Source organism: Cornus florida, unplaced genomic scaffold, assembly GCF_030987335.1.
Source record: "Cornus florida cultivar Cherokee Brave unplaced genomic scaffold, ASM3098733v1 CherokeeBrave_3.0.0_Hap2_Chr11, whole genome shotgun sequence".
Taxonomy (NCBI): domain Eukaryota; kingdom Viridiplantae; phylum Streptophyta; class Magnoliopsida; order Cornales; family Cornaceae; genus Cornus; species Cornus florida.
The window spans coordinates 117,312,437-117,363,090 of NW_026775581.1; the positions used below are offsets into that span (position 1 = coordinate 117,312,437).

At 34.6% G+C, this 50,654-nt stretch overlaps 3 protein-coding genes across 7 annotated transcripts; 1 reads left to right on the forward strand and 2 right to left on the reverse strand.

The window, feature by feature from the left end:
* Positions 1-1,278: 1,278 nt before the first annotated feature.
* On the forward strand, positions 1,279-20,655 carry LOC132286580 (phospholipid-transporting ATPase 1-like). Of its 5 annotated transcripts, none has more exons than XM_059788936.1 (9): positions 1,279-1,701; positions 1,892-4,117; positions 8,578-8,929; positions 9,136-9,928; positions 10,148-10,271; positions 10,395-10,614; positions 12,622-13,080; positions 13,183-13,485; positions 18,546-20,655. In XM_059788936.1, the coding sequence occupies exons 2-8, from the start codon at positions 2,392-2,394 to the stop codon at positions 13,382-13,384; spliced, it is 3,876 nt and encodes a 1,291-aa protein (XP_059644919.1). In that variant the 5' UTR covers positions 1,279-1,701; positions 1,892-2,391; the 3' UTR covers positions 13,385-13,485; positions 18,546-20,655. The 5 variants fall into 5 exon arrangements, with proteins under 5 accessions (XP_059644919.1, XP_059644922.1, XP_059644921.1 ...); XM_059788939.1 differs by having other exon boundaries at positions 13,183-13,469; XM_059788938.1 differs by lacking the exon at positions 18,546-20,655 and adding an exon at positions 17,792-17,946.
* Positions 20,656-21,411: 756 nt separating this feature from the next.
* Positions 21,412-32,463, reverse strand: LOC132286579 (uncharacterized). Its single transcript, XM_059788934.1, has 8 exons — positions 32,128-32,463; positions 27,500-28,937; positions 25,809-25,997; positions 25,356-25,451; positions 25,089-25,251; positions 24,796-24,928; positions 22,927-24,714; positions 21,412-22,817 (listed from the first exon to the last, which is right to left on the reverse strand). Exons 2-8 carry the CDS (start codon positions 28,887-28,889, stop codon positions 22,392-22,394), a joined length of 4,185 nt encoding a protein of 1,394 aa, XP_059644917.1. The 5' UTR covers positions 28,890-28,937; positions 32,128-32,463; the 3' UTR covers positions 21,412-22,391.
* A 7,571-nt stretch (positions 32,464-40,034) lies between these two features.
* Positions 40,035-41,337, reverse strand: LOC132281946 (uncharacterized). Its single transcript, XM_059783592.1, has 3 exons — positions 41,142-41,337; positions 40,745-40,990; positions 40,035-40,309 (listed from the first exon to the last, which is right to left on the reverse strand). The coding sequence occupies exons 1-3, from the start codon at positions 41,335-41,337 to the stop codon at positions 40,035-40,037; spliced, it is 717 nt and encodes a 238-aa protein (XP_059639575.1).
* Positions 41,338-50,654: the final 9,317 nt, after the last annotated feature.

Here is a 50,654-nt window from a genome sequence, read left to right on the forward strand (position 1 = left end):
TTATTTTTAAAGGAAATAACTTTTCTAATACTAACTTCACAAATGACTAATTATTTATTTTCAAATTACACAATTACCGTTTGGTCTCCCCTCCTCTCACCCATCTTTAATATCTTCGGTTTCTTTGATATATCCAATCAAAAAATAAATAAATTATCTTCTGACAAGATAAAAAAAAAAATTCTCTATTAAATAAATTATTTATGTTGAATAAATTATATTTTTTAACAAAATTCTAGGAAAAAAAAGTGTAACAAACAAAAAAATAAAAATAAAACTTAAAAAAAAAGTTATATTTGTTGAAAAAAATTATCTTTTCGAACAAAATAAAAAAGATTATCTGTGTTGAATAAATTATCTCTTTTGACACTGGGGCAACAAAAAAAAAAAAAAACCATAATAAGTTATCTACATTGAATAAATCATCTCTTTTTTTGAAAGGACAAAATAAAATATTACTAAAAAGAATAAATAAAGTAAAGTTTATACAATAAAAAATAGTTATGATATTTTAAAACAAGAGATGATGCATTATTGAGTTTATAAACTTTTTTGTAGAAAAGTAAAGTGTGCTCCATAAAAATAATGAGAAATGTATAAAAATAATAAAACAGTCACTTTTTAAAAAAATATAATATTTTTTTTTTTCACTTTAAAAGTAAATGAAATATCATCAACGCAACTCTTGGTAGGTGATCAAAGTTGATTTTAAGAATTTTTCATCGTCAAAATTGATTATTTTTTCATCAATTTTGTTCCGAAATTTCTACTTATTTTAATGTAAGAAATATATACATACTTGAATTAATCACATTATTATTTTGAAACAATCCTGTGGAGCAAATTCAACACACAAGAAGGTACAATGTACTAGTTGAGCATTGAAGCGGAATAATCTCAACTCAGAGTGATTGGCACCAAGCACACGACACCTGCCTCCAACACAGTTACATCCTATTCAGACATGGAACCAAGCGGGGGTATTTTCGGGAATTCACTCCCAAAAGTGGAGGGGACAATCCGCCATTAGTATCTGACGGGAGGTGTTGCGTTGCCTTTTGCTCTTCATTTACACGCAACAGTGAACAGAAACGTAGAAGATCACATTCATGAAAGCAACAACAATAGAGCAGGGCAGGCATTCATGGTACGGTCCGTGCAGTAGGGTCATTTTAGTCATTTCACCTGCAAAAGCCCCCAAAAAATAATAATAATAATAATAAAAAAGTCGAAACGTCTAAGTCAGTCATTTTACAGCAACAACACAATAAAGAGGCCACCGTGGGTGGGGCATTCCAGCCAGAGACGACGAGTCACCAAAGCAGAATAGGACCAATATTCGTGCTCCTCCACTCGTCCCTCTCTTTCTCTCTCTACCTCTTTCTCTCTCTTCCCTCTCCCTGCGTCGATCACAGCTGATTCAATCTTCATCGAAAGAATTACTAAAACCAAGAATCTCTCTCTGTTTTATATTTTCATGTTTAATGAGGTAACTTGAAAAAAGCTGATTCGATTCATAAAAGCTCAGAGTGAGATCTGCGCGAAAGGTCCAAATCTGGGTTCGCTGGCATTTTCGCTATGATTTCGTATTCAGTGCATTGAACTGCATCTGATCTGTTTCAGTTTCGTTTCACCAATTCCAAGACGATAAGGTGGGCGTTTATGAGGCCTTGTTTGTTTCCTTCCCGCTCAATCTAACAGGTTTTGCTTTCTCTCTCTTAACATGGGCATTGTTTGATTTTGTTTGTTTGATGTTAAATTTGCAATTTTGATTAGCAGTTAATTTATGAATGAGATTGCATTTAGGAGGTGAGGGTTATAATGGGCATCGATTTCTGATTCGTTTCTGTGTGCTTTTTGGTTTTTTGTTTTTTTTTTTTTTTGTTTTCAGTTTTGGCATTTGTTCAGGATCCGTGTACAGTTGTTGTTATGTGGGGGCAATAATGAGGGACACGTCCACATTAATATGAATTGGAGTGTTTGATTTCTTTGAATTCGTGAACTTTTGTCTGCCTCTATCTTAAAGAAAAAGATTGGTTTTTTGATCCGTTTTTGGCCCAAGAGCGTCTCTTCCCTTTCTGAGCCCTGTTGTTTCCAGCAGGTTTGAGCACAATTCTCACTAATGCTACATTGCAGTACATCAAAGCAAAATGTTTGATAAAGGTGGTTTAGTGAGCTTGAATTGAATATGTTGGCCAACTGTTGGGCATTGTGATTTGGAGAAAAATAGATGGGATGGGGTGTCATCTGTGAACAGGGTAGCTCAAAATCCTTGTTCTCTGAGTACAGAACGGAAAAAATTTGCTTTGGGTTTTCAATTTATAAGTTTTAGCAATTCTGGTGGGATTTAATTTTGCTATTCTCCAATGTGTGCCCATTGGAGAACTGTTTATGACTTCCGATAAGCCGTTGCTGTCCTCGTCTGATCATTTGTCTGTGCCGAATCCCCAGCCTTCAACTTTGAGGATTTCCTCTCTCGGTTGTCTTTGTCACAATACATCAGTTTCTTCTTCAGTTTGTGATGAAACACAAAGTAACTTCTTATTAGATTTGAAGGACGACAACATTCAGGATAAATCCCTGAAAGTTTCTGCTTCTCCTGCAACATCCAACTTATGTCCGGCTGACCCTAAGTCCTTTCAGCAGTTTCCATTGGTATGCCCCCCATCGAGGAAACGCCTGGTGTCAGGGAGTGGTGCAATGGAGCTTCAGCATAATTCTTCAAGTTTTGAAGTTTCTAAGGCTTCATCTCAGATCCAGGATAAGGTGAACAAATCTCAGAGGATTTGCCACAAAAGCATGCAGTTTGAAGATGACCCGTCACATGACGAGAATGCAAGGTTGATCTATGTTAATGATCCGAGAAAGACTAATGATAAGTATGAGTTCACTGGTAATGAAATCCGAACTAGCAAGTACACGGTCATAAATTTCTTGCCCAAGAATATTTTCATTCAGTTTCATCGGGTTGCTTATTTATATTTTTTAGCCATTGCTGCTCTCAATCAGCTTCCTCCTCTCGCAGTTTTTGGTAGAACAGTCTCTCTTTTTCCTCTTCTCTTTGTGCTTTCTGTGACGGCTATTAAAGATGGTTATGAGGATTGGCGACGACACAGATCAGACAGGAATGAGAATAACCGTGAGGCTCTAGTTCTTCAATCTGGCAAGTTCCAAGGGAAAACATGGAAAAAAATTCGGGCCGGTGAGGTTGTGAAGATCTGTGCTGATGAGACAATTCCATGTGATATGGTGCTGTTAGGAACAAGTGATTCTAGTGGAATAGCTTACATTCAGACGATGAATCTGGATGGTGAGTCAAACTTGAAGACAAGGTATGCCAGGCAAGAAACGACTCCAATGGTAGCTGAAGGAGGGACAATTTCAGGGCTTATCAGATGTGAGCAGCCTAATAGGAATATTTATGAGTTCACAGCCAACATGGAGTTCAAAGGTCTCAAATTTCCCCTCAGCCAATCCAACATCATCTTGCGTGGTTGTCAGCTGAAGAATACAGATTGGGCAGTCGGTGTAGTGGTTTATGCTGGACAGGAAACAAAAGCCATGCTCAACAGTGCAGCGTCTCCATCAAAAAGAAGCAGACTGGAAACCCACATGAATAGGGAAACCTTATGGTTGTCCGTTTTTCTTTTTATCATGTGCTTGGTTGTGTCTGTTGGCATGTGTCTTTGGCTTGAGCGTCACAAGAACCAGCTAGATACATTGCCTTATTACCGGAAAAGAAATTTTAGAAATAAAGGGTTCCATGCATACAATTTTTATGGGATCCCAATGGAGACATTTTTCTCTTTTTTGAGTTCTATTATAGTCTTTCAGATAATGATACCAATATCTCTCTACATTACAATGGAGTTGGTTCGGTTGGGACAGTCATACTTCATGATTGGCGACCTGCATATGTATGATAGTAGCTCCAACTCAAGGTTTCAGTGCAGATCCTTGAATATAAATGAGGATCTGGGCCAAATACGTTATGTATTTTCTGACAAGACTGGAACACTTACTCAAAACAAAATGGAATTCCAAAGAGCTAGTGTGTATGGGAAGAGTTATGGGAGTTCTGTGCCTGTGGCTGATATGTCGGATACAAGGATTGAAGGTACATCGATATACTTGCTTTACTTTTTGACGGTCTTTTCTAGTTTTTGGTAGTGATCAAACAGAGCAATATCATAGCTTGCTATGGGTGTTATGTCTTCTTTCACTGTCACCATCTGGCCACTCATAAATCTTTTTTTTTTTTTCATCATCTAATTTTTATTGCATTTAGTTTTAGCAAATAATATTTGGAACTTACTAATGCTGTGAAGCAATCCTTCTGATTTGATCTTTTAGATTAATTTTCATATTGTTTATGCTTGTTCTCTTATTGTGAGTCTGTCCATTCCTTTCTTTCTACAATTTCTCTCTCTCTCTCTCTCTATATATATATATATATTATATATATTTAGTATTCCATTTTTGTATGTATTGAATATACATTTACTCTTTTGCTTAAGGAGTAATCATGTCGATAGTTGTGATTATTGACTCATTAACTTAACCCAATTGCTTAATTGTCTTTATATCTATTTCAAGTAGGATACAGCACTCATTTGTTTAAGAAATGAATGCAATAGCTGATAACATTTTTACTTCTGTCATGACAGCGTTAGCTCAACTAAACACAGCCTTAATTCTCACTACTACTCTTCGTTGTCCATAGGCACTATAGAAGTTATATTTTATATGGCCTTAGAATCTAGTTTTTCAACTCCATTATTTATTGTTCTAAGATTCAACTCCAACTTTTCTCTTTTCATTTTCAATTCTTTGTTCAACAACCTGGACTGTTTAGAATCTATTCTAGAGATTTTACTTTGCTGATTTATACAACTTTTTCTTTCTTAAGTCCAGTCATCAAAATTGTTGAAGTAGTGATTTCTAACTTATGATTTTCTGAGTTAACTTCCATTACCTTTAATTTATTTAACAAAATAGAACTCTCAACAAAATTTAGTCTAGATAGTTCAGACAAAACTAACTTTATTATCAACGATGTATTTTTCAATTCATCATTAGCAGCAATAATTATATTGTAGGGATCGTTGACAGCTTTTAGCTCAACAAAATTTAGTCTAGTCATGGATTCTTTTTCTTACTATCCATATTTTCCCTATATATCAATTTTTTATTTAATATTGTTGAGTAATCCGCTCTGGTACCAATGAATAAGTCTACAATTGATATGCTTTGAGAGCAATTGTTAGATTGTAGGGATCATTGCCTAAGACTCTAATATTTAAGAGTACAAGCAGTGAATTCAACCTAGAGTACAAGCAGTGAATTCAACCTAGAGAGGGAGGGTGAATAGGTGTTATGGGTATTAATTTTAAATTATAATTATTTTTTAGGTAGTTATGTTGATTGTGATTTGAAAGCTTTTAAACCCAACCGTCACATACACCAAATTTTTTCACCCTAAACTAGAAGAAACCACAAAATCCTAGTCTAGCCAAGAACAATCCACTATTTGACAAAGAAGTTATTGCTAGGTTAACAGATCCATACAGACTAACGCCAAGCTCTCCACTCAATCTCCAGGCTGTCCAACTGCTTCGTCTACAGATTTCGCTCCTCACGAATTTGCTTCTCCAATAGTCCAATGGTTTTCCTACTCCTCCCTTCTGCTTAAAAATCTGACCGGTTCAATTGGAACACCTTTCCTTGATGAATACAATCACATAGATAGTGTCTAAGGAAACCTTAAATTGAGTAATTGGGAACCTCTCTATTATACAAGGATTTTTTGTTTTCAGTGATTAGAAGCTAAAGACTATACGCTAGACTAATTAGAACACTATATTTATAGCCAATATAGGTAGCCTGTACATTTTGTTAAGTTGAATCCTGGTAGGAATCCGTTTTGAGAAAGTGTCCAAAACAAACCTCTGTGTGGTTCAATTGATCGACACCTACTGCCAAGCTGCTTGATTGATTGACCAATCAACCAGAGCATACTGGATTTCAGGAAAAAAGATTTCTGAAAAATTTCTATCGATCCACCTGTTAATCTAAGTCTACTAGAGAGCTTTTGATTGACCTGTCAATTTCACACTGTTTTTCAATAAAAGGATAATTTGAGAACCTAATAAAAAGTTAGTGCTTTGAAAAATCGTTTATCAAAAACAGGTTTAAAAAAATATTTTTCACTCCTCCTAGATCAAAACTAGAATTTTAAGGTCTTTCTAAGGTCATTTACATGCCCCAGATATGTTAATGAGCATGCAGATTTCTTGCTTGTTCTTTGCAAATCTTTGTCTGCATAATCTTCAATGGTTGTCCTCATATGACTTAAGGCACTTTGACAAATTACCACAATGTTGAGTATGAAATTGCTAACACGACTCATATACCAAAGGATAATTTTTGAAGTGTATTATTATTTTTGGGCTTTCAAGTGTATTGCACTGGCAGTAGATAGTGTGCATTATGATGGGAAGTTATCAATATGCGCTCTCTTCTTTAACAACCCATCTCCTTTTCTACATTCTTACGAGTTCCAGGCCTTAATCAAATTGTTATGTGGCCATAGAACTATATTACTATACACATATTTAGTTTATGTAATTATGGAAGATAAAATTATGGAAACACACAAGCAATAAACACATTCTAGGTATCTGGAGCCTTTGTTTTTGAATACTGTATTTTGTGGAAGTTGTATTTTTAAAATATGGGTAAAGTGCCAAAAACCCCTCACTATATACGAAATGTGCAAATACCCCCCTGTAGTTTGAAAAACACCCCTGCATTTATCAGTTAGTGCAAATAAGGACAAATATTCAATTTGGGGGTAATTGAACATTGAAATGACAAAAGTACCCTTACTTTAGAAATTTAAAAAAAGCAACACGCGAAATGACTACCCTTAAAGTAATAACAGTCCATCTCTGTGTATTGCTTACAACCCAACGCTAAACACAGTCGATCTCTTTCTCTCTCTATAGATTTCTAGGAAACTGTTGCTTTGCAACTCACCCTTTTGTGAACACACCACACCAATGGCAGCACCAGACTTCTTTATCAGTAGCTATTTTGGCTCCTGCAATAATTAATTCTCACCGGAAGCCGCTACTTTAACCAAAAGCCGGCCGATAACCATTTCGCTGTTAACGACCTGCTTGACTTCCCCAAAGAAGATGAAGTCATGACCGATGCTTTCTTTGACAGTGCCACCGGAAATTCCAATTCAGCAAAGCAATTTGGTGGCCAAATCTGTGTGCATGTGTATATGCATACCTATGAGTGCAATATATCAATCATTCAAATTGATTAAATATTAGACCTACCTCACTGTGATTATACAAAGATCAACAATCATGACTCAATTTTATGACCCACTGGTAAAGGATATTTCTATATATACATATATATAATGTTTATATATGTATATATATGCCATGATATTGTCTTTTGGTTTCTTTGAAATGGATATAGATTCACATTTATACATTCATATATGTCATTGTCAAGCCCAATCTGACTTCCCACATTTTTCATGACAACATCACCGATCTTTGATGCATTATATATTATAGATTACAATGATATATTTTTTTAATTTTTCTGAGATGAGATTGATTAACTATTCCATGTTAATTGATTGTTTTTTGAATCAATTTCTCTCTTAACTTCCATGAGATTATATTATTATACCTATCTAAACATTCACACATACGTGATGTATACACATGACACTAAGATATAAAAGTTATATTTGGGGACTATTGGGCAGATTCATGGGGGCTTGATGACTGGTTCCCTGTGGACAGCAACATTGGCAGACATGGGAGAGGGGAGAGGGAGGAGAGAGAGACTAGTAATGGCAACCAAGCAAAGTCTTATGTGTCCAAATATATATAGAATTTGCAAGGGAATTTTTGTCACTTGAAAGGGTTAATTTTGAAAAAAAAATTTGGTAAAAATTGACTATTAGGTGGCAATTTGCTCCAAAATTTGAAAATACAGGGATTTATATGCACATAATAAATAGTAGGGGTGTTTCTTGCACATTTTTTATATGGCGAGGGGTTTTTGCACTTTACACTTACTAATATTGTAGGAACCCAGGTTCCTGAGAGTTTGTATTTTAATGTACAAGTGATCTGTTCACGAGCACTCTTCTTCTTGCCCCCTATGAACACACCGTGTAATAATACGACTGTTTTGATATTAGAACTATTTAACTAACACAAAATACCGCTTGTGCCACAAGGAGAGCTTATTCATGGAAAACACAAATAACTGAACACTTATTTCTGTTGATTGAAATTTCTTATGTACAGCGCTGGTTATTTTGTTTAAGACATTACTTTCTTAAAAAGTGGAAACTATCTGTAAGTATTAGGTATATATGTGCATGCAAAGAAGCTTGAATATGCTCATTCCCATGGTGGCTTTATTATTCTTCGTTGATGATGGTACATTTGCTTACTGAATATTGAGATGGCTGCAAAATGAATGTCCCAACATCCTCTTCTATGACTATGAGCCCTTTTCTTTTATGAACTTTTGCAGGAGCACCAACAATGTCCCCTGTAAGTAGGAGATGGAAGCTGAAGTCTGGAATTGCCATTCATTCTGACCTCATGGAATTGTTGCATAAAGTCTTAGCTGGAGAGGAAAGGGTTGCTGCACATGAGTTTTTTCTTTCATTGGCAGCGTGTAACACTGTGATCCCTATTCTTACTCAAAGTCCATCTTCAAGTTGCACGAAGAGTGAATCAGATGAAGATGTCACAGCAATTGACTATCAGGGTGAATCTCCAGATGAGCAAGCACTGGTTGCTGCCGCCTCTGCATATGGATATACTCTTTTTGAGCGGACATCTGGGCATATTGTTATTGATGTTAATGGTGAGAAACTAAGGTAGAAATTTTCTCACTTCAATTGCTTTATTAAAATAATTTGTTATCCATCCTACTTCGATGTTTTATTTGATTACTTTATCAAGTTGATTATCTGTAATATTGTCACTAACGACGCTTGTAGTTGAATGCTTTTTATCCCAAATAGTTTACATTTTTTTTATTATTAATCAAATAGAAATTTTACAATTTTTATATTAAATTTAGGTTGGATGTCTTGGGTCTGCATGAGTTTGATAGCGTGCGCAAAAGAATGTCTGTCGTTATCAGATTTCCTGATAATGCTGTAAAAGTGCTGGTGAAAGGTGCTGATACTTCAATGTTTAGCATTTTAAAGAAAGAACCTGCAAGCGATGATTATACAAGGCATGCAACCCAGAGTCATTTAAATGAATATTCATCTGAAGGCTTACGTACGCTTGTAGTTGCTGCCAGGGATTTAACAGCTGAAGAACTTGAGGAGTGGCAATGCATGTATGAAGAAGCAAGCACTTCATTGACTGACAGATCCATAAAATTACGCCAAACAGCAGCTCTTATCGAATCCAATTTACGTCTACTCGGGGCTACCGCAATTGAGGACAAGCTACAAGAGGGTGTACCTGAAACCATTGAGTCCCTTCGTCAAGCCGGAATCAAGGTCTGGGTTTTGACTGGAGATAAGCAAGAGACAGCGATTTCAATTGGTCTTTCTTGTAAACTTCTAACTGCAGACATGCAGCAGATTATCATAAATGGCAATTCAGAGATTGAATGCAGAAATCTACTGTCTGATGCTAAGGCCAAATATGGCATAAAACCGGTAAAGCGCGAGACTCAAAATTTGAAATGGAGAAAGGATGCTGAAACTGATTATTCTGAGGTTCCCGGGGAAACAAATTTGTCCAACATGCAGCACTGGCATGCCGAAAGGGAAGAAGGAACTAGGAGTGCTCCACTAGCACTCATAATTGATGGGAATAGTTTGGTTTACATCTTAGAGAAAGACTTGGAGTCTGAGGCATGGGTTCTTTCTCTCTCTTAGTTAAAAAGCTTTCAGTTGACAACTTTTAAGGGTTTTGTTGCATTTGTTTATGTTATTGTCAGATACCTTGATTTCAATTCTAGAATATTTCTAGGTGCCAGGAGGACCCTTTTTTTTTCCATTGATTTTCGTATCTAGATTATTACACATATTCTCTTTATAGTCTTACCTGATAGTATTGTTCATTTTCAACAGCTGTTCGACCTTGCAACTTCCTGTAGGGTTGTGCTTTGCTGTCGTGTTGCACCCTTGCAGAAAGCCGGAATTGTTGACCTGATTAAGAGCCGCACTGATGATATGACACTGGCTATAGGTGATGGTGAGTTGCTCATTCTGATATTTACTTGCCTTCTGACTGTGCATGCACGCCTGCATGCTGGACTTGATTTGATTGGAAGTTATATTATTCTTTCTCACTCTTGATCGATAATACTACTCATAGGGGCTAATGACGTTTCGATGATCCAAATGGCGGACGTCGGTGTTGGTATTTGTGGTCAGGAAGGTCGTCAAGCAGTGATGGCATCAGATTTTGCTATGGGGCAATTTCGGTTTCTTAAAAGATTACTTTTGGTGCATGGGCACTGGAATTATCAGCGTGTTGGTTATTTGGTTCTTTACAACTTTTACCGTAATGCCGTTTTTGTATTGATGCTCTTTTGGTAAATATCTTTCCTTTTGGTTTCTACATTCCCCACTGTTCAATGATAAATAACTATACTTCTTCTTTTCCCTACACACATCGCCTTCTCATTGTTAATATGATTTTCAGATCTTTATGTTAGTGTATTCCTGAATGAATGCTGTATTCTAAATAAATGTTGCTGATAACCAGAGGAAAATAATATCGCCAATATTGCTTCAAGAGAAATTCTGGTTTGGTTGACCACAAGTTTTTATTAATATATCTAAAACCCACAAGAAATTAGGCTTTCACAAAAGAAATAACCTTCCAATTCCTGAACTTGTTAATATGTGGTAGCCAGATTTAATAGATTTCATAAATTTGTCAACGACATTTAGTGCAATTTATTCTTAATATAGATTGAATTAGTTAGCCAGAGGATTGGATGTCAACTGTGATTCCATCAAGTTAAATGATATATGGGCCAGTACATTTGCACTTCATATGTTGGTAGGCCATTTAAAATATAACTTCTATTTGCCCAAGTCAACTTGAGTAGAAAGCATAAGCAGTGACTCCAACATGTAGTTTACAAGCAATGGTGTAATCAATTTGATGTAACATATAATTCTCACATTGTGTTATATATATATATATATATATATATATATATATATATATATTATATTGTTGCTTCTATGTGAAATTTAAATGAACATGGTAAGGTAAATTCTTCAATCTTTACTCCAACAGAACTGCAAATGCACGTATAATGTGTGCCACCAAACACTATGATAATCAAGTGTGGAAAAAATCCAAATGCCTACTTGCAGATTTCTTAATAATTAGTTATCTTTAATCTCCCTTGTTGACGACTGGTCTAAGCTATCATAAATAGTAAGTTGGGGTTATATCCTATTCATCTATTCTCAGTTCCATATATTTTCTTTTAGTTGTACCTATTTTTAGAAGCTTTATATTTTCAAATATTTCTCCATGACCTTAACTGAAAAATTATTTCTTTAGTTTCACAGACTAAAATTATATCATCAGCAAAATGACAGAGTGTGAGATCTCTTTTGTAACATTACTTACGTATTCATACATATTAATGTGAAAGAGAAAGGAAAGATCATAAGCATATCGTGATTGGAAATTCTACTCTGTTGTCCAATTGTTTTCACTTTGTGTGCTATTAAGTAATGAGAATAAGGGCTTGTTGAGCTACTGCAGTTAGCAGTAAAATAAAGAGATGTGAATTGTACTAAGCACACCATTAATGATTTTGTTATACATGCTTTTAGAGATGATGTAGTGTTGATCACTGAAGCTGAAGTAGAGGTAGATGTGGATAAGAAATCTTTGTTGTTGTTGTTGCTTGTTGCGGATGGTGAAAATGACTAATATTTCTCAGGAGTCTTTCTCCCATAGGGAGTTAAGAGATCTAGGGTAATTATCAGTTAATTAGATTCGTCCATGAAGGGATAAATTGTCACTTGTCCTAGTGGAGTGCTTTCTAGAAGATAATTTAACCTAACAGATATCCATGAGAAGAACACTATATGCATGTAGACTATAATGTCGGCAGGATTAGAAAGGTCAAATTTCAAATTGCATACAATTTGGTGACATTTGAGTTGCCTTCACAAATGAGAATTCCTTTCTAGAACTTAACTCACAAAATTGCAGCAAGTAATAATATTTGGTTTGTAATATGCATTGGACAAACTAATAGAGTTCTCTAGACCACTTTAAATTCTGTAAAGGTGTTGAAAAAAAGTAGAAAGAACGTGGGATGTGAGGTATTAAAAAATATTGTTGCTTGTTAAAGATGGATATGCAACAAATTTATGTGAGATTCCAACTCCAGTTTCTTAATGTTTATTGCCAAATAAATTGTTTCTGTGGTGTGTTATCCTTATAATTATATGTTTTACATGAGTATTATGGTGAATTCATTGTAGTATTTTTTATGCCTTCATTAAATTACATATTATGCAACACTTCATGGATGTTCCGTCATGCTTTGCTTTGTTATTTCCAGGTATATATTGTTCACAGCTTTCTCAACAACTTCTGCATTAACAGATTGGAGTAGTGTATTTTATTCTGTTATCTATACTTCAGTACCTACTATTGTTGTTGGTATTTTGGACAAGGACTTGAGTCATAAGACGCTACTCCAGTATCCAAAACTCTATAGTGCTGGCCATAGGCAAGAGAGCTACAATATGGGTCTTTTTTGGATCATGATGATTGACACACTATGGCAGAGCCTTGTTCTCTTCTATGTACCGCTATTCACCTATAGGGATAGCACAATTGACATATGGAGCATCGGCAGTTTATGGACAATTGCAGTTGTTATCCAAGTCAATTTGCACTTGGCAATGGACATTCAACGTTGGTTACTTCTTACTCATGCTGCAGTATGGGGATCGATAATCATCACATATACCTCTTTGGTGGTATTGGATTCTATACCCATCTTCCCCAATTATGGGTTAGTCTGTTCCTCTACAGTCTATATTTCAATATTTGTAATACTAGATATTTCTCAGTTTAAGGTTTTATTTGGAACTAATGTATTTTGTATATTTGGCAGGACAATCTACCATCTGGCAAAGTCACCTACCTATTGGCTCTCCATTGTGCTTATAATATCTTTGGCACTGCTCCCTCGCTTTATTTTCAAAGTTATTCATCAAACTTTTTGGCCTTCCGATATCCAAATAGCTAGAGAAGCTGAGATACTAGGAAAACGATCTAATTATTTTGGTTCAACGCCGGATCAAGGTTCTAATTGAGGCGTATACTATTTGTCTTGTTGACTGCCCCATTTTATTATGGCTTCCCTCGAGTCTTTCAGTGTGGCTTCCCAGTGGCATTCAGGTGTAAAAATTTAACAGTAAGTCCATGTTTCATTTATTTATCATAATTTTTTCTTTCTATATTGATTCATGGTACATACTGCATTGCACCACGAATTTTTACCAACAGGAACTTCCCTTGTGAGGATTGCTTTTTAATAAATACATAGGATTTTTTTTATACTTCTAATAACATTTCCCTTTATATTCTTTTAGTTCTTCTGATAATATATTTAATAGAGTAAATTGTTAATTGCTGCACAAATGTCAGTGTCCTCCCTAGTAACTTATATCTTATCCTTTATGTATTTATTTGTTTGGTAAGGATATCCTATAATCAGACCTTATCTGGAACTATTTACTTTGATGGGTTCAGGGAATCATTTGGATTCAAGTATTAATCAATAGTCCAGATCGAATTGGTCTGAATCCCAGTTGAGGTTGGTGGCATTTAGAATTCCAGTGGGCTTTAAGTTACCCTTTCCTATATGGCCTGTAAGTTAAGGAGGGAGAGCAGGACTTTTTTTTTTTTTTGGTACACGTGCACAAACTCTACTGCTCCATATGGGGCTCAAACTGCTCACCTCCCTTTCGTGGAGAGCTCCTACCACCTGGGCCAATGGCTGAGCAGTGAGAGCAGGACATATTTACCATTCAAATATTTAGATTATGCACTGTGGATCATTTTATTAACGATGTTTGTTTAATATGAGATCACTATTTGATTTAGCAGTTATTCCAGTCTTTCCAGTTCTTGCATTAGTAGTTGATATTCACTTTTAATGCGATGAAATATTATTTTCCATGAATCAATTTGGTTCCTTGATGAATAATTGATTATTTTATCACCTATTGACCTATATAAATATATCCAGAATATTCAGTATTATTAAAACACCTTTTAACTCTTTATTCTTTATTCAGTAGGGAAAAAAATAAATCTCACTTGCATCATGTTTTTGCACTGAAAATTTCTCTTTTTCCGTTTAAATAAGGGCACAGCTGAAAAACTAGCAAGAGTTGTGATATTTATCTTTATTTGATAAGTTTTTTCTCAACACAAGTAAATGGAATAGAAAATGAGAATTCAATCTCAGTTGATCAAGTTCATTATATCAGAGGAACTGATTATGATGTTCCTTTCATTGCAAGCATCACATAATAAGGATAGGAAAGGGAGGCAAGATGTTCAAGATTTGTCTTCAAAAACTCTGTTCGGAGTTCCCTTTTTGGTATAGTTAGTAGCAGTTGTCATGGGTGTGAAGAAAAATATAGTAAATAGTATTAATTTTAAAGAGAAAAGGGTAAAGGTTAGGATAGTTGTCATTTGATTTTGTTTTTCAAAATTGTGATAACCAAACTCATTATTACAAATGACTTGAATCATTGAGGAAATATCTATAGGTGGTGTAAACATAACAACAACAACTAAAAATAATGCCTTGTCCCAACTATTTGGGGTCAATTAGATGAATTACATTTCGCCATCCTACTTTATGGCCAGAAGTTTTGTTGAATTTCGTGTTATATGGACTTTCCTACTCTCCTCAATGTATCTGGGTCGATAAGATACAAAATGCTCTAGGTATGAGATATGTGTTTGACATAGAATCCAAATTGCACACTCCAATCCATTATACATGGCAGTGTAAGAAAAAGAAAAAACTGAAATATGATAGCAGAGAGTTTCCTACTTCTTGGATTAGATGGAAATTCATTTTTTAACATCCTATATAATTAAAAATTTAATCGATTATATTCTTAAAAAGTAACATATAATGTGTTTAAATGTATATGATTTATTTATTTATTTTTCCCAATTATTGTACACATTTCAAATCATGTCCCTGTATCATAATACTTGGAATTGGAAAAGTATCGTAAAATTTGGGATTGGAAAATACTTGCCTCCAACCCCATCAGATGGAACTTCTGATAGGGGACTTGGTCCAATTAAAACTTTACATCTATATAAAACTTGAAATGAATTAAAGGTGGATCATCTGAATTTTTTTTACGGATCATTCCCTCCTCCCTCTCTAGCAAAACTCCATTGTTGCCCACCACCTCCTCCATTCCAATACCCTAATCTCTATCCTTGTGTTATGCTGCCCCCCCACCATCGTTGCCTGCCACCTCCTCCATTCTTAAACTCTAAAACCCAAGTTGGGATCAAGGCAGTGAGGGATCAGAAGAGATTGGTCGTGGTGATGTTGACATTGGTGCTTCTAGGCGTGTTGATAGGGATGTGATGATGGGGTGTCTGCCATCTGTGACGAACAGTTTGGATGATTAGAGGCAAAAGATGATGAATATGATTGATTTGTTACATGGGGAAGAGAGTGGAGGCGGCCAGAGAAAAGGAGTTGATTTAAGTGATTGAGAATTTGAAGATTGAATTGGAGAATGAGCGGAAGAATAACTTTGAATTGGAGATAGAGTTCAAATTACAACTCTGAGTACGCATCGTCTGAGACATGGGGAGAGAGAAGAACATGTATAGTCTTTGGATTACACATTAAAAAAAAAAAAAAAAAAATCCCCCAATGACCCACCTTTAATTTTTTTTTTTTTTATAGTTTTATACAGATGTAAAGTTTTGATTGGGCCAATTCCCCCAGCAGAAGGAAGTTCCTTCTGATGGGGTAGGAGGCAAGGACTGTCCTTTGGAATTTAGGGGGGTTTGACACTTGGGCACTCATGCAGGCACAGATCTATGAAGGGCTCAGTGGGGGCATCCACCCCCACTGAAATTTTTTATTATTACATTTTTATCCCTAATTTTTTTTTTTTTTTTGCATTTACACCCATAAAATTTTGAAATTCCCCCACTGAAATTATGAAAAAACCACTCTATATAAATTTGCCCCCCCTCATATGAATTCCTAGATCCGTCCCTGCACTCATGCACATCTGATACACATACTCAAGCCCATTCAATGTAGTTTAATCACACATTATTTTATTTTCTATCTTAACTCATTTTAATCTTGGTCTTCCATTGACCGACTATGGAGAACAAGGATATAGCTAAAGCTATTTTTTGCTATTTTGGTGTTCTAGGCTAGTTGAGTCTTAGCAAGTTGTGCTTTGGCATCATTCGTCTTTCCCCATTATTACCTTTAATGTGGATGGTGCTACTCTTCCTTGCTAGTGGAGTTACTGGTATTCATTGCACATGACTAATCATATTCTTTAACCTCAGCCTGTCTCGACCAACTCAGCATAGTCGCCTCAGACACGTCTAGGGTCAAAGACCAAGATAGGCTGGGATATTGGCCAGAGTAAAATTAACAGCTTTCTCGGTCTGACTCTGCAGTTGGGTTGGGACGGCTGTGAACCCTCATTTAAAAATCTTCTCTCATTTTATCCGAATCCGAAGGCCAAAATAGAGAGAGAAAACCGAACACCCGCCCTACCAAAATTCATATCTATGAATCAAGACGCAAAAAAGTCTTGTTCTGGCTTTTAAGTGTTCTGAACTTGACATTAGTCAGTAAGTTTTGAAGTTTTCAGTAATCTGATATATTTGTATAATATTAAGTTGCTTCATATTACACGTATATATATATATATATATATATATATATGTTTTGCATAAAAATATAAATAAGAAGTGACTTCAAAAATTAATAAAATTCATTAAAAATATGGAAAATAATATATATATAAAAAAAGAAGTAAATAATTAAGAGTACATATATATTAATACATTTGAAATTGTTTTTGACGGAAAAGTAAATAAAAAATTTATAAAATAAGAAAACTAAAAAAAATGTACTAAAAGTTAGAAATTTATATAGAATGTCAAGAAATAAATAAATTCTTAATATTGCACATTTATTACTCTGAATACTCAATTCTAACTTTTAAGTTATTAGTGTATATGATTTTTGTGAATATAACATGCTGATAAATTACTCGGCATGCCTTGTCACCAATTATTGTATCAGGACACAGATACGTATGTGGGTGCAGACACTCAGTCTGAATGTATCAAATCCCCATATGGAAGGATACGGGGACATTGATAAATATTCATTTTATTTAATATTTTTCTTTTATTTTCTAGAATAAATTAATACTTTTATGTTACATAGTGTTCAAACTAGGCATTTACTGTAACTCGTTTTGAAACAATATTTTGATACATTATTGTATATGCTTTTTAGGTGCATGCCCAACTTTCAGACACATACCCCATATCCTTCTCCGAGTAACGCGTACTTCACACACTTTTGAAGACCCCATGTAGCAAACCAATAGGCCAGTTATTCAATTTAATCTCAGTTTTGGTTGATTTTTCTGCAAATTGAAGGTGTGAATGATGCTTTTAATTGACAGATGGTCTTGTGCATGATTTGGAGTTCGACTTATATGGATGAAAAACAAAATCATTTCGCTGCAAGTGCTATGTAAACCACAATAGAATTTCTTCTTTGTTGGATTCTGAATACGCCTATAAAATATGGAGTTTTAATTTTATTTTTTTGGGAAAACTTTCAGCATTTTCGAACATTAATTGATTGTAAAATATTTTATGCAATTTTTGGAGAAAAATGAAAATTGCTTATGTCAACTAAAAGCCAGTATTTTTATGCACGTTATTTTTCCAATAGACTCCTAAGAATTTTCTGCCCAAACAACAGACGTGTATGGACATGCACCCGTATTTCATGCTTGTATACACACCTCACACACATATATTCTGTATATATTCACACATATATGCTCCTGTTTACATAGTCATAGATATACTTGTTTATCCTCATGCCTAGAGTATATGCACATAGATACGTATTTCACTTGCATATAGTAGTGTTTGTGTACACCATTAGAAGCACTTATATTACTAACTATATGTGTGTTTGTGTCTTTTTATCATGCATTTTCTTAATATTGGTCATTTGCTTTTAAACTTTCAACCAGGCACCCAAAATGAAATGGAAAATGGATTTTTGTCCATGTACGCTAATTCTGGACGAAAAAATATTTTCTGGTGTAAATGAGTAGCCCAAAAGATATGAATCTCACCATAATTGTACAAGTTCTTAGTTTTCGCTAGACCTTTGTAATATTTAACTATTGCATGCTTCAGGTGAGTTACACAATCTGACTGCCAGCATGTGAAAAAATGATCAAAAGATGGCAGCACAGATGGTTTGTCTTGGCCAGATACATGATTAAACAGGAAGAGCAGGTGAATTCAGGGCGTAGAGAGGTTTTGGTGGATACTGAAGTTGAAATGGTTTGGTTGAGGAGAAGAAAAAGGAGCATAGATAATGTTGAAAGGCTCTTGAGCATTTTGGTTGATATTTGCAGGGGTTGGTGTTGAACGGCTATAAAAACGATAGGCTTGTGGTTGGTACTTTAACCTCATGGGAATGTCAAAGTGGCCAACAGAAAAAAACAAAAGCGAAAAGTATATAATAGTTTCTTGTAGTGACCAGGTGTGCATTTCTTACTCTTTGTATAATAAATGAAATGAGGTGTGTTAAAAAATATATGTAGTAGCTGTAATCAGTTGGAGTCGGCTATCAGTATGGGCTGATCCCTCTTAAACTTGGACTCTACTATTCTTACACGTTAAGGGTCAAAGCAAGTCTCAACCGCTCTACCCTCAAGGGCTTCAACCTGCAAATTTTCCAGCATCAAGCATGCTTGAGGTGGAAACCCGAGGGAGGGGGGATGTGAAATGCCTTGATTTTCTTATTCATCTCAATTGTATCGCCGCACCCTCTTAACATGCAAAAGAATGGTGACAATAACTGCTTTTTATAGGCCTCTCAGTGTGCATGGGTGGGGAACCTTTGGATCTTAGATAGATGCTAGGATAACAGATGTGATGAAGAATAAGTTCCCCTTGTTTTTGGATTGGGTTTCTTGCTGTGGTTTCCAGATCATGTTTCAATGACAATCTGGAAAGAAAATTATCGCATGCATTAACTAGTGGCTGTAAATATATAGATGGGTGGGACTTGGTGCAACAGTAAGGTTGGTTGCTCCATTTTGACCTGGAGGTCTCCTTTTCGCATGCGGAGCTAAAACCGTGTACATCTGGTCATTCCCAGACCCCGCAAGAGCCCTCGTGCATTGAACTAACCTTTTTTCTTTTTTTGCATTGAACTAACCTTTTTCCTTTTTTTAACTATTAGTCTATTACTGAACCATAATGCTGCATTTAGATGGATGGTTTATAAATGAATGGAAATTTGTTTAGGTATTGTAGGCTTTGGTCTGGATCTTAACAATATCCATAGGTGAAAAGGATTTTGATTGGGAACACTTGCATTTATTTTCTCACCACGGGCAAGGTGAGAGGATATGATCATTAGGTTAAATTGTGTTATTGGAATGCTCTTTTTGTAAGAATTTAGGAGTAAAGGTGGATGTGGGAATCCTAATCTGTCTTTTTACAATAATGTTTGGCATCCAGCTTGAACATCAAACGACAGGACAAATTGGGAATATTTTCTTTCGTCTTTGTTAACTAGTACTCCCTCTGTTCCAAATTAGATGTCCTGTTCCGAAAACTGAGGTAGTAATAATTTGTTGTTGATGTTTATAATTAAATACTGTTGTAAATTCTGAACTCTAGTATTTGATTCAATAGTGAGTTCTCACATATGTGGGGACCAAATAACATCTATCATGTCGGAAATCAAGGATATTAAGCATATATTCAGGGGTATTCCACCAGAGTTTCTAGCCATCTAAAAAATAACATTCATGCTAGGCGTACATATAAATAGACAACATTTATATATCAGCTGTGGCTGTCCAATTTTTTTTATATATAGATTGTAATTATACCATATGATGATCAGTTTTTATCCATGTTACTAATAAAATCGATATATTTCAATCAATTCAGCAAGGCCTACAAATAGTTGGTGGGTTGATTTCTCTCAACTATCATTTGATGAATCTAATCTTCAAAATAATTTATCGATTAAATGTGTTCTAATTAAAAGATTTTTATTATTGTTAATAATTCCAAACAAGAAGATATTGGGTGAGCCAAACTCAAATATAAAACATTTCTTAGTAATTTGATTGGGTTTGTATACTTGGTATAACTTAAATCACACCATTCTTCTAAATAGGTATCATTCTTACTTTCTCCCTCTCACTCTACATTGTGCGGCTTACCATTATTTACTGGGAAAAAAAAAGAAATTTTGATAAATAAAAAAAAAAAAGAAAAATCATGTTAGCATAAGACTTTTTCTCTCAAAAAGTGTCCTCCCAGCTGTTGGTGTCATTAGTCGATAAAGTGGTAAAAAATTGAAGTCAAAAGAACGGGGACGACTTTTGTGTTTTGAGTGGCGAAGTGACGAAGGCCATTTATGATTCAAGTTGAAAATTTTGGGTAACTGCCACAATTTCCTTCCAATGACCAGGAAGTCCTTACAAATAGTCCTTAATATGGGTAATTTTTATTGAGCAAATGCAGAATAATAATTGAAACTGAACGAGTAAATAGCAACTGAAAGTATCAATTGTTCCTTCTACTAATTCTCTTTTTTAAATATATATGATATGAAATCTGAATGGGGAGAGTTGGTATTTAAAATGTAAATGGACTCCAAATTAATATAAAATTAAGGCAAGGACAAGACAATTCCAAATTAATATAAAATCAAGGCAAGGACGAGACAACTCCAAATTAATTGAAATCCACTCATCATGCTACTTAATCAATATTTAAATTCGACGAGTTGGGAATGAAATATGTCGTAAAGAGAAAATACTTGTGAATAGGATATATATATATATATATATATTAAATTGGACTGTTAATAACATTACATTGACGGGACGTATTGTATTATGGGAGTAAGGGAACTTGAAAACAATGCCCATATGTGCTGTGCGTCCAATAAATTAGCGCAATTATGATACAAATAAGAAGAAAAAAAAAAAAAAAAAACACAAAACAGAAATGAAGCTTTCTAGAAAAATAAATTAATAAATGCCGCAATGCATTGACATGAATTTCTATCATTCCACATATTAAAAGTTATGTACATAAACAAACTTCACTGACATCCTCCAAGTGCCTCTGCAAAGAGGTTTATCTTGTACTACTATTTCCTTTCCTCTTTCTATACAGAAAGGTGACTTCTTGTTGATGTTTCAGCATCTCAAGTCCCCCTCCAAATAAATGGAAGAACAAAAAAATTAACCCTACAAGAACAACTCCTCGACTGTCCCTCTTCCAGACCAACATCCCGACAATGTACATGATAAATGTAACAACTCTGTAAGCTGAGACACTTCCAATCAGGATTCCGTCCAGCAGCAGCAGCAGCAGCAGCTATATGTTGTGATAAGTGAGCCCAGCAAGTCCAAGCGGAAGCAGCTCTACCCCCGATACCAAGAAAATCATCCAATGCAGGAAGAGATGGCAAATTTGGCCAGACTCTGTCAGGCAAAGGAAGCAGCTCGCGAACTCTAAAACCCAAAATGCTTTTTGATTCCACTCATCGAATTCCTGAGTTATTTTTTATCCGCTAATGCAGTGAACACCGGGAGATTTTCAGATTAAGTCAAATCAGAAGATATGTCAACACATGCAACTACAAGAGATTTCCAATCTTTGATTCCTGTAAAAGCTGTGGGCTAAGGTTTTGATTCCACACAACCCACCAGAAACCCAGGAAGCATTTTGTGGGAACTCATAACAATCTGTCAAACAGAAATCAGTTGTTCACAAAACCAACCCACTTTCTTCACTTGCTGACTTATATGTGTCTTCCATTCACTGTCTTACATAAACTCAGCAAGAATCTGTTCAGAATTGATTTGGTTCCGCTCGAGATCAGGAACGAATGCTCCAAGAGCTCTTGAAACTAGGAGCAAACGTTAAAAAGTTCCAAACTTTGAATGCTTTGCAGCTCCCACAAAGGCATGAAGATAATATGCGTACATCAAGCAATTGCTACAAGTCTCTCTTTCCCACAATCCCAGCTGACTTTTGCTTCTTTTGAATGCCATATTGCCAGGCATCTTGGGATTTATCACTGGACTGATCAAAATCATCCAAAGAGTTCTCCATTGGCGGCTTTAAGGGACGGTAATTTCCGTTCTTAAAATTTAATGACGAGTTCAACTTGTCATCATCTTCTGACGGTGTTCCTGATCTGGAGTCCATGTGTACATCATATGATCTATGCCTTACCCCAGATCTCAAACCCCTCATATTAGAGGAGAACTTACCAGAAAATTGAGCATAAGCATGAGCTTTTGGCACCAGGAAATCTTTAGGAAGAGAATCCATGTCCAGATAACAGTTTCTTGCTTTGGCATCAGCAATCAATGCTGCCCAATCATCGGATCGCATTAGAGAATTGGCATTTCCCATGACCTGTTAAATCATCAAGCTCAGTTATTGTAAGATAAAACCACATACTGAAGCATTTTGCCTGTGCAGGCAACAAGCACATGTGCTAATAAAAGATGACAGAAAACCATACCCAAAGAGCTCTTCTTGCACGAGTGAGAGCAACATTCATTCGGCGAATATCTGCAACAAAGCCCACCCCATGATTTGAAGCACGGACACAAGACATTATAATGACATCACGTTCCTGGCCTTGGAAAGCATCCACAGTATTGATATACACATCCTTCCCTTCTTCTGAATTTAGAACATCCTCGAACTCTCGTTGAAGGCATTTTAGTTGCAGCTTGTATGGTGTAATTATGCCTATGGAAACCTTCTCCTTCTCCTTTTCCTTTTCCATACCCCCCAAAGATTTCAAAGTTTTCTGAAGGTGCTCGTACAATCGGAGACAAAACTGTGCTTCATGTATATTTTGATATGATACTGACCCACCTCGATGGGATTCCCGACCATGAGTAATATCATAGAACACGTAAGGCCTTAATAAAGAATCATTATAGTATCTTTCATCAGGTAAATTAACAACACTTTCACTGTCAGTAAGACGCCCTTGGTAGAAATACCTAGAAGGAAATTCCCGGATTTGAGGATGCATCCTATACTGCACAGACAACAACATAGTTGGGCAGCCTGCTTGCTGGAACCTTTCAAACAGGCTTCTACTGTACAACAAGGTTCCAGCCGCCTTGCTGATAACTGTTGCAGGAAGCTGCTGGGGATCCCCAACAAGAACACAACGTGCTGCACCGAGAGCGAGGGGAGGAAGAACAGCAACTTCGCTAGCTTGAGCAGCCTCATCAATAACAACCATGTCAAAACCATGAGTAAGACGGGAAAACAACTTGCGACCACTGCTTGAGACAGTAGTGAAAACAATCTCAGCCTCATTGGCAAAACTTGCCTCAAGACTGGCACGAGCTTCCTCCAAATTGAAGTTGCTACCAGGACGAAACCTGCCTTCTAAAATGACAAGGCGGGACAACTCCACGAGAATTTTATCCCTGTTCTCAACCACCGCTGCAAGGGTTTGCAGCAAAGTGTCTCGATTCTGATCCCGTGCCACAAGAACGTCTGGATCAACACCAACAGATCCTTGGGCGCGACCAGCAGCTGCTGCAACATTGAGGTCTCTTTGTAAAGTAGCTATCTGCATAGATAAGTGATTTTCACGCATTCTTAATTGGTGCATCCAATGATAAATATCATCACTGCTCTTCATTAAAAGCAGTTCTGTTCTACGCTCAACAGAAACTGCCTGAGCAGCACGTGTTTGTGAATCAACACCGACTCGGGCCACATCGGGTTTATAAAGTTTCATCTCACCATCAATGAACCCACGATCAAGAACACGTGCTAGTAATTCATCAGTTGCAGCATTTGAAGGAGCACAAACAAGCATTCTAGGTTTCGGGCAAAGTTTTGGAAGAGTACGAAAGAGATTCTGATCCATGCTCTGGAGAACTTCATCAATGGATCCAGTGGCAACATTGTCCGAGGTGCTCTCATTAATTTGCTTATAACTTTCAGGTGCTAGTTTCTTAAGCAGTGCAGTGTAGTAGTGCTGATACTGAACAAGATGGATGACGTTTAGCATTCCCCAAACTGTGTGAGTCTTGCCTGTTCCCGGAGGCCCTTGGACTAGAGTAAAAGGCCATGGATCTTGTCGCTTTGTTGTCCCACTACTTGTACCAGCAGCAGTATGCATTGCAGCCCACTGAATTGCAGCAAGCTGAGGTCCATTAAATGAATTATGCAGATGATCAGCAAAGCTTGGTGTGAAGCATTCGGGCATAGCAGGATGCTGTTCTTCGTATTTTGGAAAGTGTTCTGGGCTAGGCTGAAGGATTGCAGTTTGCATCTACAAAAAAGAGGACATTAATCTGTTGCCAGACTTAAACGAAAACATCATTTATTTCAGAAATTTGATTACAGCCGTCACCTGCGAATTAAGGCGACGAAACGCATGCAAGGCAATGTACTCTCTTTGGGTGGTTGCAAGAGAACCAAGCACGGTCAGAAACCAGATGCTTTTTGGATTAAGTTTCCTTACAATATGGTCATTATCAACCTTGCTGGAAAAATAAATTATTTGGAAAAAAAGGGGGGAATTTAGAATCAACATAATGGTAAATAGACCTTGCAATAACTGACATGATAGCCAAAATTCCAGAACAAAGAATTTTTCAGATAACCACAAAATATGAAATAAAAACTTGAGAAACTTCAAGTAACCTGTTAGAATCATAAGAATCCCCAACATAAAAATGAAGGATTGCCCCAGGAGGATCACGAGTATCAATAGGTATGTGCCGCCTAACCGTACCAGCCACACGGCCACTGACCTCAGGTTCCTCGTCATCAACAAGTGTAGAAGTATTGTTCCTCTTGGATCTGACTGCTTAATGTAATACGAGTTAAGATTCATATATTTAAAGATTAAACAATATATATACATAATGCGGATCTGCATAAGCAGAAATTCCACATTAAATATTTCACCTGTTCCAGGCCTTGGGGATGAAAGTACTGCAACATCACCCTCCTTGAATGTCCATTTGCACTCATTTGCTGGAAGAACTATGACATCATACCATCCTAGGACAATATGGGGAAAACATTAAAAGAATACTCAAAGTTGCAAAACTAAAAAATTAAACACTAGAATTCACTCTCACGAGTGCTTTTACCAAAACAAATATATTAACAATCCATTAACAAAATGAAAATAGAAAAACAACATAATGTACACTTGGATTACTGGGATTACTAAAAATCATAGTTAACAGCCAAATGATAGGTAACTAGGGAAGATTACAAGAACAACATAAAGCTCACGTGTCAAAAACAAGGATTAATAGAATGTGTTCTGAAACATCGATGCATTAAGCAATCCAGTATCAGCTTACATTAAAAAATTGCTATAGAAATGAGGTATTGTAAATGGCAAAGTACCTCTTTCTCGTCTTTCAATGTTCTTTACACGAACCATAGCATGCAAGTCTCTAGAAACTGTTTCAGTTAACTCTTCCCAAGTGCTGTAAAGCTGTGCTCGGCATTCCTCAAAAAGCAAGGGCTCAAATACTCTAACATACTCTTCCACAGATTCAAACCGACCAGGAACACATTGGAGTTCAGACTCCTCTGTTGATGCACAAATTTTAAAATTTTGTATTATGTACAGAAAATAGAAGGGAATATGCTCCACAAAAGACAAAAAGGAATAAAAAAAGAGAAAGCAAAGAAGCATCATTATGGATGAATGAGGCAACAAAATACTCAAATAATCATCACAAACTTAACTATCTTTCTAAAATAACAATTACATTTAAGGTACTTGATTATGTTTAATATAGAAAGTATTTGAACCCCTTCAAAGTTAGTCACAGGAAATAGAAGCTCTTTACCTAAATAAATAATTAAAAAGACATATAAAAGAATTTCAAGGTGAGGTTCTTTTAACAGCACTCGGATAAAAAATGTGAATTTCTATTAGACATCCTATGTGTTGGAACAAAAAATCTAAAAGATACGCATAATTTCCGATAAGTAATAAATGTCACTACATCTTGAATTAGTCATTTGAAAGGGGGTGGGGAGGGTTAAGCTATATCATACATAAAATCCCTGTCAAAATTCATGACTACAGCTCAATTACTGTAATTTTTCAGTATGAAATTGCCTTAAAATTCCATCTGACGGGCAGTCTGAGTCATGTCTCAGCCCCAGAGTGGCTGATCATCCTTTCAGACTAGCTACTGAGCTTCGCCTTAGTAAGCTACTGCCTCACCAACTAGCTAATCAGAAGGGAGACCCTCCTCGAGCGGATTCCTCCTTTTGCTCCTCAGCCTACGGGGTATTAACAGCTGTTTCCAGCTGTTGTTCCCCTCCCAAGGGCAGACTATCGTTCATATCATATAAAATGCAGGTTAAGGATCACATGAGATGCAGATAAAATCATACACCATACATTCTGACACTGATTAAAACTGTTGGACAAGAAGCATCTGATTCAGATGACTAAAAAAATAAATTTTAATACAGTGAAGAATTATGTGCCACGTATCTATCTATCTTTAAATGTCCATTCAGAAAATATACATATATGTGTATCTATAGTTGCTGAAACTTTTGTCCTAATTAGAGGGAACGGTCAAGAGGAGGATGAGAGCAGTCAGAATTTGAAGCTTGAAAGGCTAATTACAATATAATAATGGGCATTATACTTCAACAAAGAGGTATAGCCTCTCTATTTGGTAGTGATCCAAAAGAAAATGAATTATCATGTGGCAATAATGTAATGACACTCTGACCAAATGTTCTATCTCTGAGTGTATTTTTGTACCACCATGAGGCTGAGTTTTCCAATCATACATAAATGCAAACCTTTGTCTTTTGAGCAGCCCGAGATGGTCCAGAAGATATAAATCTCATCTAAAATGAAGTTTTACACACCTTGAGGCTAGATGGAAAGAAAAAAAATTCTATGTCCTCCGGGAAAGGAATATTGAACTATCCATCCAGTATTGAATTAAATGTAAATTGTAGCAATAAAAAAGATGAGAAGGAACTAGTGGGAAAGTACATCACCAAAAACTCAGTCCAAGAGTTCATAAATTCACACGACGAAATAATATTTTAGATACCTGGATGATGCCAAAAATTTTCATTAGTCACCTCCCGCAGGAGACGTTCCACTGATGTATCTTGATATTGGGTGCTGACTGTAGTTTGCTTCTTGGAAGGGAGTTTTTTGGTTACTAATTTCTGATCCATGGAGCTTTGAGTGATTAAAGCAGGCTTCCCAGTAGAGACCTGCAAATTCTTGAGCTGCCTCGATTCCGTGGGCTGCTTCCATGAACTCTGTCTTGGAATGGAAGATGGGTTAACCTCAGCGCCAAGATCTGTCATACTATTCAGCCTCCGAGGCCTAGTAGCTAATAATCCTGTATGTGTATCACCATTACATTCTGATTTCGAGTCTTTAAATTCCACGTTAGTGTTTCCTTCAGTACGAGACAAATCAACCTGTTTTTGGTCCTTGACCAACGGCTGATTCTGCTTTTCTCCAATGACTTCATGAGGTTGAAAAGCAGCACGCACTTCTTTCACAGTACGAGTGGTAACGGGTGTTGGAAAGTTCTGTCTTCTTGGGGTTGAAGTTTTAATAACACCAGCTTGCTTGACATCTTCCAAATTAAGAAACATTGTCTGCCTACTACGCTTTTTTCCTAGCATTGCTTCCTTCTGTTGATCAAACCTAGTCCGCTTTCCAGGATTATTTGCATACTTTTGTGCAGGACTTGCTTCAACTCCTTTAACATCCCTCTGTTTTACAACCAACCCAGGTTCTTCCTGACTATCCATGGAAACATCGCCTTTAATGCCTTCTGAATCTCGACTAGTACTGCTTTTTCGGTTGTTGGTCTCTGGATCCAACCCTAAAGAAGCAAGATCACCTTTCTCATCTCTCATACTTTCATCATTTCTAGAGACATTCTCAGCAGCAACATCGGAATTGCAACCATCCATCATCTCAGCCGTGCCTTTCTCCTGTGAATCTTTACCATAACCAGAAAATGACCGTTTATGCATACTACTGCTACCATATGCCTCAGCTGAGACATCTGCATCAAGCCACTCTCCCTCCTCCTTTTCAACAGCTTGATCATCTGCAGAACCCAAATCTAACTGTGGTGTTACCTTTGCATCCCCACTATTACTTGTCTTAGATGATGAAGCAACCTTGGAGCTCATATCAACTAACATACTCTGTTCAGCACAAACTTTAGATCCCTGAACACCTTTTGGTCGAATAAAAGGCTGAAAACCCGAAACAGATGATGCATGGGAGAAAGCATGATTATTTAATATTCTCTGGGAACCACCACTTGATGATATAAGCAATTCAGAAGTGTGTGTATTTGAAGATGGAACTGCCCTTTGGGGCTGAATACAAGAAACATCATTGCTCTCTTCATCCTCCTCAGTAGGGAGTTCATTAAGATCAAATAATGGTCTTCCTCCAGAAGCCATCTCATATATATACGCATACGAAGTATTTGGCACAACTACCAAATCAATCTGCCAAAAACATGAACCACCATTATGCCTCAAACTTCAAAACAAATAAAAAATAAGCAGTGTGCGCCATTGCCTTAAAATGACTAATTCATGTTCAACAAGCTATTAAAAGCTAAAAACCTTTTAAATTTGAACGCCAACAATTTTGCATCAACTAAAAAAGACTACAGATGATAATTAAAATTTTAAAGTAATTGCAGTTTATTTTTATTTATTTTACATAAAACACCAAGTTTGAATTCAAAAATCACAAAATCGGGCATTAGTACACAGGTACGGACGTGGAAATTGCATTCATGCGTGTATAATTTATCACACTTAAGAAAGTATCAAAATCTAAACTTACTGAGACCCTCACATATTTATAAATTATTTCAGTATACACTAACAAAATCCAGGGCTTAAAATAGTCTCAAATCTGATTCACAAAAGATGTAAGTAGCAAACTAGGATGTTTACAAAAATTGGGAAAAAGATGAAAAGAAAAGAAAAAAATTGAGTCTGCTTGCCAAGAAAACTAATTGAAAATGACATAAACAATATATAACGTATGTTTCATGTTGTAAAGGCTAATAATTCATTCCCATTAAACCAAATTATTGAAACAGGGTGATATTATTTGTCCAAGTAGATTTTTTTTTTTTTTTTTTTGATAAGCACTATTTGTCCAAGTAGATAAACTTTATAATGCAACTACGGAAAGAAAAAAACAATTCCATTATACTGTGAAGGGATTCAAGGGAAGCATGCAGTTCTTGCAATTTGAAATGAAGAGAGTAGACCCAATTATGGTCTAAGCCAACCCTTTATAGATCACCCATATATGAGTTCGCAAAACAAAGTTCCAACATGAGCAATGAAATCAAATTATTCCATTTTCTCTTCTATTTCAATAGAATCAAATTGCATATATTATAAATTCATATGCATATGACATGGGAATAAAAATGGAAACCGCAAACCAATTCTTTCAACTTTGACATGATCACAATCTGCTGAACAGAATATGTCAAACCAGTCACAAGGATCTGCTTCTAGGACATTTCAATTTCATAAAACCAGGAGTGGATCCTACTATGCAGATTCCATGAAGATAGTAGAGCCGCAAAACCCAGAACTGTGACTAGGAAGAACAAAACCGAAACCAGATATTTAGCGAGTAGCCACTTAATTACAGTGCATAAATCAACAACACTGTCAAAAAATTTTGTAGAAGACAAGTCAAGAAACAAGACCATTTGCTATACAAGAAAACAAATGTTTTGATAAACCATAAGCTACTAGATTCAGTGAAAATACCTATCAAGAATACAAGTAGTTTTAAACCTATCAAGAATGAATATTTTTACTGGGTAATCGTGTCATTATCATATCAACATTTTATAAATATACTCAAATACTTGCGGATACATGCCCGTTTCTTTCTAAATGCATTGAAAGTAATTATTTTAACTTTAAACAAATATCAGGCAACTCTTGGATACTCCAAAGCATGTCTTTGAGATGCCTTAAACATTTGGTTGCAACATCTCTATTATTAAATATAATTGATAGAAAAAACAGGACAAGGGTTCCAACTACAAAACCATCTCTTAAAGAAGCAGATTTGAGATAAAATGAGGAAGATTGTTTTAATTTGGTCCTAAATCCATATAAACACATACTGACCCTAAGTTTTTCTCATGGAAATTTTAATATTATGCGTCATAAAACCTATATTATTTAATAGACTCGTTTGGAAAAAAAAGGTTTTGTTCAAATGTATTTATATCACAACAAATTTTTGAGATGTTTATACACATACAGACACACAGCTATATCCATGCTGAAGTGTCCATAGCATATCCATATATCCTAATCGTCTTACACTTTCCACATCAGCATGTCCATTTCATACAGTATCATATCACAACTCACAAATTTGTAGTCATTGTTCTAAACAAACCCCATAAAAAAATTAAAAATCTATAATCCTAACCAATATGATTATCCAAATTATCTTTCTTGCAAGTGTAATTCAAATTCACATCTACAACACATGCTTCCATGATGTAAAACACAATATTAGCATAAAGAACTCCAGAAGCACCCATAATGCAATAGAGTATTTCAGTTCTTTTGAACCACGCAAGGTGTGTCATTGGTTGCTGAGTGGCAGAGGAAAGAAAATATCAAAATAGGAACAGTTGTGTTGATACTGTATCACATATTAATAAGAAAGAAAGAAATGCATCAGCTAGTTTAAAACCACACAGAATGAAACTGTCTAAGGAAGAGCCAAGTGAGTTACCCTGTGATGAAGTACTCTCTAGTAGAATACCTGAATATTTTACACACATACATGCAATCTAATTCACCTTTTAGATTTTTCAGCCAACACTTGGCATATTTCCGTTTCTTTATTAACTTGGTCCCATTAATCATCTTGGTAACTACAGACTTTCTAATCTTTTTTCACAGTAGTCTTTACAAATTGCATACATAATAAATAGTTGCGTTGCTGCAACAAATTAGCTATCTATTTATTTCAAGAAAAATGTAAACACACTCCCAGTGATATTCAACGTTCCTAGAGTAACCAGCCACCATCCATGAAAAAATGCTTATTTCACAATCACTCCTGGAATAAATCCAACGGCAGAAATTTCTTGTGTACATCCAACTTTTTTTAATTCCTAACCATCCACTCAGAAAAACAGATAATTTAAAAAAACAGAGTAAAAGGTAAAATAAAAGGCAAAGAAACTGTAACTTTTCTAGGCATTATGCTATTAGAGACTTCAAAGTAAAGGAAACAGATCATCAAGGCAATCCATAAGAGGCGTCCAGGACAACTGAAATCAAAGTAACTAACATCCAAGTGTAATTAATGCACAAGGAATCGAATGGGCTTTATTTGTCACTGAATTAAGAACATGTAAACACTACTAGACCACAAAGTCTAGTCTATGGATTTAATCAATAGACTCGAGCAGAACGTGAATTGTCGCCCAGTCAACCAAATGACATCAGAAATTAAGGAACACGTGCGCTCAGATCAATATATATCTATACTGTAACAAATGAAGAAACACATAGTGACCAAGTTAATCATGTTTATTGCATCAATCAAATCCACTACAAAGTCTTACAAATACATATATATATATTAGGGCTGGAAAAGAAGGAAAAGAAGAAGAAGAAGAAGAACCTGATCTGGTTTTTGGTTGGTTTTTCCTTTCAAACATTCAAATTCTAATCCGATGCTTCAAGCGTTCGATCTTCGTGATTTGCTCGACACAAACATATAAAATCTGTTAACAGAAATCAGAATATATTAGGGCTGAGAAGATTATGGTTTATAATTTCAGATTCTTAGGAGATTAGGGCTTCTATACGAAGAGATGGAAAATCGAAAAAAGAGAGAGAAACAGAATCAGAGAGAGGGAGAGATGCAGATCAGAGGGGGGAGAATCGAGGAGAGAGAGAGAGCTGGCTAGGGTTAGTTCTTTGGCTCTCTTATTCTAACCCGTTATTAAAGCGGGTCTAACGTCCGGGCGGATTTGAACTAGTTGGCGGCGGGTCTGGGTGGCGAAAACATCCCGAAAGTTTTACACTTTAACGTGATTGGGATTGAAGAAGTTCACAAAATTGTGCCTCTCAATATTTTTATTCTAATCCCTTCTTGTATTTGTGTTTCTCTCATGTTTTGAGGATCCTAAGAAGCATATTTATAGTGTTGAAATTAACAAAAAAATCAGCTTTGGTTAATTTTGGAAGGTTTTTATGGCATATCTCAAACATGGAAACACTTGTTTTATTAATTTTGGGTTACTTTTTATTGATGACACAAGACAAATTCGAGCAATCCATGCTCATAATTATAATAAATAATAATAATAATAATAATTAAATAGAAACAGATCAATATATATATATATATATATATATATATATATATATTAGGGGTTAGTAGTTATTTGTTAAATGGGCACTTAAGTAATACGTCACTTGCCACCAACCAATCGGCATTGTAATGTGATTTGATCAAATGAAAACAAGTTTGATCTATTAACCAAATACAACATCTAAGCTTCTTAACCGATCATTACCAATTAAATAATATTCAAATTTGAAATTTCATAATTATGATTAGATATATCCGAAAACATTTTTTTAATTCGAGTTTTAATAACACAAATTGGTGGTTAATTAAAGACTAAAATTGTAAAAATAATAATTAAGTATTCAATAAATTAAGAAAAAATAGAATTAGTGATAGTATCCTAACAGGAGAAACATATGAATATTAAACTATATATATACATATATATATTTATAATGAATATATGTATGTACTTATCAAAAAAAAGAAAAAAGAAAAAAGAAAAAAATGAATATATGTATGTATGTATGTATATCTACGTTGAATATACATGAATGAATTAGAGGGATTTAAGAATGCCATGGCCGAAACATGGATTTGGGGCAAAAATTCTTCTCATTTTGTCACGAATTATAATGAAAGTTGAACTTATAGATGTAAACTGCGTTTGATGATCTAAATTTGAAAAACCCATAATTTAGGAGTTAATTAAGTTTGGATACTGTGTTATAAGAGGCTGGAAATGCAAGCTAGGGCTCAGGTAATTGCTCAGGGCGTGAAACCAAGGTTGTGTTTTGGGCCATTGGTTGGGTCCACTGGACTCCACTCACCCAAGAGCCCACCATACAACTGGGCTTGCTTTTGGACCCAACCGTAAATACAAAAATAATAATATTTGAATTTAAATTTAGAAAATTGAGGAAAATTAGTTTTAAATAGTTTTAAATATTTGAGTCAATTTAGGATTAATAAATAAGTTTAAATAGGATTTAGGGTGTGTCTAATTATGAAAATAGTTTTTAAAAGCAACATTTTCACACATAGAAACCAAGAGTATGAATTATATTGTTAATATCTGTCCAAATATATATATATTGGAGTTTCCTTCTTGCTTATTCTTCATTGATCTTTTAGAGATTTGATTAAATATACATTACGTATGAATTATGACATGCTTGTATAGTTTTGTACAATTGTTTGTCTTTTATTTATTTCGAATTTGATATTTGGGTTTGCCATTTTTCTTGATGCAATTAGATCTTGCTGTTATATATGATTTATTGAGTGTTTTTCAGAGCATGCCAATTTATAAGTGAAGACAGACATTTATTAATTAGCATACTGTATTTTATTTTGACATGAAATTTCGTTAATATCATCATCATCATTGCCAATGAATCATCTATGAAATTATTTTATATTTTTAATACATCCTCTTTTAAATTTATATTTTTCTAAATTATTTTTAATTACTCGATCTCAGGTGAGTTTTGGTCTATCCAATTGTTGTTTACCTTCTACACAAAACAATTCTTACTCTTTTTATAGGTGTATCTGGGTCTACATTAGATATTACCATACCATGTAAGGCTATATATATTTTTTAATTTTATCATTAAAGTACTATACCTAAGGTTGTTTTCTTCGTATTAAATTTTGCTAATATAAACGTATTATTTATTTATTTATTTTTGTTAAAAACGTATTATTTATTTTGTATGCTATATGGATATGAAATTAATTCTATTATTCTATATATGGGATGGAAATTGTTTGGGCTTTATTGTGTACTGTAGATTCACTTGGGAGATTGTTGGACATAAACAAGAAGGGCTTGTGAGCTCTTGAGTGAAAGGCCCGTGGGTGAAAGCCCATATAGGTGGTTGATGAACTGTTGCTATATTGGATTTTTTTTTTTTTGGGATAATGCTTCAGTCCTGATCCATCATTGTGTCATGCACACTAACGTGTCACAATAAGACGTTGACACCTCTTTTAAACTTAAAAAAATACAAAATATATGTTATACCCATGTTTTAGGTTTAAACCCAACAAATCTATGTTTTTTGTTTCCCTCTCTTTGCTCCTATCTATATATCTCACTCACATTGTCATCCACATCTTTCTTTTCCCTTAGGTCCCGCAGCCAATGATTCCAAATTCTAATATTTCCTACTAAACCTCCACTTTTTGGGATAATAAAAATTCTTTTAATTCTTAAAAAGTTCAAGCAGTTTTTTAGAATCATATAAAAAATAAAATCTAAAATAGTTCTAAAATTACTAAACTTTGAATGTATCCTCTTCTAATTTTGTTTTTAGAGAATAACTCATGGAAATTTGTCTTTTCTACATTTTTCTGTTATTTTTAATTTTTTTAAGATAGAAAACTATCATTAAAAAAATTGAACTAACCATTTCTATTTCTTTCTTTTCAAAATCTACCTCAACTATTTTGTATGGATACTATATATGCAAGTTATTCATTCTTTCACTCAATTCTATGGTCAAATGATTGGTAGCTGGAGTTAAGGAATGCAGATGAATATGTGAGTGAGACACACAGATGAGAGCAAAGAGTGGAAAAAAATAAATTTATCGGGTTTAACCCTAAAAATGGGTATAAACCATGTTTTGTATCTTTTTAGATTTAAAAAATGTGTCAATATTGGAACAAGTTAGTATGCATGACACAATTTGTCTTTATGGGAGTAAGAATCGTAGGACTGAAGTATTATCCTTTTTTTTTTAATTGACAAGTAAAACACACATATTATTTTATTATTATTTTTTTTTTATGTAAAGTGAAAGTGAAATTAAAAAAATGAGTCTTTTATTAATCTCTGAAAACTGTTTTATATCTTTGGAAACTGTGTTCAGAATTACAAAGTCTGTTTGGTTTGTGACTCTAAGAATAATTTTCTATTCTTAGAAAACTGTAAACAGGAAACAATATAAAAAACTTTGTTTGATTCAGTTTTTTGAAAATTCAATTATAAAAAGACATATTTTCAAAGAAAAAACTATTTTCTATTTTTTGAATTTTTGAGAACTGTCTTTCGAGTTACAAATTAAACAAACTCTTAATTTTTTTTTTTTTTTTATATGATCTCTCATAAATTTATTGTCAACAGTGTCATCATCTATTTCCCGCTTCTTCTTTTTTTTTTTTTGTTTTTTTTTTTTTTTTTTTTTTTTTTAAGTAATTATCATTTGCAATTGATTGCAATGAATCATTGGTGATTAAATATTTCAAAAAATTACATTATCGTTAACACAGTTTACTTTTTAAACAATTCAAAATTATGAGTTAAACTAAGATTATTATTATTCAGGTGCACTGGAACTTTTGCATTCGTGATATAACATAGTGTTATATTACTTTAAATTCAGAAATTACGGTGTCTTTGAATCCACAAAGCAAGAGACATATTTAGAGAAATTTGATATTGCAATCGAATGAATGGTTCTGAACTCTGCATTACATATATTTATAATGAGAAAACTAATCAACAGCCCAATGGCTTAGCGGTAACAGGTTTCTACTTCCTAAAAAGGAACTCAGGTGTTCGAGCCTCGGTGGAGCCATGTGTGTGCGAGTACCAACTTAAAAAAAAAATAAAAAAATAAAACTTCAACACGAAATATAACCCGAAATATTGACAGACTTTCTATAGGACAAAAAAATGGTATTTTCAATTGACAAAGAAATAAAGTTGACACAATTAAATTTTACAACAGTTATTTAAAATGCTACAATTGACAAAGAAATAAAAGTGAAGAAGAGGATCGGAGTCCCTTGAGATGTTGGGTATTTTATACACTCAAGATGTCCAGATCTTGATTATGTTGTTGTACCATTGCAGTGCACGACACACCCACATGTAAGCTTTACGCATTTACTTTGCACTTATTGTGAGTTTGATTTTGAGTACTCCAGGATTCATCTCTCGGAACTCTATTTGCACTTGCACATCATAATTAGCAAGTCAATTATTGTTAGTTTGATTTTGGCCGTGTCACGCGTAGCATGAACATGCTTGTCATCTCATATGAAGCTTTAGATGTAAATCAACAACACCATTAGTACAACCAAGGATCCATAAAATTGACACAATTCGTATTAAATTCTGGAAATGGGCCTGAAGCATAAATCTTGATTGATCCATAAATATATCTACAAGTTCCCAAGTGATCCAATAATACATTTCTCTTGTAAAAAAATAAAACATAAAAAATAAAAATTCTAATACCTAATCTCTCATAAACATCTCTCTCAGATATAAATATATTAGTAATAAAATAATAATTGAGCGGAGGACTTCAATGAAAGTCAAATGCAAATGGTGATAAACCAAACAAATTAAGCATCCATATGATATATCAACCGTTTACTGTATTTTGGCCTAGTGTTTTCTTCTCTATCTCTTAAAAATAAATGGTAAATATTTGAGTTTTTAAGGGTCCATTTAATAAGCGTCAACTAGCCAGAAAGGAAAAGAAAAAGAAAATATTTAAACTTTTTGAAAATTTGGTTAGAGGGAAGGTAGGATTCCCGCATCAAATTTACATGCATAAAATACACAAAAATTCACTTTTCCACAAAAATTGTGCACTTTATATATTATTTTCCTATTATACTTAGTTGTCTTTCTTGTATTCACTTAATTACACGGACATCATTGAAAAAGAGAGTCTCTTTCTTCTCTAAATTGCGTGTTTATACAATAATGTATTACTGATTTAATTGTTTGTATTCTGATGTGTGCATCCAAAATTAATTTATTTTTTCCTTTCATTGTTGAATTGTTATTTTTCAATCTTTTTTCGAAAGGTCTTAAATAAGTAAGATATATAAATATTTTTTCTATAATTGATAATGATTAAGAGTTATAATATATATATACATAACATTTTGTTAATAGAAAAAGTGTTTGGTGAAACTAGTGTACTTTTAACACAATTCTTTTCATACCTAACATCAAATATTATTTTGAGAAATAATAAAAAATAAAAATAAAACTAACATAAGAAGAGAAAGTTAATACAATTCGTTTCATACCTAACATCAAATATTATTTTGAGAAAGTTAAAAGTCAATCCATGACTTTTAATTTTCTCAACCGAGAAAGTTGTAATTAGATATATAATATCCAATTACATCATTTATAAATAAATAATAAAAAAATAAAAATAAAAGTAACATAAGAAAATAGGAGAATGCAAAAAATTATGTTATGATATCACATACTATTCTATTCCACATTTCACTATTTCTTTGGCAAAATAAATAATTAAGTATAAATAATAGTCATCTAACGTAAATTTATTTATCTTTTTATTATTTAAAATTATATAGGTATTTTCGGTAAGTAGAATCATTTTCTTTTTCTTTTCATGTTATCCAAATTAACAAAATAATATTTTTTCACAACTTTCTTCAAAACAAAATTCTGCTAGTTTTTAAAAAACTGAACCAAGCAGAGTTTTTTATTTTCGGTTTTCTAAGAACATAAAACTGTTATCAAAGTTATAAATCAAGTAAGACCTAAAATTTTGTAAAATTTTGAATTTTTAACTCAGAATTACGCCCCAATGAGCATGCCTTAAAAGAACTAGACTAAGGTGCTGTTTGATAAAACTGAAAATTAAGTATTGAAAATTTCAAGTACTGAATTTTAAGGGCTTAAATTTTAAGTATTGAATATATTAAGATTGTTTGTTCAATGCAAATGCTGAAATCTGAATGTGGTATATATTATATTTTTGCCCTTGAATATCTTCTATACATAATATTAGGGTTAAGTGCATAAAACCCCCTTAATATATAGACTTTGTGCAAAACTAGTCCCTACTTTTTGAAAATGTGCATGCAAGTCCACAAAATTCAAAAAAGGTGCAGATTTAGTCCATCGGACCATTTTTTACAAAAAGTAAAATTGAAAACCCCATTTTATGCTTTTGTATCTTATTTTGCCCCTCATCTATTTGTGCATATAAGGCGCTCACTAATTGTGCATATAAGGACCCCCAACCCTAAACCCAATTCCTCTCTCTCTCTCTCTCTCCATGTCTGCTTCAATTCTTTTTTTCCTCATGTCTGCTTCAATTCTTTTTTTTCCTTTGTAAATTTTTTATTTCTCCATTTCTTCATTTCTTTTTTTATCCATAACTACACACTATTCATTTCTTTCAATTAAAAGTGTGAAAAGCAATAAGAGGCAATGGTTCAGACAAACAAAGAACTGAATGGAACTGCTCGTCATCAAGGTTAAAAGAAACTATATAAACAGAAATGTTTGTGTCATTATGGAACCAATAAAGCGCTCCATTCAAATAGGTTGGGAATTCTAGCTTATAATGGGGAACATCACCCATGTTTTCCCATGATCCCGAGCCAAGTGTGTGTATCTCAACCTTAGTACAGTCATATTCTTCCTTGCCTGTAATGGGATTGAGACTGTATTGATCAAATACTCTAGCCACTTTGTATTGATTAGTTCTTGGACTGAAGTCCAATCCGAAACCAAAGATATACTTGAAATTCCCGTCACACCAATCAGCCACAACCACTAGAAGGTTTATATATCCACCTGTGATCAGGGGCGAAGCCAATATTTCATTTGAGAGAGGGCATAGTGTATTTGACGGAAAATTTTTTTTTTTTTTTTTTTCATATCAAAAGGCAAACAAAAAAAATCATAGCAAAATCACAAAATTTTCAAGTATTGATTTAATTAAATATGAATATTGATTTAAGGTACAACAAAAAATTACCTATGCATGCTGAGATAACGGTTGAATTTTGAGCCATCGGAAAACAATCATACTCCATCTCCAGTCCAAGCACTTTGTGAATCCTGAGAACCAAAGAAAACAAGATTTTGTTTAATTATTTTAATCTTAAACTAACAAGCAAATTAACAAGATGTTTTTCGGTAATGAGAAAGAAAAATTCAAATAAAATAATTTATTGTTCAACTGAAAAAGGACAAAGTTAAAATGTTTGACAGATATAAGAACCAAAATATAGATTTTTTTATAATATTTTCATTCAATACATTACAATTGTCCTCGACGGGATTTCATTTTTTGAAAGCGCTGTATGATAGCTTCATTATCTATGCTCCTAAATATCTCTCTTTCTACATATACAACCAAGCTATCATTCATAAATTGATCTCCCATTCGATTACGCAATTCATTCTTTACAATATTCATAGCAGAAAATGTTCATTCCACCGTGGCAGTCGCAACCGGTAAGATCAACGCCAATGTCACAAGTAAATACACCAACGAATACACCTTGTCCTTTTTTGCCTCCACCATTTTTTTTGCAAGAGTAGAAATTCCTTTCAATCCTTCAAAGGTACTAGCAGAGCGCACATCAATAATATAATTCGTAAGTTGACTATCAAGTTCTCTAAGCTTGACTGTAGAAAATTCTTTTGGATAATATTCAGCAAAACGAATTATCTTTTGTTTGTCAAAAGCAAGGAATGAATCATCTGGACATAAACATGACATACAAAGAAGTAACTCAGAACTAGCCTCACTAAAACGACTATTTAGCTCTTGAAGTTGCATATCTATCACTGAATAAAACAACTCAGCACGATAATAACGCAAGTTGGTCATTTCTTCCATATTACGTCGTCGTCATCCTTGAGCAAAGAACTTATCATCCATATTGGGAACATCAATCCCATGTCTCTCACAAAATGAAGAAACTTCTTCGAGTAAAGAATCCCATCCATCCCCCTCATCATTTGTAGTTGTTGCTTACATACTTTGACTAAAGACATAGCATTCACGATATCTTGATCTTTCCTTTTGTAGTGCTTTTGATAATTCATATGTCATTTCCAACACTGTCGTCATCAAATGAAGACTGAATACAAAATTAAAGGATTGTATTGTCCCAAGTAGAATAGTTGCTTCACCTCTTTGGTCGGATCTAAATCCATCCTCTTCGATAATCTCGAGAACATCAATTACATATGAGAACATTGTAATTAAACTCATTAAAGTACCATAATGTGACCCCCAACGAGTGTCTCCCTGCCGTATAAGATAAGTGCTCTGATTTAGGCTTTGCCCACTTGAAAGCTCGCCATTGTTAAGTCCTTCAATAACTTTAACAATTTGTTTCTCTCGAAGCATATCACGGCGTTTACAAGATGCTCCAACTACATTTACCACATTAGTAACAAATAAGAAAAAAAGTGGAAATTTGGCTATGATTCCTTGCCACAGCAACAAGAGCGAACTGAAGTTAGTGAGCAAAGTAATGAACAAAAAAAACAAATTCGTTCTCTTTCAAAATAAGCATTTTCAGACCATTGAACTCGCCTTGCATATTGCTAGCCCCATCATAACCTTGCCCACACAGTCTAGAAATGCTCAATCCATGTGTAGAAAATACATTATCAATCGCTGCCTTAAGTGAGAGAGCAGTTGTATCCCTAACATGTACCATACCAATAAAATGCTCAATGATACTCCCATTCTTCACATAACGTAACACAATAGCCATTTGTTCCTTTATTGATACATCACGAGACTCATCAATTAAAATAGAGAAAAATGCATCTCCAATATCTCTAATAATAAAATTGATGATCTATGTTGAAATGGAATTAATAATTTCTTTTTGGATCTCAGGTGACGTTAATTTCAGATTTGCAGGAGCATTTTCCAATACAACGGCTTTTACATCCTTATTGTGATCAGCATGAAATCTCAAAAGTGTAAGAAAGTTCCCTTAATTGTTTGAATCCTCAGATTTATCGTGCCCACGAAATGCAAGTCCTTGGTGTAAAAGATATCGGATACATTCAACTGATGCAGTCAAACGAGTTCGATATTCAATTTTAGCTTGGTCTGACTGCTTGTAGAAAATTGTTGGAATGTGTTGATTTTGGTTCATCAAAGCTTCACAAGATCTCCAAGCTTGGTTATAGAGACTATTAGGGCCTCCAACATGAATTTTGAGTCTTTCACTCTTCTTCCAATTTGAAAACCCCTCACCTACAAAGGAGTCACCTTCTGATTGTTCTCCAATATCAGGCTTGAAAAGGAAACAACATAGGCAAAATGCCGCATCTTTGGCTATGCTATATTCTAGCCAATTAGAATAAGCACTAAACCAAGCAGGGTTGAAACGACGTGTCCTTTTCCCGAAATTTCTATAAGGAAATTTATGAGTCACAGGCTGACAAGGGCCCTTTAGATAATATGCTCTACGTAGCTTGTCTCGAATTTTAGGATGATAATCCAGTATTCAAGTTCGTAGTCCTGGATCTGCTAGAAGATCGTCAAAGTTGACGTCGATACGACTTTGCTTTAAACTTTCATCATTTATTCTCTCTACAGGGGGTGTTAACTGTGATTTTCTTTTAAATATTTAATCAATTTTCTGCATAACTGTTTTAAAAAGAAATATATTATTCACGATCACGCAAAAAATTGGTTGTAAACTTGTAATTGTAAATATATTCTAAACTTTGAAACCGTCTAAATACAGTATACACAAATTATCATCAGTGCCTGAGTAAAATTAAACAAATACAGCACTAAAGCATCCTGAAACTATAATGGGAGTTATAATCTACAAGCAGAATAATCCAATATTCACACCCACAAACATTATATATAACTACAGACTGAGCACATATATAGTACAAATCCCCAATTCCCAATCAATGTATAGAAATGTTTCTATCTACCTAATAAAGAGGAAAACATCACAACATTGATTTTTTTATTATTATTATTTTTTTAAAAAAAGACAATCAAAATATTATAAAAGGTAAGCATCACAACATTGATTAAAAAATAATAATAAAACAATTCAATTTCCATAGAGTATGAAAAAGGTAAGCATCATCACAACATTGATAAAAATAAATAATAAAAAAAGACATATCAATCAGCATCACAACATTGATCAAGCAATTTCCAGATAATATGAGTAAAAAAAAAAACTGTGTTATATTATATATGTAATTCCCAAGGAAAACACACAATAAAACGATCCGTCGATTGGAAAATAGATCGAACTACTAGAAAAACAAAACCCAAATCAGATTGCAAGAAAATTCGACGAATAAACACCGACCCACACAGGAATTGACTTAAAAATCAACATTAGTGATTTGGGTGTTGCAGTAACCAGATCATACAAAAAAAAAAAACGAAAAAAAAAACTAACTAAATTATGTAAATTGTATAATTGTATAAATTATATATATATATATATATATATATATATATATATATATATAAAAGTTTAACCTGTAAATTGTATAAAACAAATCAGGTATCTAAATTGTATAATATAAAATAAAATAAAATAAGTTGTACGTGTAAATGATGTAAATCAAAGAGTGGATCTTTGATCTTTCCTTCTGAGTCCCGACTCAATCGCAAACACTGGTGCTTCAAAGTTGAATAAGAGCATAAATAATCTAATTCGTGTGCAAGAGAGTTGAGAATGGAGATCAGGAATTTCTTTCCAAAAGCAGATGAAAACTGAGAGTTAACTTATGCTTTTTGCCTTCTGGAGTTACGAAATAAAGAATGCAAAAATTGTTTTCCAAATAAAGCAAAAATATCACAACTTCACAAGCATCAATGTATTACACACAACAATAGGGTGATCACAGTGACCAAATGGTTTAGACAAGTAAAGAAAACCATTGCATGAATTCGCAATTTTGAATCTTTGATGATTAGCAGTAACTTTGATGAAGGGTTTTCTTTTAGCCCCATCTGGGCCTTTAGGGAGGCATCCCATTTGGGCATCACCTTCTTCGTCGAGTACCGTTTCAGGATTGCGCAATGGGATCTTAAATTTGGTTTCAAGCTTCATGTTAACATGACGGTCACAATGAAAATATTTTAGCACTCTATAAAACAAATAACAAAAGCATTTCCCGAGATCGAAATTCTGGAAATTTTCAAGCTCAACCAAGTAAAGAGTTCTTGACACACGTGTCGCGGGCCTTACATCCAATTTCGTCTGAAGCAGAGGACAAGGCTCTGCTTACTCAAATTACAGCTTGGCAAACTGAGGATCCAAAATAATATTACGCCAAGTTTTGCACACACACTTGCAAATTAGAATACTCTTTACATCGAGTTTTAGTAGAATATCAACCAATATAGGACTTAGAAAATCTATAAACGAACAACCCGATATTTGAATTTGTTCATCGTCTGACTTCTCTGCTTCTTTGTTGCCCTGTTCAGTTGAATTCCTTCTTTTTTTCATGGCTACTGTTGTATAAATGTGATACCCCCGGATTTCCAGATGCGGGTTGGCCAGGCCCACGCCCGATTACCCGAGGATATCAAACCAATTACCAATAAATGAACACAGAATATAATTAAGAAAACAGGAATAAATAAATTGCTGAAAGAAACTAGAATGATAAACCAAAACTAAAAACCTCACAATAAATTTTTTATAAAGAAAGTATTAATCTGATACAGCCAACTTTTTCAATTCTAATACAACTCGAAAATTCATTTGGTGGACCACTAATAAAACCAACACTGAGAAATGAACCACCGGAAAGGAATCCAACGCTAAACTATACAGGAACCACCTACGTCGTTGGTAGAATGAGTAGTCGTCTCTCCTCAGCACGAACAAGCTCTAAGACCTGATACCGTCCGTTACCTGAAAAACAATAGTGGGTCAGACCCACGAACAAGTTCTATTCTAACTACAATCCAAACAGAGACCCGATACGCAGATACATCCTAAATGTCTCTAACCATATCTATATAGTCCGTAAATAGATATATACATATAACCACACTACAGGACTCTCACTAGCCTATGCTGAGGGTCTCAATCTGAATAGAAGGTAACATGCAAAAACACACCTGAGTGGGCATGACTACCTAAGCCTAACAGGGTATACCTCAACCAGCATAGCTAGCTACACATCCTACTGCATATACGCTCCCTAACCGTCGACTATGAGACTCAAGCTCAGATCGCGGTACCATAGTTTATATATATAAATTCCCATCCAAACCAATGTAGTGCCGCTCAACAGTTCGTTGCCATGACACGACATAAAATTAGGATTTAAATGTTTTAATTAAATTCCTATCCATTCTACTAATAGAAAATATAAGCAACCATCCAATATGTCGTTCAACTGTTTTAGTTGACAAGACATGAAACCATATAGGATTTAACTGTTTTAGTTAATCCATTCCGTATGTATAAGTGGGTTGGAATTAGCGTTTGATCTAATCCGTCCCTCCGTATGTCACCGTCCCATACCGGTACATACATGCATATGATCCGTAAATGATGCAACATTTTATGCAGTACATCAAACAAATCCATATAATCCAAATAGATAATAAACAGAATTTAAACAGTTTATTATCTATAATCCAGAATCCATCCACGTAACTAACAAGACAAGGTTTAATAGTTCATCAAGTTAATTATCTAGCATCCATCCAAGTAATTGACAGAAAATATATATAATTAATTCTTCAATTAATTCCAGGCCAACCTCCAATTAGGTTAACAGAACCTAAGTACTAATTCAGCAATTTAAGTCCAAACCCTAATCCCAATAATTGCAGTGTAGTGCTTAATATTACAGCAATTAAAATCCCAAACTTAATTCCATGTATCGCAATACAGAATCAATATTTCCAACAATTAACATCCAAGATATGCATAGATCAAACATGATATATAAATGACCCTAGCATGCAACCAAAAATAAGATTTATGAATATATATATAATCCGTTAAATTGCAAAAATTAAATTAAGCAATTAAACCCCTTCCATCCGTTAACAGCCGGCACCGTTGTATACTTTCCTACGATTAACTCCAAGAGTGCAAAGCCATTAATTTATTTAATGTGGCTCTAGTATAGCCTAATATCATGTTTAGAGTCCATACTACAATTCGTTAAATTTTTAAAACAAGATTTAGCAATTTAGTATTTTCTATTTGTTAGCAGCATAGAAAGTTCAATAATTTCATATTGTTTGTCCCATTGACTTAGAGGTCAACTTTAATCAATTTAAGGTCTTAATAACACTCAAAATCAACTTCCTAATTCCTCTGTGAAATCCCAGAACCATCATAACAGCTCCCATGCTTAAACAGTAACCACAGTTCGTAAAAAAAAAATATCAGAATGTCCAATTTGAAGGGAGCCTGTTCCAAAAACTTTTGGAGCAGGCTCAAAGTGCTTGGAGCCGCCTCCAAAACACTTTGGAGCGGCCTCCAAAAAGGGGGGAGCCGCCTCCAAACTTCCTGGAGTCGGCTCTTTCCTCCTTTGAGCCCACTGTTCCGCTTCCTTCTTCGTTTCCGATGATCTGCTTCGACCCCGGCCACTTTCACTCCTTCTGTTTGTTTTTAAAACTTTTCCTAAGAGTCCTAAGTATGTCCAGAATCATCCCACCCTTTACTTAAGTCAATTTGCTTTGAATAAAAACCTTAGAACATTTACCGATTAACCATGCTTAGGAAGAACAAACACTGTAAACAAACCACACTTGCATAAACTGTAACAAAGTTAATTCACGCATACAAAATAATTGATTTAACATATAATAAGCATGTAAGATTCAATTTAATAATCAATTTAGAAACCTTAGAGATTATCTAAGGATGCACAGAACACAGGCCAACGGGAGAGAGAAAGAACAAAACTTGCCTTTATAGTTTTGGATTCAAAACTCTATTGCCATTCTTCTAAGTTTTTCCGATGAAATCTCCAACAACTATTCTACCTCTGTTGCTCTTGGTTTTATCCACGAGCCAACCACTGCTCCTCCTCCTCCTTGGTTTAATCCTAGCCTAAGGCAAAACCATAGACTTCCTCCCTTTATCTCTCTCTGTAATTCTCCCTGTAACTCTCTGTTATTCTCTCTGTTTACAGACTTGTGCTTACGGTTTCTAAAACCCTAAACCCCGGTATTCTTATGTATTTATAGGCTCCAAATAACAATCATACTCCATGTAAAATTAGAGATAAAAACCCTAATTCCAATCCTACACCAACCCTAAGTTGGCTACGTTCAAACATAAAACCCTTGTTTAAGAAATTCAACAATTAAATCAATTAAAAATAAAACAAATTAAATCAAATAAAAATAAAACAATTAACAAATCAATCTAATTCATAAACAGTTAAATTCACCGAACACTTAATTTAATTAAAAAAAAACACCTCGCCACATAAATACCAAACGCAAATAAAATAAATAATGAAAAACAATAAAATAAATATTAAAAATTACAATTATAACCCTTTTAAAACTAGGGGTATTACAATAAATCAATCAAAATAGAATCGGATGTCAGAGAGGACTAAACCCTAAAAGCATCAACTCATTTTATAAGGGGGAAAAAAAAAAACTTTAGACATGATTATCAAAAACTACCATAACAAAAACTGTAATACCCCGTAATTTTAAAGAATGTATTTAAATTAATTTTGTGTTAGGTTAATTAATTTTATTTATTTGTGCATACTATATTATTTTATTAACTTCATTTAATTGTGCATGTAAATTAATTGTGTATGTTAAAATAGTAAATTTATTCATTTAATTGTGCATGTATTATTTTAATTACTTTTATGTGTTGATTATGTTTAATTAAGCAATATTAGTTAATTAGAGTATTATATTTGTGTTATAAAGTATTATGATGATATAATATATTATTTTGTAATAACAATAATAATAATTATATTAGTTTAATAATAATAATAATATAATAATAATAATAAAAGTTTATTAATAATAATATTAGTTATAATAATAATAATAGTTATAAGAATAATAATAATAGTATTATACCAATGTCATGATGAAATTAGAGATTAGGATAGGATTGCATCAATGGTTATGGTTGGAATTGAAGCCTTATGGTTGGGAGGATGGTTAGTTGATGAAAAAATAAGATATTTGTAATATTTATATTATATATTTTGTATATAAATTAACTAGCTTGCCTTAGAAGAAAATAAAAGGGAGTTAGAAGCAAAGTATAAATTCTAGAGAGCTATTTTATAAGAGTGAAAGGAAAAGAGAAAGAGAAAGAAGCTTGGACCGGTGTAGGCAATTTTACCCGACTACGCGCAGACCGGCGGATTTATTTTAAATCCAAAAAGGCAAGTTACTATCTACTTTTCCCCTTTGAATTAATAAATTAATTGTTTAGCTTATTTTTATGCATAGAGATAAGGTTAGGAGGTTAATAAATAATTAATTTTATTTTATTAAATTAATGGAATTTTAATTATATAGGATGGTATATATTTATTTAATGTCCTATGAAATTAATAATGGCTAAAAATAATTAAATAAGACTTTAGGGATTTTTCTAGAATTTTCTAGATTTTTTCGGGCATTTTCTGCAATTTCCGGCGACCTTCCGGCGAGTTTTCCGGTCGCCGGCAGTGGGGGAGACGACCGGAGTGATCCGGTGCGACGCGGCGCACCATAGGAGGGTGTACGCGCGCATCCTGGCCATTAATGGAGTCTGATTGATCCGGTGCATCGCGGTCCATGATACCGCGGTACACCCGGATCAGGGAACGTTGGATGGAGGAGATGCAGGTGGATTGATCCGGTGTGGCGCGCATGCAGGAAAGCTGATGCAGCCAACCAACCGGAGGACGCCGCGTCAGCAAGGCACCCTTAGTGCGCGCGTGGCAGCGCGTGCGCGCGCGTGGGACTCTCCAGACGCGCGTGGGAGCGCGTGCGGGCGCGTGGCTGATGACAGACGCGCGTGGAGGCGCGTGGGAGAGTGGGGAAAGCTTGGCTGCGCGTGGGGAGGCTCTGGGAGGCGCGTGAGGGCGCGTGTGGGGTCCCTACAGCTGCTGGAAGTTACCAGAATACCCCTAGGGCCGGTTTTGTAAATTCTAGAACCTTAAACTTGGATTTTTAGGTACTGTGTTGGTAATTACGGGTTTAACGGGCCACGAAATTATTATTTTAACACCCGTTACTTATTCTTATGGCCGATTAATCTTTTCTAAGCATTTATTGGCTCGTTCGCAGTACGGATACTAATGTGATTTATTTAACGACATTGTTAAATATAAATAGTGTTATTATCGTATTTAATGGTATCAAACATTACTGTTAAATTAAATAAGGCCATGGTTTTAGTCAGATAAATTATCCATGATATCTTATAGGATGTTTATACTGTTAATTGATATATAAACCATGATTATTATGCTGTGTGCATTTCAGGAAATAAATGGACTGTTTAATTATGTCGCATTTATATTATATGGATGTGTTGCCATATAGAACCATATGAGCTGGCTAATAAGTTTAGACTCATTTATACCTTATGCATTCGTTGCGATAGACAGATGTGTGGCTGTCGGGGTATGTGGTTTAATATTATTGGCATGTGTTGCCTAATTGACATACTCGGTATATTTATTAATATTATTGGCATGTGTTGCCTAAATTGACATTCTCGGTATATTTCTTAATATTGTTGGCATGTGTTGCCTAAATTATATGCTCAGTATATTCATCAGTACTTTGCGAGGTGTTATCACTGTGTAGTTCGTTATAGTCGGTGTTGTCAGTACCGTGCACCATGTATAATAGCTGATTTCCCGGGTAGGGAAAGGCGACACTTGACCACCTAGTGTGAGTCTAAGTGATCACCGTCTATTCTGATTGAGGTCATGTTATACATCGGATAGTTCCCGTAGGATGTATACAGATATAGTACTCATCCGATTCATAATGATTAATTTATTTGATTCTCTGATTTGGGTCATAGTAGAGAGGACTTGCTCGTGGGGTTGACCCACCATTGTTGTTATTTCAGGATACGGTCAGTATCCGTTTCAAGGCTGAGGTTAGCAGTGTGGGACCATCATCCGAACTCATCTACTCTTACGATCCAGTGCAGGGTAGAAGTTTTATGTAATACTTCAGTTTCAGTTTTTATTTACTTTTGACGTTGAACTCTCAGGGTTATATTTAGGGATCCCTGACGTAGGATTTCCAAGTTGTAATGAAGTACTGTATTAAATAAAGGATGGATGGATGTTGTATTATTTAATGTTTCTTTCCTGTCTAAATTCTTTTATTTCCATCATTTTGTATTCCATGCTTGTATATTGCCAATTGTTTTTGATATCCCTCGTTTTTCGTGTATAAGCCTGATCAACTTATGCGTGGAAAATGTGGGGGTGTTACAGTTGGTATCAGAGCATTCCAGGTTCGAGTGTCTTAGGGATCTGTGATTACTATACTTCCGCGTTGTGTATTCTGATAATTAGAGCCTAAATATTAGGGTTCTTTGTATTCTTTTAAGTCGGTCCATTATAATGTACTGACGTTAGATTTTTCTGAATTTAAAAGAAGGATGTCTCGGCGTGGGACAAGGAATGCGAACCGTCATCGCAGTATTTCCCCAACTCAAAATGAGAATCAGGAATTTTCTCCTCAAGTTGCTGATATCATTGCACGAGCTGTGGCAGCAGGAGTAGCATCTGCTCTACGAAACCAGCAACCTCCTCCGATAGTACCTGTTCCTGAACCAGTGGCACAGCCAATGTCATGGGACAAAGTTCGTCACTCGTTCATCCGGGGAAATCCACCGACATTTGCGGGGTCCACAGATGTCTTGTTAGCATATCAGTGGAAACAGGAGAGCGAGCGTCATCTTCGGATGGTAATCTGTACCGAAGTGCAGAAACAGATGCTGGCTACGTTTATGCTGATAGGCAATGCATTGCAGTGGTGGGAGTCTATTACTACTGTCGATGAGAGGACCAGATTGACGTATGCTGAATTTCAGACTCGCTTTGACGG

Coding starts and splice junctions, on each gene's coding strand:
- LOC132286580 (XM_059788936.1), top strand. CDS start 2,392: ATGACTTCCGATAAGCCGTTGCTGTCCTCGTCTGATCATTTGTCTGTG. Junction 10,615..12,621: donor TTTGTATTGATGCTCTTTTG/GTAAATATCTTT, acceptor TGTTATTTCCAG/GTATATATTGTTCACAGCTT. Junction 13,081..13,182: donor CCCATCTTCCCCAATTATGG/GTTAGTCTGTTC, acceptor TATATTTGGCAG/GACAATCTACCATCTGGCAA.
- LOC132286579 (XM_059788934.1), bottom strand. CDS start 28,889: ATGGCTTCTGGAGGAAGACCATTATTTGATCTTAATGAACTCCCTACT. Junction 25,252..25,355: donor ATCCCCAAGGCCTGGAACAG/GTGAAATATTTA, acceptor TACATTAAGCAG/TCAGATCCAAGAGGAACAAT. Junction 22,818..22,926: donor GTGCAAGAAGAGCTCTTTGG/GTATGGTTTTCT, acceptor ATGATTTAACAG/GTCATGGGAAATGCCAATTC.
- LOC132281946 (XM_059783592.1), bottom strand. CDS start 41,337: ATGGCTATTGTGTTACGTTATGTGAAGAATGGGAGTATCATTGAGCAT. Junction 40,991..41,141: donor TATGCAAGGCGAGTTCAATG/GTCTGAAAATGC, acceptor TGGTAAATGTAG/TTGGAGCATCTTGTAAACGC. Junction 40,310..40,744: donor ATTTAGATCCGACCAAAGAG/GTGAAGCAACTA, acceptor GTTTATGTCCAG/ATGATTCATTCCTTGCTTTT.